At 35.4% G+C, this 72,089-nt stretch overlaps 1 protein-coding gene and 1 non-coding gene across 4 annotated transcripts; both read right to left on the reverse strand.

Annotated features, from left to right (window-relative positions):
* Positions 1 to 447: 447 nt before the first annotated feature.
* Positions 448 to 60,275, reverse strand: LOC120071257 (ARM repeat superfamily protein). 3 transcript variants are annotated; one of them, XM_039023416.2, is made up of 44 exons: positions 59,914 to 60,275; positions 59,239 to 59,424; positions 54,754 to 54,843; positions 54,171 to 54,244; positions 53,410 to 53,565; positions 52,818 to 52,938; positions 51,483 to 51,538; positions 45,424 to 45,478; positions 45,252 to 45,308; positions 45,042 to 45,143; positions 36,827 to 36,907; positions 36,662 to 36,714; positions 28,639 to 28,708; positions 27,192 to 27,255; positions 24,212 to 24,360; positions 23,976 to 24,103; positions 23,841 to 23,898; positions 17,746 to 17,843; positions 14,335 to 14,419; positions 14,117 to 14,182; positions 13,993 to 14,052; positions 12,276 to 12,362; positions 11,909 to 12,095; positions 10,456 to 10,499; positions 10,250 to 10,378; positions 10,025 to 10,156; positions 9,878 to 9,930; positions 9,740 to 9,788; positions 8,617 to 8,675; positions 7,946 to 8,097; positions 7,690 to 7,859; positions 7,435 to 7,563; positions 7,269 to 7,354; positions 7,031 to 7,146; positions 6,777 to 6,889; positions 6,518 to 6,641; positions 5,967 to 6,088; positions 4,896 to 5,079; positions 4,592 to 4,817; positions 2,846 to 3,167; positions 2,109 to 2,248; positions 1,902 to 2,026; positions 1,584 to 1,785; positions 448 to 859 (listed from the first exon to the last, which is right to left on the reverse strand). In XM_039023416.2, exons 1-44 carry the CDS (start codon positions 60,016 to 60,018, stop codon positions 772 to 774), a joined length of 4,953 nt encoding a protein of 1,650 aa, XP_038879344.1. In that variant the 5' UTR covers positions 60,019 to 60,275; the 3' UTR covers positions 448 to 771. The 3 variants fall into 3 exon arrangements, 2 of the variants coding, with proteins under 2 accessions (XP_038879344.1, XP_090167023.1); XR_016527770.1 differs by lacking the exon at positions 2,109 to 2,248 and having other exon boundaries at positions 59,914 to 60,273; XM_090310897.1 differs by lacking the exon at positions 54,171 to 54,244 and having other exon boundaries at positions 59,914 to 59,984.
* Positions 46,231 to 46,328, reverse strand: LOC120072419 (U6 spliceosomal RNA). The gene has a single exon (XR_005480478.1). It is a non-coding gene; the product is annotated as a U6 spliceosomal RNA (small nuclear RNA).
* Positions 60,276 to 72,089: the final 11,814 nt, after the last annotated feature.

A 72,089-nucleotide genomic window follows, 5' to 3' on the forward strand; every position in this document is an offset into this window, starting at 1 on the left:
GAAATTATTTCGTCTTTTTATTATGAGTTAAAAATCTCTAAGTCATTTAGTTCAACACATACCCTACAAGGATGGACTAGCTTTATAGAATTAAGCTAGCTTTATAGAACTGTGAATGCATTGTGCCCACTCACATTATGTTATTTATTTCCTTTGTTAATTTAAACCGATCACCTAAGTTAGTATGCTAATTATCTAAGTTATAATTAGTCATATATACATCCATATAAATATGTTTGATTACTTAGATTTCTAAATGTATTTGAAATCAAGACTAAATAAAAGTTTAACCTGATTCATAATATAAAAAGGGCACCGCACAATCGTAATGTCGGAATTACTTATCCTAAGGGCTGAAACTTGGGTGATTCATCGCTGTGTTCCTTTATTATTTAGCCTTTTAATTGCAAAACCACTCCAATACAAACTCATTTAAAGCACTGCAAATTTAATAACAATACAAATATTTATCAACAGAAACAAAAACATATGTTCATATGTAGTGAAGGACCAAATCAACTTTGGAGGTATGAGAAAAGTAAAATAAATATTACACTTTTAAGCCTAAAAACTAAAAATTACAAGAATAACATCAATAAAACCTAGAGTTATGGAAAAGAGAAATAAATGCCACTTTTCACAAAAGCAGTCAGCTTGAACAAGGTGTTTCAAATATAACTGGAATCACAACTACTTTTTACATACACACTCATAGCAAGCTACTCTATAAGAATAGTACGAAGAACATGAACAAAATTATTCTTTGACGACTCAATTGGCTAAGCTAACCTTATCCAGAGTCAATTCCGTGGTGATGAGTTTAAGCAGTACCTGGACTAACTCCCTCACCCTTGCTTCTCTGTCCACCCAAAAGAGAGAAAAATAAATAAATAAATGGATAAAAAAAGGGATAGTAAGATAGAAGTTATTATCATCAGGTAGTGTATCCATGCATACGTTGTTCTTCACTTTAACATTTCCCATTTCAAGGAGAGAAAGAAACAAATAGAACATAGTAACTTAACATTGAATGCAATAGTAACTTTACATTGAATAATTTGCTGCAGATCAAAGCTCAGTTTACAAAGCTTAAGGCGCAATTAAGCGTGATAGTCTTCTGAGGCTTAAGCCTATGTGCACGTTCGAAAAGGCTTTTTAAAACACTGTTTGTGAGAATCAACTCAAACAAATTTCTTTTGTTTATTCAGGCTTCTGCATCCTATGTTCCTCTTTCATTTACTACATCATTATCCACCACTACTTTCTATATTATATGTATATCTTAACTAGAATGTGCAATGTCAAAGCGTTTCTTGCTTTTTTCTTATGCCACTGCATATGATTATTGAAGACTCCGTTCTTTCCATTTCTAATATTGACCGTCTACTGGACAGGCATTTTAATATAATTAACTATCACATTTTCAAGTCCAAAACAAAGATATCAAGTTTAAAGTTTAAAGTTATTGACATTGCCAAACGACTTTTCTCCAGTACTATACTACTATGGACTCTTAATCTTAAACAATATCTAAACTGGATTGTGATTATTGTTTCTTTCAAGATACGGCTATTTTTGTTTACCTTGAGATGACAAGCTCGCAGAAGGAAGGAAATAAAATGAGTAGGTGAGGACGTCGATCATGATTCTCCTTGTTCGAGTCAATATTTAAATGTGAAGGCAAAGGAAGAACTGAGGCAGTGTCGTAATGGATTTTGAGACGGGCTAGTTCTTGAAGGATATAAATAATTTCATCAAGCCTTGCTGTAGGCAATGGACGTTCACCTGCTTGTAATAGTAAAATTCAAAGGGAATAGTGAAGAATAACTCAACATTCACCAAGAACATAAAAAGATAATCATTTTTAGTTACTCCTGAGAAAAGCAAATAAAATTGCGCACCTAAGTAATTCTCATCAATCGGGAACCGGTTCAAGATGGATTGGCATCTCGTCATGAGTAACAAGATTGAAATTTTGCTGACTTCACATCTTGTAGAGCTCCATTTATCATCTCCATTGTCATAGCTGATAACAGGAAAATATTAGTTCTGTAACTTAGGAAACAGGAGAATGCTTTATTCTCCTCCTGAAACATATGACAGAATACCTGCTCAAAGAAAACAACTTATGCAAACAGGTCAAGGAAAATCTGCTACAATGGATGGGCATTAGCTCTACAGTCTCAACAGGCAATGAGCAAGTTCGTGATGCACATCGGTCCAATGTGGAAACTAATCTTTGGATAACCTATGAATTATGATGTTGGAAGTTGATAGAAAATTAGTAAATTATAAAGAAATGAGCAACTGTCAAGGATGCTTTATAAGATGATATTGTAAATAAATTCAGTGTCTAACAAATGACATGAAGGTTCTCGTATCTAGTGAGAAGCTCTTTATTAACTATGAACAATAGAGCACCCAATTCCACATAGTCAAACACTAACCACAAAAATTAAATGAATAATTATATAATATTAAAAAATCTGGTAGAAGAAAACGATGGGCTATTAATTAGTGAATCAAAATGAAATATTAAGAAAAGTGTGCTGGAACCAATATGCTGATGGAAAAGGTCTCAAATTAGAAAGGATAGATGTGGGCAACGAGGTCGATTGGGTATATATTACCAAGGAAATCATCACAGGCATGCATGTAATCCACAATAATGTGTGTATGTGCAGGCATTAGCAGTAAAATTCATGTTAAAGGAAATAACTACAAATTATTTGAATATCCTGTTCTGTTGGAGTCGATATCAATCGTCTATAGCAAGAATCTTGTCAATGCACTTGAAAAGAAAACCAATGAGATTGCACTACTCAAGGCAGCTTGAGAAAATTACATCATAAGGTGCATCAAGTGGAGATTTAAGAATCTTGTCACCCAGAATGTTCAATAGAGTCATCTCGAGACTCTCATTAGCTTTCACTGACACAGATGGGAGTGAACTGGATAGAGCTCGTCCACAATATCCCACAAGGAAAATTTCATAAACATCCGCAACTTCCTTCCATATTCGAGTTCTTGCTGGTTTGCTAGTACATGTCTCTGGTAGAGCATTCATAGTTAAGTTTTGCACGTCATCAGAAAGTATCTGGTTAAAACCTTCAACAGCCAATCTCCAAAGGGCACCATCGGGGTGCTCTCTTCTTGTTGTCATACACCTAAAAGACAAAGTACTCTGTTGTTTATCATTGTAAAGAAATGTATCACAAACTAAAATAAAAAGAACGAAAAAATACCTTTTCACTCGCTAGACTTTTGTTCAAATATCATTGTAAAGAAATGTAGTAATTTAAATTAATTTAAAATAAATTATGAAGTAAAATTGTAAAATTAATTTTAACAATGATGAAAGAATAGTAAATTTTAATTAATTATAATTCACCCTCCATTTGAATTCCATTTTGAAGTTATTAATAAATGACTTTTATGCATGTATAAGACTTTTTAAATGCAACAATTAACATAACATTAGAGAAAATGGTTAGAATCAAATGGATGGTAGGGGGTTTTTCATTATTGTGAATAATTTTTTATCTTCTTGTCTTCCTCTTTGCTCTACTCATTTAGGAAGAATTATGTGATAATATTTTTTTGTCACTTAGGTGAAATTTTTTAAGAACAATACTTATATCAGGAGGCTTTTGAGATGCTTTTAAAATGAAATCAACTGAAAAAGATTATAAATCCCTATCGGAGGGTCTAAGTTGATTCACTTATAAATGTTTAGGTTTAAATTACTACAATTATTAGTTCGAAGTTTTAATTGATACAACCTCCGAAGTTTTGGGGTATAAATTGATTTTTTCCCCTAAATTAAGAAGTAAAACGTCAAACTTGGTTTGAAGCATTTAAGCACTATTTACTTTAAATTTCTGTCCATGAAAAGTAAAATCATTTCCAATAAAGTTGAGTTCGCTCAGACATTTTTCAAATATTTTGACAAAGCATTAGATGATTAATACAAGTCTGGTGACAAGCCATATTCCAGTCCCATGTCCATGTTTCTTCGTTCCTAACATGCGTTACTTCTCATATTCACAGTAAGGGTGGCCATTCAAATGCCAAAACCGAACCGAAAACTCAGTGAAACCCAAAAATGTGGTTCGATCCGGTTTGAAGAAATTTTGAAACTGAATTAATTCGGTTCGGTTCAGTTTCACTTTCGAAAACCGAATTTGAAACCGAACCAAACCGTTTTTAACTAATATATATATATATATATTTATTTATATATTTAAAAAAAGAATAAAACCGAATTTAAAACCGAACCACTTTTAATAACCGAATTTAAAACCAAACCGAACCGAACCATTTTTAATTAAAAAAATATATAACATGGATTTTTTTAAAATGCCAAAACCGAATTTGAAACCAAACCGAACTGCATATTGGTTCGGTTCGGTTCGGTTCGGTTCGATTTCATATTTTAAAAAATTCGGTTCGGCTCAGTTTGACCACCGAACCAAACCATTTCCACCCCTAATTCACAAAATGGACTCACGCCTATCTTCCAGCAAACTTACCTACATGCTACCACACCACATTTTCAGAAAATTGAGTAAAAAAGTGTAAAAATCTGTACCTTCCAAGACTCTGGATAATTTCAGGGCATATAATACATTTTTCAACCATTGGCGCATGAAGGAAAAGCTCAACCAAAGCAGGAACCAGCTTTTCGGCAAACAGAACATTCTGAATGCCAACTGGTGCGGCTGCTGATCCTGGAGAGACAGACTGAGAAGCTTCATGGTTTGAGGTCGCAGAAGCAGTTCTAGAATGCCTTTCATCCCTTAACCTCCCTTGATTGGCTGAAATAAATGCAAATACACAACTTATAAGAGGTCATGGATAAACCTAGGAATTGCACCAAACAAATGTCAATATACCTTGAACAAGATAACTAGTGCTTGTTTGATCAGCATCATTTTCTTGGATTGAGGGAGAACCTGATCTTGGAAGATATTGCAAGAATTCACGCAGCAGAATCAGCCACATGGAAGAGATAGCATCAGTTGGACGTAAAAGTGGTAATATCTCCAGGATTGTTCGTAGCTCAGGGGGTACATGTCCCTGGAGAAAGAGAGTATGTCTCAGCGAATTTTTAAGGAAATCAACAGACTGCTATCATGTTCTTACGTCCTGTAGGAACTTTTCACAAGTATTACAGAAAATTAACCCAGATGGCTACAACTACAAGAGTCACTTCCATGTGAATGGAGGGAGTACAAATTTTGCATCAAAATCAACAACATAATTCTAATCTGGAACACTTTAATTTAGACTCCCACTCATCTGCATATTCTAGCCCCTTCAAGATTTGGAAATTTATTATTTGGATGCTTGAACCGTGAATATGTCATAGTTTCATTCATGATGCTCAATCAAACTCCACTCCATATAATTGGTTTCAATCTCAATCCCATATGTAGAAGTGTTTGTTAGTGTCCAAGTCAGCTTGCATATACCTTGACTGATCACGGGACAACCTGCTTAACTCTACAACATTTGGTAGGTGACCAACACGCATTTCTTTGACACCAAGATATTGTATGACCAGGCGGATTGTCCCGTAAGATTAGTCGAAGACCTGCTTTGGTTGAACAATGATAATGTTATGAGTGTCTGTTGAAAGAAATTTTATTTTGAAGCTAAAGTTCGGAGTCAGACACTTTGATTGGACAAGGATAATGTAATTTCCTTCCTTTTATTTCTAGAATGATTAACTTTAATATTTCAATTCATCCAGGCTAACCTCTAGCTCCAAAACATAGAATCTCATCTTACACAATCTTAATCCTCCTGTCTTAAACTGAATCATCATGTTTCCAAGCAATATCATTAAATTCTTCACTTTAACAATCACGTTGGGGATATATACACTACCCTAAAATTGAAAATGATGGAACATATGAATGAAGAGTAAAAACAAAAATAACTTAACACTACCCTAAACTTACAAATTCAGTTTCAAAGTTCTCGTTAGTTATTATTGCTTGCTTAATGGCCAAATCAACAACTGAGAGCAGTTGTGTGTACATCTGGTTGTCAAACATCATTTGTGCTTGCACGTATAGTTCTCCTGCAAGCAATTTGACAGATATAGACATGTTAACATTAAGCACGGAAAACTATATAGTAGTGCATAGTAGGAGGGGTAAAAAAAGTAATCGTGGAAGGTAGTTAGTGCATAGGAGTGAGGAATATGAAAGGAGAGTTGTAATTGGTCAGTGGAGATCATGAGGTGGCAAGGGAATGCTGTAGGGGAAGTCGAGTATATCAGCAGGCAGGGAGTCTGTTATTTTTTCAACTTTTTGCTTAGTAGAATCTTCTCATAGAGAGAAGGGGAGTCAGGAGTGTATTGCCGTAAGGTAAGTTTTCTATTCAATAATACCTATATTGTAAGGAAGTTCCTTACACAATGGTTTAGGAATTATTTCAAACATTTTTGTCAATAGGAGATATATATGTGAAATATGGTTTTAGATATTCATCAAAAGTAAATCATTACCAAGACCATGCAAAATTTCCTGCTTCACTTTGCTAGCAGCAGTACCACTGTAGTGTGGTGACTTTTGAAGAACAAGCTCATACACATTAAGTACTGAAACAAGGTAAGTCATTGGCAAGTTTCCCTGTTCCACAAGTTAAAGAGAAAAGATGCAGGTCATATATTATCATTTATCTGGAGAGTCGATATGAATTTTGTTCAGTATAAGCTAACAGAAACCTGCATATGAAAGAAACTTTCTCTGATCAATGTTGATTACCTTAGGAGAATGGGAAACAACTGTTGTTTGTAGACAATTTATTGCTGCAAGCGCCACCTCTTTACTACCATTTAGAATGCTATTCTTCACAAAAAGAAGCAAAGATTCCCATCCTGCAGAATGAGAAGCAGGAAACGTTCAATAAACCACCATCAAAAAGCAACTAAAGATGTGTTAAAACGATATGACAGATATACAAACAAGTAAATAAGAAAATTTATGAAATCAAGCAAAAACATTCACCATTGACCTACCAGACCAAAAGTTTGTTAAGCTTCTGAGGAATGGAAAAAAAGACCGTAAAATACGTGCTATTCCAGAAAGCACCAGGACCAGCGTTTCGTCCCACTGTTTTTGAGCAGTATTACGACTGCAAATGCATGTAGTATGAGAAGATAATATACAATAGTTTCATCGTTTTTAAAAGTCAGGGAAGTAACATAATAGAACATAAGTGATTATATTTTGGCAAAGATCAAGATTAATACAGACGAGTGATGTATAAGCATATGAACCGCCTTTCCACCGTGAGTTCCCAGTTCTTTCCCTTGCCATTCATCTTTGGATGAGGTTGCAGCCTTAACAAGAAGTTCAAAGGCCATCAGCAGAAAGATCAGAGAAAGGTAAAAGATTAATCATGTTATCACATAAAAGTTACCATGTGGGAAGCATGGTCTAAGATGGGAAAAACGTAATCCCAAATACATGTCCCCCAAATTCTTCCTGAAAGCTTTTGACCGTGACTTCCAAGACTCTGGAAGAGTGTCCTAATAGCCGAATTTCGAACCTGGAGGCAAACAAATGTGCCGACATTGAACATATAATTCCTAGGAATCATAGATAATTCTACATATAACCCATCAAGATTGACAAAATGAAGGGCACGGGGGCATATAGTTCCATATTATTCTACCTCTGGCCTATCATCAGCTCCAAGCTTATGAAGCAGTGAGAAAACGGAAAACAGTAACTTGTTACTATCAATCATGTTTGTGAATGGAGAGGTATCAGTGTGACTGGACACCTCAACTATCTGTTCTTCACACCTTTCATCATTAAATTGTTTTGGGGCAAAAGCCACGTCTGTTTTTCAGGTCATTTTAGTAACAGAAAAGGGTTAGCACTTCAAACAGCTAATGATAGAAGCTAGAAACCATTTATGTATTTACCAGGGAGGCTACTTGCTTCCTTCTCGCCCACATGATCATGTAAAAGCCTCTTCACAATAAAATCGGTTATAGTCCACAAAAGCCCTATTGCTGTTAAGCTTATATTTAACTCTGTTTTTTGAGCACTGTATGCTCCCGTCACATCAACACATCTGCAATATCCAAATTGATATCAAAGTAAGATTGTCTCTGACTATACAAAGAAATGTATAATCATGACATTAGCAGCTCAAGTTTTGGCTTTTGTTTTTATGCATGTGCAGATCAGCTAGAGGAGATAGCTCCTGCGTCAAATTGGGTCCTTGTGGGCAAACACCAGCAAGTGATTCCAGTTAAGACAAACGGATTTCAGATTTGTTTTACTTCTGAAGGAACAAGGATGCTAAATATTCTACATTCCGGAAAAATAGGAGGCAAAGGCTAATAAAGCATCTTGATGCAAGAAAATAATTACTGTACCAGGGCAGAAGATCATCATGAATAAGAGCATAAATACATATCAAAATTAAGAACTAAGCACAATTCTTCGAAGAAAAGTCTTAATTGTGAAAATTATAGCTGGGTGAACACATGTGAAGAGTGTAGACATAACATGGTCCATAGAGAAGAGAACAGAGTGAAATAAGGAAACTATTTAAATGAATAAGAATTCCGAGTAGAAATCCTCTTACACGTGGAGGCACTCCTGTGGTATGCTGGAAAGTCCATCATTCAAAATCACACGTAGACTCTAAAAGGAAACACAAATTATAATATTCAGCTGTCATGAAATACACAGGATTACTACTATTCAGCTGTCATAAAAAAACTTCAAACATGCAACTTTCCAGAAATAAAATTAAGCAATTGGAAGATAACTACAGTCTGTAAAAGCAGATGGGCATGGATTACACCTTTCAATGCACCAGATGGACATAAACATGGATTTGGTATAGAAACATTAATAGCAGATGGATGCAAATGATAGTAATGCATCAAACGCAAATACAGTTGCCTAAAGTAAAATTAATGAATGCAGAAAACAAAATCATCATCAAATTCTTAACAATGAGGAATCTTCTGAGTGAGCACTTTTTGAGTCTTCAAGGATTTCCTTGGCAGTCATCTGTTAGTTTAAGCGTATTTCCTTCCCTTTCCAAGTTTTTTTTTTTTAAATAATTAAAAAAAAATACAAAATTTCCATGGATAGAATGAAAAGATAATAGTGCTCAAAGGAGAAACTCGAACAAAGAATTATAATTTATTTCTTAGGTAGTTTAGGTGTTGGCCCAAATTTAAGCAGCGTTGTTATCCATAACTTCCATGAAAATTGAGATTTAATATTCGTAATAGAAAATATTGCTCGCTGGGGTGGTAGAACCAAGCACTAGAATCTTCTCCAACCCTGTAGTGCTTATTACGGAAAACAATGAACCTTAACATTTTTGTGGATCATTGCGCATTGTACTCAGAACCATTCCTAATAAATATCCAATGCCCGCGTGAAGAAAGTGTGGATGAGTTGCATGAAGCAACAACCTTCTCCAAGATCAACTTGAACTCAAGGTATGATCAATTACTCATATTGTACACACGAAAGATATCCACAACTGAACAGAAAGGCCATTTTTTATGTATTTGTATACTTCATTGATGTAAATGAAATAACAAAAGAAAAGCCAAAGGAATTACATTAAAACTATACAAAAGATTTCTATAATGAACTGAATAGTAGAATTAGGAAGCGGCAGATTGATCTGTAAAATATTGAAGATGTGTTCTTAATAGTTATCAAATGTTAAATCATTTCCTAACCTGAAAACCAAGAGCAACAAGGTCTTTCTCAGAAGCATCTGCAACAGACCTTTAAAATACCAGAAGTTAGAGAGGATCAGCCAAACATGATAGCACGATGCTTAGGTAGTTGAAATTAAAATAATCAGTGATACTAACCTTAACAGCTCAAGAATATTTGGCCAGCTGTAGTGTAATTTTTCTCCATGTCTCTGAGTTTTTCAAATAAAATATTATGAACTTAGGCGGACATCAATACATGAAAGAGAGAGAAGTCATAAAACTACAGTTAGTAGCATAAGTTACCTCTAAAACATGCAGAAGAATCTTTAAAGATCCTGAGCAGACATCAATGCTTTGAGAAGAAGAATATAAAGATTGCAGAGGAGATATAACAGAACACTCCAGTGACCTCAGCTTTTCAACCTTGTCTTCGATCTAAAACAGACACTCAAATGGACCCAAATCAAAGTTAGCTTTCTCTCACTTTCAATACGATACAGAAAAGACCAGGGCGAGAATTCTGACCACCTTCAAAGAGGTATGATGATTAGGTGAGGTGAAATCTAGAAACGGCTCTGAACCTAACACTGAGCAGATCGACTGGTCCAAAGCATCAAGTGCTATATTGCGTACATGCTGATTGGAGTTATTGGCAAGCTGCAAATACATTCTAGGGAAGTGTTAAAATGGAACTAATGCAAAAATGGGAATCAAAGCAAGCATGATGTTGTTACCTCAACAAAATGGCCAACGATTTGATCCCATAGTGGTTCAACCCCTATTATAAAACATACAATAGATTCACATTCACTATGTGAAAATCAGAACATTATAAGAGTTCGCAATGAATTTCGGGAGAAATATTTTATATATATATAGAGGGAGAGAGAGAGATTAGAAAAAGGCACTATTTAGTTGCTCCCTCTAAAATGCACTTTAATGTATGTTTGTGTCCGTGATCACTTTTGACTAAGTAGCCAAACACCATAAAAAAAATTAGGAAAGTATGCACTTTTTAGCCTTCTTCTAAGGCTAAAGGCTTAGTTTGGGATTAAAAGGCTAAAGATTTTAGTTTGGGATGCTTGTGTTAATTAAAATAATTGCTAACAATTGTTCTTTTAGCAAAAGTAGTTGTAATATGAAGTAAATTAATGTTTGATACCTTCCAATTTTAAACATGGAAAAAACAGATGCTGTTTGGCAAATCACTAAATTTATGTGATTTAGTTATAATTACCAAATTAATGATATTATTTCAGATATTTTTATATTTGATAATTGTTTAAAATGTTATGTGATTTAAATTACAAATTATTTTGTTGGCCAAAATTAGCATAGCTCAATTGGCATAGTACTTATATTATCAACCACAAAGTTAGAGAATCAATTCCCCTACCCCACATATTATAAAATGAAAAATGTACACTGTAAATAAATTAATGGAAAAAGCAGAGAAAACCAATTGTTACAAAAACAAAATTGAATCAATCAAATTTTTGTTCTAGTTTTTTTTGAGACGGAGACAAAATTTTGAAATTTTGTTCTAGTTTAAATACAAAAAAATACATATATATAAAGATGAAATAGGAGGGAAAGAGATGCAAAAAGCACAATATATAAAAGATACAAATGGAACTTTTTAAATTTGGTTACAGGAGGTGGTAGATTCTAAGGAAAGTTGATTTCAAAGGCAGCTAGGAATTTTGCACCTAGAGAAAATTGAAAAGTAATTTCATATAAATTAATAAATAGTCAGTTCTACCAAACACTCTAAACCGTTAAAATGGGTTATGAATAGAGAATATAGAAATGCATGTGAAAACTGTCACATAACATGTGAATACATAACCAATTAACCACACACAAAAGAAATAATTTCTTACAACTTCAATGATCACGTAAACATAAAGTACAATGCGTTCATGTAAATTGGAGGAAACTATTGTAATCATTGTACAACTCAAATTTAAAGAAAGAACGGAATCAATATTTTTAAGGATGTGATATGAGATTCACAATATAACATGGCATTATAAAGACGCAGCTCCTATTTTAAACATGTTTCAATATGAGTTTAGCACACAAACTAACATAACTGAGGCAGTCAACAAACTTGCACTAAATAAACATAAAATTGAAAGTGGACAAATATGTTTAAAAATAATAATAAATAAATAGAAAACCTACTGTGAAGATTATTGACAAGGATACATATCATCCTTTCCACCGAAAAATTGATGCTACCAATTTTCTGGCTTGAAGCTAATCCAAAACCACTTGAACCACTGGTTAGATACTGATGAGAAAGCTGACATAATGCTGAAAGAAGGGAATTCACTGCAGATATGTGCATCAGAGCTGAGCTCTCAAATAGCTTCAAAAAGAAGGACAAATGTTAATTAGGAGCACACAATAAAATGGGTATTCAGTGGGCTGCTTTGGAAACAATTCCCTCAGATGCATTCTTTTTCAAGAAATGCTTTGGTTCATTGTTTCTTCCTGTTTCACGAAACTTAAGAACAGCGGCACAACTTTATGTTTACTAAGAACTTACCTGAGAATTTAAAGAAGAAAGAATGTGAAAGTCACTGTATTGTCCAGATGATTCCCTTGTAAGCTTTGGGACAGTAGTTGATACCTCCTATACGCATAAAAGGCAACAAATGGGCTAAAAGCAACAAATGAATCAATACAAACTACTGAACTGGTATGTCACTGGATGAATGAACAGGTGATCAAGAAAAACAGAGAGCCGGCATATGGAGACAGAGCCGCCTAGTTTAATTCAAAAGACTAAATGGTTCTAAAGAGCAATGACATTCCAATAAAATTTGTATGGGTCTTCCACTTGAATTATTGGTGTATATGTGGTTTTGCATATATTTTGGTACAAATGATTAGTTGATCAAATTAGTCATCATAACTGCCTAAGGAACACGATGACAATGGTGTATTATTAGAATTGTCTAATGACCAGACCCATAAGCCGCAAAAGGACTCTTGATTGCGTACATGAGGAACACAATGAACAAGCATCCTGCCTCTCTAAAATTAGTTGGTATTTAACAACAATAATAATAAATAAATAAATCATTGAAATAATATAAAGACACTCATGCTAAGAAATATAATGAAAACACAAAGCATAAAATTTAAGAATACAATAAAAATTATGTAGGCAACATAAAGTGATCTATACCAAATAAGAATTTTATTAATGATCAAAAGTTGTCAATATAAGAAGACAATCACTATATTCATAAAGAATTGGAATGCAAACTAATCCTATTCCTAATTAATCAAAGAAACTAATCCTAATCCTACTAAACCAAGGAAACTAATCCTAATTCTAATCCATCATGGAAACTGATCCAAATCCTAATCAATTAAGGATTTGATCATAATACCCTAATCCTACTACATCATAAAGGCAATTTACATAAGACATAGATCCCAAATAAAACAAATTGCAAAATGCTTGGAATGGGAATACCAAGATGAAACTTAGGCGAGTTAAACCAAAACGATCAACCCAAGGAAGAGACTTATCATAAAAGATCCTTTCATTCCTTCCAAACCAAAAAAAATGGATAGGAGAGATTTTAACCAAATTAGCTTGCATTTTTAATCAAATTTATTTCCTCAGACAAGTATAATACCTAAATTAGTTGGCATTGAAGCACCACAATCTGTCTCCATAGAATAAAGGGCTTGAGAATGTTGAAAGAATTCTTGTGCATTGAGGGGGATACAAAGCAAAAAGGGGGCCTTCTAGCACAAAGCAATTATTTCATAACCATACATAGCAAGGGAGGAACCTTAAACAAAGTCATCCTTTCTAAGCTAAGGATCGAAAGGAATCGGCACATTTTTCAGAATTCTACTCTTTCACCTTATGCTAGATGTTGATTTGGCTCAATTAAACTTCTTCATCGTACTCCCTACCCAAGAAGTTCGCAAGAATTTCAATTCAAGATATTTATTGAAGAAAGATTGCTTTTATTGAGCCTTGATAATCTTAGAAGTTAATGTTTCTCTACTACAGTTATGTTTTTACTGTTTTCTTTTTGGCATTTTCCTTCATACTCCTTTTAGAGTCTAGTATGTTTGAGCACTAATCTCTTTCCATTCTCTCAATGAAAAGTGTTGTTTCCTAGTAAAAAAAGGATATTGTTATGCAGCCTATAAACCAATCCTGTTCAAATACATCAACCCTCATTTCATTTCATAGGGGAAAAAGAGGATACTCAATCATACATCAAAAAGAATACCTGTGTCATGGCATGTGGCGAGTGAATTGCTCGATCTAGAGCCGCAAGAGTATCCAAGACCTAAAATTAACACTTATTATCATAATCTTTATCTAATTACAAGAAGTGAAAAAAGTGAACGTACCAACACCCAAGATGGACCCAACACATTGTGCAATCGGTGAGCAATATTGAAGAGAGTCCTCAAGGCCTGAATTGCAAAACTATGAGAACCAACTAAATTATAACTATCAGATAACACTTAGAGACTCAGTATGGGAGGCATAATTTAATTACAACTGAAAATAAATATGAAAAAAGGTAATCTATGAGAGCAAATGAATGTGGAAAGTCGACATAAACCTGCACATTCTTGGGTGTAAGGACGACAGTATCCCTTTGATCAGTGAAGGGCTCCAATCGTTTTGAATTAGGAGACTGTAGGATGCTGCAAAAATATTGGTTTTAGCAGGATAACACTTTCAAATGACAACAGTTTTGTCGTTAAAATCAAAGATCATGGATTCTCAAGGGTGTGCATCAGTCCATCTGTACGTACCCGTATGCAGGAACATACATATAATAAAGAGCCACCTTAGTTTCAAAGTACAAAATGATTGTAAAAATAATGCTCGACAATTCAGACTGAGAAACCTCAAATGTCAAATTATGTAAAAATACCTATATTTAATAGCCATTGGCTATTAAGGGCCCGTTTGATAACATTCCTGTTTCTCGTTTCATGTTTATTATTTCTTAAGAACTAGAAACGGAAATATGTTTGACAACTATTTCTATTTCTTGTTTCTTGAAAAAAAGAAACAGAAACAACCAAGTCTCGTTTCTCGTTTCTTGAATTTTTTTCCAATACCTGTCCTCTTATTTTATAGTTTAAATATAATTTAATTATGTAAAATCAAAAATATAAAACATGTATTAAAATAAAAAAAATAATTATTAAATATTTACATTATTAAATACAAATAGGTTCCAATACAAAATTAACAAGAATAATACAACTATTGTTTTTATCTTTCAAATGTTACTCAAATTTGATATGCAATATTATTTTTCACTTAATTAATTCGTCTTAAATTATTTCAACTCAAACTTAATTATTCTTATGTAAATATCGTGGTTATAAAATATTTAAGTGAAGCTAAATGAATGTCTTAATGAACAAAACTTATATATCATAAATTCAAATCAGTTTCGAATGTATTAAAAATAAAAAAATTTAAAATTTAAAATAATAAACATGTGTATTGCAAATTTCAAAATTAAAAAATATTTAAATATAAAAATCTAAATATTGAAAATTTTAAAATCTAAAATTAAATTAACATATAAATATAGAAAATTAATAAGGAAAATAAAGAAATATAAAAGAAATCTAGGAAATTAATATAGAAAAGAAAGAAATAAAAATAAACTGCATTAATTGGAATTTAAATGCACAACCATGGAGCCAAAGGACAACTGGGTGCACCTAGCGACCAACAGGCAGATATGCCATCTCAACCGCTGAGGATGAGGAGTTGGTGACCCCTTTACCTTGGAAGAAATTAGGCAGGTGGTCTTTGGGTGTGACAGAAGTAAGTCCTCGGGTCTAGATGGTTTTTCTATGACCTTTTTCCAAGATAAATGGGATTTGCTTAAGGCGGAGTTGGAAGGTGTGTTCAAAAGTTTTACCAAAGAGTCATCCTGAATAAGACTATGGTGGAAACCTTTGTGTGTCTGATCCCTAAAAAGGAGAATGCTAATAGGGTTAAGGAGTTTAGGCCCATTAGTCTTATCGCTCGTGTCTACAAGATCCTGGCTTAGGTTCTTGCAAATCATTTGAGAAAAGTGCTCCCCTCGACTATTGCAGGAACTCCAGGTGCTTTTGTGGCTGATAAACAGATTCTTAATCGAGTCCTCATTGCCAATGAAGTTATTGAATCCGGATTCGGCACCTGATGGCCCCGGCATTCCCCTGCGACCTGGCTATGTCGTCCTTACGTGCCTTGAATGCTTCTAGAAGTAAAAGTTGTCTCCACAAACCAACACTGGTCCTTCCAGCATGTTTTGTCCGCACTCGCATGCATCCTAGGAAATATCCTAGGAGGTCACCAAACATAGGATTGCTCCAAGTAAGCACGCTTAACTTTGGAGTTTCTATGATTGAGCCACCGAAAAGGAAGATGCACCTTGTTGGTATAGGAAGTAAGTTTTAATTCTTTTAAACCTTTCTTAACCATACTGTCATGCCCTCAGGATCTCTCTCATTCGGATGTGATATCGGTTCTTTCATGTACTCCTCCTGAACTCAGATCATTACAGCTAAGAAGGATCCACGCTAACGGATCCTTTCTGTTGTATTCTCTGTCAGAAGGTAGAGGAAAACCTAGATCAACTTTTCTGGGACGGTCAATTTACGAGGTTTGTATGGACTTGCTATTTGTAGGAGTTTGATGTCCAGTTAGCAAGCCAAAGAGATATTGGATCGACGGTCGAGGAGTTCATCCTCCATCCGCCTTTCAGAGAGAAAGATCGTTTGTTGTGGTTTGGGGGGTGTGTGCTATGTTGTGGAATGTTTGGGGAGAAATGAACAAAGGGGTGTTTAGAGGTCTTGAGAAGGACCCAAGTGAGATTTGGTCCTTACTAAGGTTTCATGTGTCGCTTTAGGCTTCAGCTTTGAAGCTTTTTTGTAATTATTCTTCAGGTAACATTATGCTTAGTTGGAAACTCTTTCTTTGGGGGTGGCTTCTAGGAGCTTATGTTTTTGTATGTCCTTGTATTCTTTCAATTTTTTTCTCAATGAAAGTTGATCTTCTTATCAAAAAAGAAAAAAAAAATTGAGTAGATTTGATTTTTGTTTCATATTTGGAACGGAATTATATAAATAGAAACGGAACAAGGAGAAGCTACTTTTTATAGTTTCTCAAATTTAGACCCATTTTTGGAAATGTTTCTCAAAGTTTAGAAATAAGAAATGGAAACAGTTATCAAATAAGTCAGTTTCCTAAAAAAATGAGAAACAGAAACAGGAAACAGGAAACGGGAACATTATCAAACGTCCTAAGTGTTTACATAATCTTTTGGGAAGACCAAGATGATACATTATACACATGCTCGTCATATTGGTAAGGTTTAATTGAAGCAATTTAATAAATTTAAGGGTATGCTCAAGTTGAAAAATCGAGAGGCATAGTCTAATACCTAACTCCTATAGTTCAATAGTAATTTTTTCATTCTCCCTTCTTCAGTTATTAATTACTATTATTATTATTATTATTATTATTATTATGCATTTCACATTCCCGTCACTGCCCTAACCATTATCTTAATTTCTTAAGATTATAATCATGCATCCCTCCCTATTATAATCCCAACCTCAAATTCGACCTTGATCTAAACCCTAAACTTGATTTCATTCTTTCTTTCTTTTTTTTTTTTTAAAAAAATATAAGAACTGAGGAGCATATTAGAAAAGGCCAAGACAAGGTTACAAAAGAACAACCAAGGGGCCGTGGTAGGAGAAAACCCGACCCAGCAGCCTAACAAAAGGGACATATCAAATATAAGCTAATGATAAAGAAAACTATTAGAACAAATTAAAAGGGAAACATCTTACTTTAAACTTCAATCTTGATCTCAACCATGTCTATTGTTATTAGGAACAGAGATGTTTTCAATTTCAAAATATGAAATATATGCTAATTATGATGGGAGTAGGGGAGAACTGAGAAAGAAAATTAAAATCGATACATAGGTTTATATAGAACTAAATACCTCTTTTTTTCCACTTCACTCGGAAAATTAATAGTAAACTTGCAAAGGGAGGCCAGAAATGAATTTAATGGTTCAACAGCATGAAGAACTCCGCAGGCCTGTGATTCACATGATATAAGTAGGGTGCATAAAACATATTCATCTTTAAACAGAAAGTTCTACTTTTCAGGAAGATGCAATATATATCCACTTCAATTTGGAGAGTAACTTCTTCCATAATTGCACTTTTGAACTTCCTACCAATTTGTTCTCTGCTTTCCTCCTGTGAATAATTGATAGATTAAGAGGGAAAATCCTATTTAAAGCTAAATCCCATAAATTTTCATCACAGAATTTTTCATGATCCAGGTATAGTGTTTAAAAAGCACATCATATTTATACTCTAAAGGGCTGTTTGGGGAGATGACTTGAGATATGATGTATGGAATTTATATTTCTGTGGAATTCATATGTTTGTATTTGGGATGCAGATTTATTTAGTCTGAGTTCATATGTCTGCGTTTGGGGTGTAAAGTTAAGTTCATGTGTCTGGGGTATCTGGTACAGGTTTTTTAACTCTAAATAATATGTTTTTGTGATTACTATTTTTGTTTTGAAACTTTTTTATTCAAAAATTCTACCCATCTTTGTTTGAATAAAATATGGATTACAATTTTTTTCTTTTTATTTTTTCAAAGTTTTTCTTTCTTTCTTTCTTTCTTTCTTTCATGTTATTGCTCGATATTCTCTGTCATGATTTTTTTTTTTTTTTTTTATTGAATCCTCCCCTTCATCTTAGGGGCCAATGAAATGCCACCATATTTCTTCAACGATCCCACTTTCAATTCCTCCAAATTTGGAGGACCATCAGAGAACAAATCTCTATTTTTCACTAATTCTTGCCAGAAAATGTTCCGGTAAAAAAATCTCCATTTTATGGGTTCTTTTTTTGTTATTTGTTACGTACTTTTCAATTGCATACATACTTTTCCAAATATTCTTGACATTCATTTGACATATGAACTCAACCAAATAAAAATATATTTTACAAATGTCTACATATAAATATTACACTTAATGTACATAAAATACTATTATTTATATAATCAACCCTACAACATACTTTAATAGTAATCGGTTCTAGAATAGTCAGGGGTGGTTGTCGAAGTTGATTATCAAAGATGATTTTCGCTGAAGTTTGTATTTGGAGCCCGAAGTTGGTCATATAAAGGTGGTATTGGAGTTGGTTGTCGGAGTTTGTTGCTGGAGGTGGTTTTCGAAGCCCAAAGTTGGTCAATGAAGTTGGCGGCACGAAGATGGTTGTCGAAGTTGATCATCAAAGATGGTTTTCGTTGGATTTGTAGTCGAAGGTGGTTGTTGGAGGCCAAAATTGGTCGTATGGAGGTAGTATTGGAGTTGGTCAACGGAGTTTGTCGTCAGAAGTGGATGTCAGAGCCCAGAGTTGGTTGTCAGAGTTGCTCGTGCGAAAGTGATCGTTGAAGTTTATCATCGAAGGTAATTTTTGCTTAAGTTTGTAGTCGGAGGTGGTTATGGGAGCCTAGAGTTGGTTGCACAATGGTGGTTGTTGGCATTGGTCATCGGAGTTTGCTGTCGGAGGTGGTTTTTGGAGCTCGGAATTGGTTGTCGAAGTTGGTCATGCGAAGGTGGTATCAGAGTTGGTCGCCAAAGTTGTCATCGAAGGTAGTTGCCGAAGTTGATTCCCAGAGTGCGGCAGCAGTAGTCACTGGGTGGAGCCATTAAAAACATTAGAAGAGCAGAGAGTTGAGGTGAGTTGGGGTAAGTTGGTAAAATATACCAACTCATCTCCGCCAACATTTAAAGTTGGTGGGCCAAACATTAAGTTGGTATATTTTACCAACTCAACTCAACTCATGTTCGTTAGCCAAACCCCTTCTAAGAAGTACGAACACGGACACGCGACATGACATGGACAACAACACTCCAATTTCTAGGAATGTGGGACACAACACGTTGGGGCCACATCATATTTGTTATTTTTTAAATAATATTAAAAGATAAAACCCAAAATACTTCAATTTTATTTTTTACAAACTATTAAAAATAATTATAAGAAATTGTGAATGAAAACTAACTACAAATATGTCGTTTATTAAGTTGCTTAAAAAAAGTTCAATTTAGTTTGAAATGTTAATGGTGCATGAAACCAATAAATTATTGCCCACTAAAACTAAATAAGACAAAAGCCCAACAACCTATAAAAACTCACATTAAAAGTCCCAACAAACACTAAAATAGAAAAACCCTAGTATCAGAAAAACCCTAATATCTTATTTTCCCTTGTGCAGCCACATTAAAACAAAAAAGAACCCTAACATCTCATTCTCCATTCAGCCATCGTTCTTATCTTCCCCCTCCCCCTCCCTCGATTTTGTTCTCCCCTCTCCCCCTATTCTACTCTCTCCCCAATTTCGTTCAATCTCCATCCCTTCACCGTTGATCTGCCGCTGCAAGCCGTCATCGTCCTAATAATTGCAGACGTCAATCGGAGCTCTCCAACATCCGATGGCCCAAAAGTGGACTTGGGCTTACTTCAACCAACTAAAAAATCAAAAATCAAAACGTGTCCTTCAGCATTCCTTGGCATGTCCAATTGATTAAAAAAAAAAAAAAGGAAACGAAATTGCTTGTCAGAAACGCGTCATTGTCGGACATTTGTCCGTGCTTCCTAGTTTATACTAATGCTGATTGGGAAAGAAGTACAATGGATAGAATATCTATGTTTAGCTATTGTTCCTTTGTTCCTTTGTAGGTGGTAATTTAGTAAGTAGGTGAAGCAAAACACAAAATGTTGTGGTTAGAAGCAATGGAGAAGTAGAATTTCAGGCTTTAGCCCATGGTATCTGTGAAGGAATATGTATAAAAAGGCTACATGAAAAGTTGAAAGTTTTTCAAAAAACACCTATACAAGTTGACTGCAACAAGGACATCATCTTTTTATCCCAATCTAGTTCAATGTGATAGGACAAAACATATCAAGATCGACAAGAACTTCATAAAGGAAATTGATACTTTTGTGATAAATATTCCCCACTTCCCAATAACATAAAAAATTGTTGATATGTTGACTAAACTACAAAAATACAATTTGATAGAATGATTAACAATAGGGATGTTCATCATTCGATGTCAATTTTAGGCTAAAACTATCGCCGACCACTGACACATCGGTTTCGATTAATAGTAGGGTTGTTCATCATTCGATGTCAATTTTAGGCTAAAACTATCACCGACCACCGACACGTCGGTTTCTGACGATTTTCAAGAGGTTGGTAACACCAACCGACCATCCACCCAGTTAGCCTATCGGTTATGGTTGATTTTAAGAAGAAGAAGAAGAAAAGAACAACGGCAGACGGTGCAATAGCACGACAATGGTGGTGACGGTAGTCGGTGGAAGGAGACAAGAAAAGAGAGAGAGATGATAAGAGAAGCGGGGACAAGAAAAGAGAAACGGTGAGAGAAGATGGAAAATAAAGGAAATGAGGGAAAAGAAGAGAGAGACAGTGAGAGAAGATGGAAAAGAAGAGAGAAAGGAGGGAAAAGAAGAGAGAGAATGAATATGGATAGTTCTCGTGTGAGAGGAATGAGGTTGACAAAAATATTGCTATTTTGCGCAAATATCAATTTAAACCCCCTAGGGTTGTATCAATTTAAATCCTAAACTAATAATTGTATCAATTTAAATCCTGAACTTTAAGGGTTGTATTAATTTAAACTCCAAACTAATAACTGTATCAATGCAAACTCTGAACTTTCTAAGTGTATTAATTTAAATCCATTATGTTTTATTTGGATACACTTATGAAAGTTCAGGGTTTAAATTGATATACTTAGAAAGTTCAAGGTTTAAATTGATACAATTATTAGTTTGAGCTTTAAATTCATATAATGCCTAAAGTTCAAGGTTTAAACTGAGCAATTATTAGTTTAGGACTTAAATTGATACAACCCTCAAAGTTCAGGGGTATAAATTGATATTTTCTAAAAGTAAAAGTGGTTTTGCGGAAACCATTCGTGGCTCCAAGAAACATCTTTGGTTTTGAGAAAACCATGGGCGAAAACAGTTTTCTCCAAAACCATTTGAAATTATTGATTATATGCACAGATTTCAAATTAAAAATATATATATTTAAAAAAATATATATCTCTCTTTCATTCAGTAGGTTGGTCAGTTTCCTCCAACTTTTTATTCCGACCAACTCCTCCTTTAAACCAATTAACCAATGCTACACAATCTAGTTTTTTTTTAAATAAAAACGATGCTACACAATCTAGTTCAATGTATCGAAGTCGAACAAGCACTTCATAGAGGAAATTGATATTGGTGTGATAAGTATATGATAAGTATTCCCTACTTCCCAACTACATAGCAAACTGTTGTAGTTTCGACTAAAGGACTACCAAAAATATAATTTGATAGAATGATTGACAAGCTAACAATGAAATATATATTTAAACCAACTTGAAGGGGATTGTTGTTTGTAAATATATTAATTAAATATATTTATACATTAATGATTTTACTCGTATTATTCTTTCAAGCTAAAAAGAAAGATATCTAAACCAACTTGAAAAGGAGTGTTGCTATTTTAATTTTTAAAAAAATAAAAGTACTCGTGAAAGGAGAAATAGCAAAAGAAAAGGAAAAAATAGACATACGATACTGAATTACAATGAAAAGAAATGAAGGGGAGTGTTGGTTGTAAATATATTAATTAGGGGACAATCATTAATGATTATTATCCTTTCATTTTTTGTATCGAGCCTTTCTCCTATATAAGAAGGCTTTGTGTCTTACTATTTTATTCATTAGAATATAATTTTTTTAGTTCCATCAAAATTGATATAAAAAGAACAGACAAATTAAAATTCAATTGAGGGGACCTTAATAATTGAAGAGGGCTTATGTCTTCTTTGCTGCTCGATAGGAATTCTCTATACGCTTCTAAAAGTATCCACAACCTCTTTTAAGGGACTTGATGACCTTTCATTTACTTCATTATTCCCAACGACTTATTCACAAACTGAACATTCAAGGTTCCTCATTTTTTAACCTGTCCTTTAATGAATCCTTTTCTTCCCCCATTTAATATCTCATCAAGAGAAAAACAATCCTTGTCAGAAATCCCTTAAAGTCCCTCTTTCAAGGACTTGATGGCCTTTGCTTTTAAAGTTTTTTCATTGGTTAAGGAGCTTGATTTTTTTATAAAATAACTTACATTTAGAAAAATGAAAGAATACAAAGCCATCCAAAAAAACAAGTCCTCAAAAGGAAGCCCTACTACAAGAAAGGGATCCAATGTGCAAAATAGAACTTATAGAATAATTAGAAAAGCTCTTCAAAATCGAAGCCCAAAGAGAAACATAAAATCTAACGAGGGACTAAACATGCGAAGGATCCCTCACCAAACCTCTAAGCATTCTACTATTTCATTCATTAGGGAGTTGAATTAGTCTCTGTAGGTAATGCTTTACTTCCTGATTATGCATTCTTTGTCTAACTTCAACGACTCTTGGGCATCAAGGATTTACTTCTAGGTTTATTGTGTCTGTTTCTCCTTGAGGTGTTTGGTTCTTCATTGTTTTATTTCATTTAATGTATCTTTGGGAATTCCTTTCTTTTTGGTTTGGTTGCTAGTTCTTTTCACTCCTTATGGGAGTTTCTTCCTTTAACTTTTTCTTTCTTTTCATATTTGATGAAAACTTTGCACTTGTTAAAGAAATAACATCACTAAGAGTTGTCGTATAAAACCATAAAAATAAACAGGCATCATTTTCTAGCCATTCTAATGAGTTTGGTTGCATTGAATTTTATGTACGTTCCACTCACAGTGCATCACAGTGTTAGGAAGAAAAGTTATTACTAAATGGAGGTATGTTAGCTAAGTAATGTTTGATTACGTGAATCCACTCAATTTAACTCAAATCATTTGATCATTTAAGTTCCTTCATAAAAAGAAATGTCAACAATAGTTCTTGACACTTTAAAAGAAAGCTAAGCAACGGTTTTCTCACAACAAAATCCTCAGGGAAAACACCGTCGCGATAAGATAACAGTAAGCATATTCAGTCACCTGCGTGAAAGCTTGATATCCTTTCAAGATCTCCAAGACAATAGCCTCTCCCTGTGATCTTTCATCAGAAGCATAATTCAAGTCCTGCACCAATTACGAACATGCTATACAGAGGGAGAGAAAGAATTAACGTACCTAGTAAGAATAAGGGACAATGCATCAAGTATTGTCAGCCACAAAGAATCAACCATCGAAATGCAGACACTTGCTATTCTTCCATTACACTTTCCTGATGGATCATAATCGGACCTGGGGGATTCAAGCTATAACATCAAAAGAACACAAGATATGATTAGCCTATCTCATATTGCATCTCAATAAAATGAATGATCGTAAAGTATATCAGAACGGTAAAATGAAAACCAAGATACCTCCCCAAGGTCAACTGCTTCATCGGTTAAAGTAGCCACAGTAAATACAACACCCAATAGGCCCTCAACGGCCAGGGTTATTGCATGCGCCTCACTGGCAACTAAAACAGTGGCATTTGAAGCATCACCATCGAGACTCCACTCAATCCCTGTAGGAAATGTGTCTTCATTTCTTGAGTTTTTTTTTTTTTTTCGAGGGGGGAGATAAAGAAACATTTCATTGATAACTGAAATAAGTAGAAACCCCAAAACACCTATAGGTGATTACAAAAGAGATTGCCAATTGGTAATTAAGAAGGATAAACTATAATTATTAAAAGAGTGCTTAATTTTGCACCAAGAGAAAGCAGTAAAAAGAACTGATTCCAAAAATCTATCAAAAGAGGAAGAAGTCAAAAAAAAAAGTGACCATTTCTCTCGTCCCATAAAAGCCAGAAGAAGGCACGCAACAGAGCCAGCCAAATCATCTCTTTAGTACCACCAAAAAGATGACCCATCACCAAAGTAGCAAGAAGATCAAAAATAGAATTAGGACATGACATAGAATATCCAAAAGCCTCCATAATAATAGTCCAAAATCTAGATGCAAAAAGACAATGTATAAATAGGATGGTTGGATATTCAGAATGATTATGGACATATGAGACACATGGAAGGCGAAAGAGACATATAAGGCATTCGACATTGAAGAAGATCAGCAGTGTTAATGGCAACCAAATTAACCTCCCAAAGAAAAATTTTGATCTTCTTCGGACAAGAGTCCTTCTAAATAACAAAGTAAAGATCAGATAAAAGCGGATCAACTGCACCTACCAAATCTTACATAAGAGATTTAACAGTAAACAATGAAGAAGAATCAAGGGGCCATAACCAAGAATCAAGAACAGGCAGCAGACAAGTGATGGGAAATGGAAGCTCATTCAATAATCACCAAATCATTGAGGTATTGAAAGAAACAAGCTAATTGATTAAGAGGGAGAAAACAGAATTAAAAAGGCCAGAAATCAACCTTAAGAAAGAAAAAAAATACAGGATTGGAGGAATCACAAAAAAAGAGCCAAATTAAACAGACAAGCAAAGAAGATCCCACAGCTGACTAGAACACCAAAGCCCAAAAGAGCAAACTGGAGAAGAGCAAGCAACACAAAACCAGCCACAACCAAAAAGCCCTAAAGCTCAAAGAGAGTATCCCTCAACTGAAATTTTTTAATAGGTCAATTTTTTCTATTTATTCGGTTTGTCATTGCTTGTATTCTTCTAATCCAAGTTCTCATTGGGTTTCTCATTGCTTGTATTCTTCTAGTCCAAGTTTTCATTATCATTCTTTTATGTTTCATTGTATGTTGAACACTAGACTCTTTTCATGTTATCAATAAAAAGTTTGTTTCCTATCAAAAAAAATAAAAAATCAAAAACCAAGGAAATTAATTCTTTTACATGCGAAGAATCAGCTTTAAGATTTTCCAACCAAATTAGAATCTGCAATAATATCTTCATCAACGAGAAGGCAACATTAAAAGCACTACCATGTAAGGAAGGATCGTTTACTAGTTACTTCTTCAACCAACTTTACCAACTTTGTAAAACTAACAAACTAATCTTTAACTTTCCCCATTACCTTCCCACAATTCTATTCATGAGTGATGAGTCATTTAGAGTGCTTAGGGCCCGTTGCCGGCCATGCTGTGCGAAATCCATATAAATCAAAAGTCTATCCTACAAGTTCTTAGAAGTGCTGATATTAAAGTATTTTCTGTAAAAGTGAATACTTTCTTCCTCCAAGACGGATCAATCACACGGTTCTGCAGCACCCACCAATTTGTTGTCCGCTCCCCTTCACTTTCTTTGCTGGACGGTATTCAAACACATGGTTGTGAACCCCAGTGTTAGGGATTTGAATCCCTCCTTGTCCACAACCTTGCGACGAGATGCGGACATTCCTCATGTTACAATTCTCTCCAATTCATTCCGAGGCAGGTTAGGAGAACTTCCAAGGTTTTCCTCGACTTTATACATGTCAAAAAACAATTTGATATGTCTAGACTTTTTTAGCCTATGCCTAAAGTGGGGGACTGGTCCCCCAGGGTGGTGTCAACAGAGACCCTCGTGGTATAATAGAATAATGGTAGTACTCTAATTGCCTAGCAAAGGCCCACCGTATTAATTATAGTCAAGAGGTCTCCTTACTATTTAAGGGGTTGAGGCAAGAAATGGCTTGATGAACAGTTTCATTCCAACTCTCACTTCAACTGAATAGTCAAGCCCAGTTCAAGATTGAATCATTTCCTGTGATTCAAAAGAAAAGAAGGAAGCAGACCAAGGGACATTAGAAATCATGCAGAAATGGTAGATTTGAAGGTCCTGAAAATGCTATGAGGGGTTTGAAAATGGCTAGCACCCAAGCTCAGATTGAAGCCACTGTAGTTCAGATGCAACCTGACGACTAAGTGAATATTAAATCCTTAACAAAATATTGGCTAGAGTAAGAAAGTGTAATCTCCATATCATATTGGAGAATGAATTTTAGCTAGTAGCTTTAATTTTGATTGAGAGAACATATAAGTTAGTCCAGATGTTTAGCATTAATAATTACGTGCAGTTAAAATTTTATTAGGATTAGCATGTCTAAAATATTCTTCGTCCAGAAGTTTATAATCCTCATTACATGCAGTTAAAAGATTTTGATTGAGAAAACATATAAATTAGTTTATATTTTTAGCATTATCAATTACATGCAGTTAAAATTCATTAGGATTATTAGCATATTTGAAATATTCTTCGCCCAAAAGTTTATACTTCTCATTACGTGGAGGAAAAACAATTTCCCAGACAAAAGTTAACCAAAAAGATCAGACCAAAAAAGATTTATTGTAGCAACGGATGTACGGTGGGAAAAGAAAGCAAACTACAATTTACATAGTTCCCGTAGATAGAGGATAATTTGATTTAATAAGGCAAGTTAAATAAAGAAAATAGTTACCTTTGGCCTTGCTACTAAACATTCCAGCCACGGCTGCCAGGCTTTCTTCACTCGTCTCATGGACCTACAATATTTACATCTTTTCATCAGTATTTAGTTCGACACTTTTGTCTTTTTATCGGTGTCAAATATTGTTTGCAGTTGGAAGAGATTATTTTTTTTAAAAGGAAACAATTCATTGATATAAGAGAATAGTGAGCAAAAGTCCAAAATACAAGAGGATTATACAATGAGTTAAATAACAACTGAATACCAAACGGATCAACTAGCACACCCGGGCATCTCAACTAGGTTGACACTTGGAAGAGATATTATTAACATCAAGTTTGCAGATAAAGTAATCATTCAGAGCCATGAGAGTTAGTAGAACTTAGTTCACTTGACCAATTTCTTTAAGATCTTGGTGTTTCCTTTTTCATAGTGCGAAATATTTCTTGGACATGAATGGCGACACAATGTTTAGGGTTGTGACTTTATTTTTCTTGTTATGTTAGTTTATCAGTGAATTAAAATACTCTATCGATAAAAGGTTAACCTATTGTATTTGAGCTTTTAAATAAGAATCCCGACTTGGTTTGAGTATTGTTGGAGCTCCATCTCTAAGATATTAGATATAGGCCATAGTGAAATTAAAAAAAGAAAAAACGATCTTCAATTAGTTTGCATAAAGGATTAGACATGATTACAGAAAGCATTTAGATTAATTATACCAACAAGAGGCATGAAAAACAATTGCAACCAGAAGTTGATCAAAATTTCTCTCTTTGCCACTGAAAATTCATTCATTTCTTTTTAGCCAAGCTTCCCACAGAATCATGAAACACCCATTAACAAAAAATAAAAATCCGTTATTTTCTCTCCTTCCAAGTTCCAATTGTGGCCGCACAAAATCTTTTATGTTCCAGAGAAGCATTCAAATATATGTAATACATATTAGCGACAGCCAGACAAAAGAGAAAGAAATGATCAGGTTCTTCCTTATTAGCTTTATATGTATATTCTAAACAAGAAAAAAAAAATCTTTTTTTTTTTTTTTTTTTTTTTGGTTTTCATTAATTGATGAAAAGGAAGAAAAACATTCAAGAATCCAGTCTCCCCAAAGGGATTGAAAGAAAGCAAAAAGCGAACCAATAGGACTAAAAGCTAACCCTTAGGAACAGGAAACACAAACAAAAAGAACAGATGCAAGAAAGACAATTTCATTAATTCAATGATGATGCTTGTTTCCTTTTCAAAAAGAAAGATGCAAGAAAGACAATACTTAATACAAAAAATACAAGGACGCCAAATGGTGGAGCCAGTGTCCTTGTGTTCATTCCTTTTCTCCTCTCAACCAATCTCAATTTCCCATTTAATCCATCTACCTTTTCCTTCGCCCCTTTATTAATTTATCACAGCCAAAAAGCTACCTCAAAAGGTGATAATGGTCGAGCAATTTATTAAATACCTGTACGTTGGACACAACTCGAGCAAGGGATTTAACAATGCCTTCAACAACATTTGTGTTTTTTGGATGCCTGCAAGACCAACGAAAATCAGTAATTAATATACTTTAAAATACACAGATGCCCCCCCCCCCCCCCCCCCCCAAAAAAAAAAAAAGAAAAAAAAGAAAACCTAAAAGAATCTTCCATGCTAAACCTTTATCCTCAAGTAATAATTGACATCTTTGTAAAAACAATTGAGAAAAATCCAATTTACTAATCAGGATGGAAAAATTCAATGATGGCTGAGAATTCCATTTTTTTGTAAAAGGATACGGGTCTCTTTATTATTGCAATATAGGAAGAGACTAATGCTCCAAAGTACAAGAGATTCAAAGAGCATAAAGAGCAAACAAGAAGGAAAAACCCATGTCTACTTGAAAAGAAAAACGAGTACATCTTTAGAAATGAAATGACACCCGAGACAAAAAACTGGTAAAAGTTAAAATGCTGGAAAAATAAAAGCCTGCCAATTAAGAAAAATGTCTTGAATTGAGAAGCCATCAAACTCTTTGTTCAAAGAGCACCAAGCCGACGCATTCCTTTTAGCTGAATCGAAGCGAAACTCCCAATTTTTCCTAGCATCATGGAAAATTCTCTGATTTCTTTCAAACCAAATATCAGAAAGCTTAGCTCTTTTGGGAAGATAGATTGAATTGCCTCTGAGACTATCACCAAAAACTCCTACAAAATTAAACATCTGAAAGAAAGACCACCAACACTTTTCTGCAAATGTGCATGAGAAAAAGAGGTCTTGTAAGTCTTCACCAGCCGAATAACATAGAGGACAAACAGAGGGAAGTAGGGTGGCTGAATGAAGCTTTCTTTGCAGAACCGTAGAGCAATTCAATAGGCCAAACAGCATAATCCATATCTGAATGTTCACTCTCCTTGGACATTTAGATTTCCAAAGAGCTTTGAAGAGGTAGATCTCCATAGGTGGCTTGGAAGAGAGGTGGGTTGAGAGGGACTTGACTGTGAAAAAACTTGAGGCTTCCAAGGACCAATGGCGACTGTCCGGGTTAGAAGAAACTGCCTTTTCTGATAAAGCAAGCAGCAGTGCTTGAAAGTGAGCCATCTCCTCTTCCTTTAGCAGCCTTCAAAAGGTGATGGACCAAGAGTTTAAAGAATGATCCCAATGTTCAGCTATAGAACCCCTTGGTAAAAAGGAGATCCTAAACAGAGATGGAAACAAAGAAGACAAAGGAGAATGGGAAGGCCAAGGATCTGACCAAAAGCTGACTCTATTCCCCTCTCCAACAGTAAAGGGAGCTAAGTTTTCAATCTTGGACCAGCTTTTTGAAATGTTTATCCATGGACTTCTCAAACTATTCCCATACTTCCCAGAAGTGTGCCAATCAAAAGGTCCTTCGCCGTGGATGTTGGAGATGATCCTTCTCCAGTATGCATTCTCCTCCATCATGTACCGCCAGCCCCATTTGGCAAGCAAAGCCGTGTTCTTAGCTTTGAGTCCTCCCAAACCAAGTCCTCCATTTAAAGTAGAACGAGAGACTAAACTCCATTTAGCCAAGTGATTAATTTTGCTTCCTTTATGGCCTTCCCAAAAGAAGTTTTGGATTAATCTTTCTAGGGAGCAAACCACTGAGTCTAGCATTGAGAAGATAGACATATAGTATATTGGGAGGTTTGATAAGATGGATGAACAAAGAGTTGCCCTGCCCCCTCTTGAGAGATTAAAACGTTTCTATTTATCCAGCTTCCGATGGACCTTTTCAACCACAGGCTGCCAAAAAGAGCATTGCTTAGGATAACCTCCAAGGGGTAAACCAAGATAAGAAATGGGGAGGGCTTCGGCCTTGCAATTAAGAATACCAGCCATCGTTGATAAGTCACTTTCTGCTACATTAATTCCATTGAGGGCTGACTTTTCCCAGTTAACCTTTTGACCAGAATACCATTCAAAGAGATTGATTGCTTTCTTTAGCTTTAGAAGCATTTCGTTCTCATATTTGCAAAAAATGAGAGTATCATCCGCAAACTAAAGCAATGGAACATGTATCCTCTCCTTACCAACCACAAAACCCTCATATACACCATTAACATACAGCTTTTCAATGATAGAGCTGAGCACTTCACTTAATAAGATGAAGAGGAAAGGTGACAAGGGATCTCCTTGTCTAATACCTCTTGAGGCAAGGAGACGACCTCGGGGTCTACCATTGATGATGATTGAGAATTTAGGGTCTTTAATGCAGCCCAAAATCCATAAGATCCATCGAGAGTCGAAATTTTTTGCAATTAAAATCTTCTCTAGAAATAACCAATCCACCCGGTCGAAGGCCTTCTCCATATCGAGCTTTAATATCCATCCCTTTTTCTTTTTTGCTCTGTAATCTTCCACTACTTCATTAGCAATCAAAACGGCATCAAGAATTTGTCTTCCTTCGATGAAAGCATTCTGAGATGGGCCGGTAATAGAATTCATTACTTTTTTCAATCTTCCTGCGATAACCATAGCCACTACTTTGTAAGTTAGGGTAGTAAGGCTGATTGGTCTGAAGTCCTTGATGGAGACTGCATCTTCTTTTTTTTGGATAAGGCAAATGAAATTTTCTCTTACACACGCGTTCAATTTGCCACTAGAGTGAAAGTCCTCGAAGAGCTTAGTAAAATTATCCTTGACTAAAGGCCAGAATCTTAAAAGAAACTCTGAGGTAAAGCCATCTAGACCAGGGGTTTTGTTTTTTCCCAAAGATTTGATGGCCAGAACAATTTCTGTTTCCATGAAGCATGTAGTGAGCATAGCATTCTGGACTTGTGAGACTTAGGGCCAATCTAAAGGGGCTGGTAAGTACCTAACACCTGGGAATTTGAAGTAGAGAGAATCATAAAAGTTTAGGATAATTTCTTCAACTTCCTTGGATGAGTTTGTAGGCATCCCTTGGTCATTGAGTAGCTCAATAATCTGGTTCTTCCTTTTCCTTGCTGCCAAAAACCGATGAAAAAACTAGAGTTTTCATCTCCCAATTTCAACCAATTCAACTTACATTTCTGTATTAGATCCCTTTCTTTCAGCATATATATTCTTAGCAATTCTGTTTTTAGCTTGGATATGTTTGCTGCTAACACTGAGTCCCCTCCCAAAGAGTCAATCTGAGCTTCCTTTTCAGCTAATTCCTTTGACAGGGCCATTTCATCTTTGTTTTGTACTTTTTGGAATTCAGCTAACCAAGTTTTTAGAGCTTTTTTGACCAGCCTTAAGTTTGCATTGATGACATAGCCTGGCCAACCCTTTATATTGCTGTTTTTCCATGATTTTTCAATGGAAGAGACACACTCTTTGTTAAGTAACTAGCTGTTACAAAATCTGAATGGAGATGGCCCCAATTAATAGTTCCTACACTTAGGGAGTAAAGTGAAATGATCAGAAAGAAGTCGTACCTGACGATTCACCTTTGAATTAGTAAACAATTCATCACATTCCTTGTTAATAAAAAATCTATCCAGCAGAGATTTTGAGTTAGAATTTTCTCCCCTGAACCAAGTAAATTTCCCATCTGATAAAGGAATCTCTAGCAGGTTGGCTGAATCGATGAAATCATTAAAAAGCTTCATGCCTTTGGTATATCTTCCAGCTGGTGATCGTTCATGACTCCAACGGGTTAGGTTAAAATCCCCTCCTAAGCACCAATCATCAGGGCAGTACCCTGCAATGGCTGAGAGCTCTGGCCATACATATTTTCTCTCCTTATAATCAACCGGTCCATAAACATTAGTAACCCAGCAGACTTTCTTACATAAGGTACGACATTTGATTGTCAGGGAGTATCCCCCTTCAAGGGATTCTACAACTTCAATTTTGCTGCTATCCCACATTGTTAATAAACCACCAGATTTTCCAAAAGAATCCACTGATTCCCAACCAATTTCCTTAGAAGGCAGCATCTAAACTCTCCTTCGACTCCTGAATAAGGACTACATCTAGATGTAAGCTTTTGAGCAGCCTTCTAATTGCAATTCTCTTATTTAGGTTTGAGCAGCCTTCTAATTGCAATTCTCTTATTTAGGTCTTTAAGACCCTTGTATTCCATGAAAGAATCTTCATTAGCTGGAAAGTGGGAGGAGGCTGTCAGGGAAGGGAGTTTTCAGACCAAAATGAATCCGCAATCCTTAACTATTGAGGATAGGTGCTCTGGAATTTCTGGAGGCTGAACTGAGGAGGAGTGAGGAGAACAATGCTTCAAAGATGTATCCTTTTCTTCAATAGATAATAAAGTCTGGAGGTCTAATCCAAGGGCAGAATCTTGGAGCCTTTCATCTTGATTCGAAACAGGGCAAAATTCCAATTCAACACTGCTTACACTGAACGGTGAGTCGAATTCCCGAATCTCTAAACTTCTTGGCTTTAGAGGGGTGCAGGGTAATCCCCTAATGAAAGTGTTGCTTGACTCTGGAATTTTGAAACTGGAGTGATTGAAATGCAGAGTTTGAGGGCTGGGGAAGGTTTTATTTAAAGTTGGAGAGGGGAGTTGGATTTTGGTGCAACATACCTCTAGCAAGTCATGGTTACTTTCACTCTGCACTAAAATGGAAGGATCAGAAGCCTCATTTTCTGTCGATAAGGACCTATCTTGAAGACCTGTCCATTTATTTTTGAAGGATGTTTTCTCCAAGTGAAGACATTGGAGAAGTGGGCCCGAATGATTGATTGGTTTTGTACTGGAGAATGGCAGCTTGGGGGACTTCCAACGTGGCTGGTAATAATATCGGAGGCTGAAATAACAACATTGTTGACCTGTCCTTCTTTATAAGACTTTTCAAATACCCCTGATTTATTGGGGGATACAAAGACCGATTCGTTTAAAGATTTTCCTTGGCCTTCATGCTGCTTTTCTGACGTGTTGAAAACAATTTGGGAGGGAGATGGATCGGCTGAAGGGCTGATAAGGGGTTGTGACTTTTCCTCTTCTTCCTCTTTATTAAATGAATTGCTGGAGACAACTTTATTTAATACTTGAACGGCTGAAATCTTCTCTCTCATCATTAAAGACGAATCTTCATTTTTATTTGTGACGTTTCTTCTTCCTTTCTAACTATCAACTGGTTGACCTTTCCCTTCGTCTGCTGTGTTTGGCCGGAAAAAACTCACCGAATTGGCATTCGACTGTTGAACATTTTCCATTGGAGTATTGGGGTTCCTCGAGTAGCTTGGAATCGACTGGTAGGAAGCTAAAAAGGACCAATCTGAATGTAGGGCCAGTGAATCAACCCCTTCATCCTTCAAAGCTTGATTTAAACGTAAAATATATAAAGGATTTGAGAACTCATCAATAGAAACTTCACCGGAGTTAATAACAGGGGGATCCGAGCACTTTATATCCCCAAAATTTAAGTAAATACTACCATGTATGTTTAACTTCTATAGTCGCCGGGATGAATCCACATAAATTCCTTTTAACTCTGATTTTGGATTCTTGAATATTAATGAGGTTGAGGGTCTCAGCAGCTATACATTCCAGACCACCAAAGTAGGCACCAATAACTTCAAAAGTACTTCTGTACCAAAAATCCAGGGGAAGATTTTTTATGCTCAACCAGCCCCCAAAGCCTTTTATAACGTTGGCCTTCCATGCTTTTTTGGATTCCATTTTTCAAAACGAAGGTGAAAGGGGCCAAATTGTTGCCACTGTCCAACAGACTCGATCAATTCACCAAGGTCACCTTGTTCAATTCTGATTAGAGCCATATCTGCATGCAGGGGATTTAAAATGACTTTGGAGTTGAAGGAGCCTCTCAACACACTTGCTATTTCCTTCCATATTATGAACAAAAAGCCTTGCTACTAACCATAGATTATGGAAGTCTTCTTGAAGGACATCAGATTCCTTTTTAACCCAGAAGCAGGGCTTGCTCTGTTTCTTCTTGCTTGGGGCAGCGGACTGAAGGATGTTTGAGTAGACTGGTCTGGTAATGAATCGATGGAGGGTTTTTACCTTTCACTACTCTGAGAAGCTTTTTGTTGAAGATGCTTGAAGATTATCTGGTATGCTTCCAGAAGATGGAGGGTCTGAAATAGAGTGGCTCACCATTTCCTTAAACTCAAGCCACCCTGTCACACCATTGTCGTAAGGGATATGAGCATTTGTTCTGCCTCCTGAGGAAGGCCAGAATGCGCATTCAATGAATCATTGCTTCTTGCTTTGAAACTTAGTTAGGATGAAGCCCTGATCCACTCTTTCCTTAAGGAGGAAAAATTTGAAAGTTGGCCCATTCAAAAGTCTCCCTAAGCTAACATCCATCCATCGTGCAGCTTCTGAAGAGAGGAAAGATTTTTTACCACGCTTCAAATCTTCCAAACGGAAACCATTCTTTTCCTTCCACATACAAAAATAATGATCTGAAATGCGACAACTTTTTAGTTCCATGGAGTTGCGAAAACAGGGGTGATTGGGTCAAATGCAGAGGCGAGGTTTAGCTAAAACAGGGGTGAAGGGTTCTAGAGGCAGAGAAGGGGATGAGAGGGGAAGAGAAAGGGAAGAAAGGAGTAGGAACAGGCCGGAGTGGAGGGGACTGGGATTAGGAAGGGGTAATCGGGAAGAGAAGGTGATCACCAGAGGGCTTGAGGAGGGAAAGGGGAGGAGAGAGGAGAGAGCATTTTTCTTTCGCACCTCAAAACCATTTGTTGTCCAAGTGTGACTTTGTTGAAATCGTGTGCGACCATCCTAAACATCTTTAGAATTCAATGGTATTTCCCAGCCTGAGAATTCTATTTCTAAAGAAAAAAAGTGTCGACTATGTAACAACCAAATCATCACAATTCTTTTTACATTTAAAAGATTAGAAAAAGTTGGCTAAAGGGCCTTGGAAATATATTGACAAAGTAAAAGTACATGTTTATAGAAATATCACTCACAATGCCGGTAGGGAAAACAAAACTCAGTTTATGATGGATTCATGGATGGATAATCTGATTCTTAATGATGAATCTCCATCCTTATTTGCTTTGTCGCTTAAAAAGGAAGCCTCCATTGCGAAACCATGTTCGACACAGACACTCTATCAGGGAATCTATGGCTGGAACGTGACCTCCCCCCCACCCCCCTCAATTCAAGGATAAAGAAAATTCTTGGAAATGGAAGCTGGAAAAAGAAGGCTCTCTCACCACAAAATCATTTACAAAATCTTTGATATCAGTTGGAAACAGTGGTTTTGAGGAACTCTACAAAACTAAATGGAAAGACAAATAAAAAGTCAGGCGCTATTGGTTAAATGGGGGTGGAAGTTAATGTCAGATTCTAATTCCCTTTGGTCTAAGTTGGTTCGTGGCATTCATGGAAACACTCCACATAACTGGCCCACTTCTGGAAAGTTTGGAAAAAGTTTGCAAAGCCCCTTGATTAGCATTTCTAAAATTTGGCTTCCATTTGAATCTTTTGCAACATTCAAAGATTCCAAAGATCCTCGCCGACGCCAACCAAAAAAGAAGTATTACTATTTATCAATTTATTTTATTATAGTGTTGGGATACCACCTGACGATAAAACTCAAAGAACACGAAAATAGAAATAGATTGCAATATCAAGAAAAGTTACAATATACTAATAGCTTTCCAAGAGGACCATCTCTCTCCCAAAGTACCACAACGGAAACTCTTACCAAAATCATCCACACCCTCCAAGGTCCATAGTTCCCTTTATTTATAGCCAACTGCCAAGACACCACTAGTTAATTACCTATTATGCCCCTTACTAGTATCATACAAATCTTACCCATATATCTCGATATCCATGACTAGTACTCTCGCAGATATTTTACAATATTTTCCATGAGAACCAAATAAATTTGTTTAATTATTTTAATGTAGCATATACAGAGACTTTTTTTCCCCCTCAAACAAAACTTTTCATTGAAATAATGAAAAGAGGTTAATGTTCAAATACAAAGACTTTAAATTTTATGAGCATGCATTTTCTATTTCGTATTTAATGTACAATATAAAAAATAAACTGGAGTTAGTAAGCTTACATATCAAAGTTCTGGAAAAGAACCTGCAAAGTTCTAGCCTCCATGCAAAAACCCTATTAATATTGACAAAATCCAATTATTAAACTTCTAAGTTCTACCCAATATATATATCAAAGACAGAATTCAAACCACAAATTCATATGTAATCTACTTAGTTATAGTTACCCTCAAATTTTCAAGAACAAGAATCCTATGCCACAATGGTAGATCAAGAAAAGTAACCTTCAATAGCATACTGAGGAAAACCTGCATTTGGTAAAAGGGAAAACCATAGTTATACAGTAGATTTAGATTCTGTTTATGTCTAAGCTTTAATGTAGAATAATGGGGAAACATTAAAACATTGTTCAAAGCATTTCCATAAAAAGCTCAATATCGTATTGCTTGTCTACAACAAAAGTGACAAGAATATAGGTACCACAAAAAAACAAACAAATAAAATAAAAAAGATGGATATGAAACTAAAAACTCAGTTCACTTTTCATTGAATTTCTTGATATATATATTGATGAAAAATAGAGTAGGGAAAAGAAAGTAGCACACCAAGAATTTACGTGGAGAACCCTAATTGGGGAGAAAAACCACGGGATAAGGGAATTATTATTAGAAACTGATACAATGGAATACAGTAGACCAACAGCTTAAATAGAGAACAGGGAAACCCTAGGGTACAATGAAAAAGACAAAATTGCCTAGAGCGCAAAACCCTAATTTCAACACTCCCCCTCAAGTTGGGGCATAGATGTCAATAAGTCCCAACTTGCTCACACAAGCGTCAAACAACTATCTAGAAAGCCCCTTTGTTAGGACATCTGCAATTTGTTGATTGGAGGGAATATAAGGAACACAAATGTTGCCACTATCGAGTCTTTCATTGATAAAGTGCCGGTCAATCTCCACATGCTTTGTTCTGTCATGTTGAACAGGATTGTTTGCTATGCTTATGGCTACTTTATTATCACAATAGAGTTTCATTGGGCTGGTATGCTCTTGATCAAGGTCTTTCAAGACTTTTCAAGTCAGATCTCTTCACAGATTTCCTGACTCATGGCCCTATATTCTGCCTCAGTACTGCTTCTGGCAACAACACCTTGTTTTTTGCTTCTCCAAGTAACAAGAATGCCCCACAATGGTACAATATCCTGTTGTTGATTTTCTGTCTACTACAGATCCTGCCCAATCAGCATCGGTGTAAGCTTCGATACATCGTTTTTCAGTTTTCCTGAACATCAAGCCTTTCCCTGAAGAAGTTTTCAGAAATCTCAAAATGCGCTCCACTGCCCTCATGTGTTCTTTGTATGGTGACTGCATGAACTGACTTACCATACTTATTGCATAAGAGATGTCGGGTCTAGTATGAGAAAGATATATTAATTTCTCAACAAGTCGCTGATATCTTTCTTTGCTCACTGGAACACTTTTACTCATATTACTTAACTTTGCACTGGCTTCTATAGGGGTATCAACTGGTTTGCACCCTGTCATACTTGTTTCCTTGAGCAGGTCCAGAGTATACTTCCTTTGGAAAACTGAAATTCCTTCTCTTGATCGAGCTACTTCCATTCCGAGGAAGTATCTTAGTTTTCCAAGGTCCTTGATCTCGAATTCCTCAGCCATCTTTGCCTTCAATCGGTCAATCTCTGAGGTATCATCACCTGAAATAACAATGTCATCAACATAAACAATCAAAACTGCGATTTTCCCGGATACAGACCTTTTAGTAAACAGAGTATGATCAGAATGACCCTGTTTATATCCTTGAGATTTTACAAACATAGTAAATCTGCCAAACCAAGCCCTTGGTGACTGTTTTAGCCCATATAAGGACTTTCTCAATCTGCAAACTTGGTGATCAAACTGTTTCTCAAATCCTGGAGGAGGACTCATGTAGACTTCTTCCTCCAGTTCTCCATTGAGAAAAGCATTCTTCACATCAAGCTGGTGAAGCTCATATAGAAAGGAGGACCCAAACTGTATTTAGCTTTGCAACTGGCGAAAAGGTCTCTGAATAATCAACCCCAAACGTCTGAGTAAAACCCCTAGCCACTAATCTTGCTTTGTATCTGTCAACAGTTCCATCGGGCTTATACTTTATTGTGAATACCATTTACATCCGACTGTTTTATGACCACTTGGAAGATTGACTTGATCCCACGTATGATTTTTCTCGAGGGCTTTCATTTCTTCCATGACTGCTGCTTTCCATTCAGGACTTTCCAATGCGGTGTGTATACTTTTTGGTATCACCACTGTGTCTAGGCTTGTAGTGAGGGCCTTGAACTCAGGAGATAAATTACTATAGGACAAGTAACTTTGCAACGGATATTTAGTACATGATCTCGTACCTTTCCTCAGGACAATCGGAAGATCAAGGGATTCATCTTTATTTTCTTCTGACATACTGCATTCTCCCTCCAGTTCTGTTATTTTCCCACTCTCAACATTTTTTCCAGCGGGAATAAGAGAGGCTTCTTTTCCAAGTTCTACCGTGTCCTCAAGAGACACACTCATTTGTCTCTGCACCATCATCAACCTCAATCACATCCTTGCTGGCATTATCTTTCCTGCTTTTGCTCTCAACATTTTCAACACAAGCATCAGTGTTATCACATTTATTATCATGATCAGGGATAGGACTACTAGTACCTGAAACTGATCTCTGTTCAGACTCATGAACTGGAGCCGGAGAGATGACAGGTGGCATTATTTTCTTCCTGAGATTCTTTCTATAGTATGTGATCCAAGGGACTTGTTCAGTTGGGAAGATGGGTGCGTTGGTGTTGACACTGACATCAAGGATGGGTTCAGGTTCAGGTAAGGTAGAAAGACTGAGACCCCAATTGGTTTCTTCACTGGAATGCTCCCCCTGAAGAGAACCATTGGGAAAGAATGGATGATCTTCAAAGGTCACATCCATAGAGACAAAGTATTTCTTGGAAGGAGGGTGATAACACTTGTACCCACGCTGATGTAGAGGGTATCCTACAAAAACGCATTTTTGTGCTCGAGGGGTAAACTTGGTACGGTTAGGCCCGTGTGCATGGATGAACACCACACAATCAAAGACACGAAGGGGTATATCAGAAAGAAGTCTGGAGTTTGGGTAAGACTCTTTGAAATAGTCTAATGGGGTTTGGAATTTTAGGACCCGGGATGGCATGCGATTTATTAGATGGGCTGCTGTCAGGATGGCATCACCCCACAAATAAGAGGAAAGAGAGGTAGACAACATAAGAGAGCGGGCAACTTCGACTAGGTGACGGTTTTTCCGTTCGGCCACTCCATTTTGTTGAAGAGTGTACGCACAGGAACTCTGATGGACAACACCTTTGGAGGTAAGGAATTCTCGTAAGGTGTTACTAAGGTATTCTCGACTATTATCACTTCTGAGAATAGCGATTTTAGCGTTGAACTGGGTTTCTATGGAATTGTAAAATTGTTGGAAAATTGAAGTGACTTCTGATTTATCTGTCAGCAGGAAAACCCAGGTTAGACGAGTATGATCGTCAATAAAGGTTACAAACCAACGCTTCTCAGTTATGGTAGTGACTGGTGAAGGACCCCAGACATCACTATGGAATAGAGTAAATGGTTTAGACGGCTTATAGGGCTGAGAAGATAAAGAAACACGAGGCTGTTTTGTCTGGACACACACATCACATTTCAATTTAGAGATATTAATATTGCGAAAAAGATGAGGGAACAAATAGTTCATATACTGGAAATTAGGATGGCCAAGACGATAATGCCACAACATATAATCAGTTTCAAAAATGGAAAAATGAGAAGAAAACAAACTAGTCCTATCACATAGCCTAAAAGAAGCTTCTTCAGTAAGGAAATAGAGTCCCCTGTCATGCCTGGCAGTACCAATCGTCCTCCCCGAGGTCAGATCCTAAAACACAACATCATCAGGTGAGAAACTAACACAACACTTCCAATCTCTTGTTAGCTTACTAATAGATAATAGATTGTAAGACACTTTTGGCACATGCAACACATCTTGGAGTACTAAGTCGGCAAAAGGTGACACTCGTCCTTTTCCAGCAACAAGAGCAAAGGACCCATCTGCAATTCTGATTCTTTCATTTCCAGTACCATGTTGATAAGATAAAAATTTATCAGAAGAGCCAGTGAGGTGATTTGTGGCTCCTGAGTCTAATATCCACGGTTTATTACCAGTTATACTCACAAGACCAAAAGATTGAAAAGTACCTGTATGGGCGATTGCACTTACACCCACTGTAGTAGTGTTCTGAGTAGTTTAGTCTGAGTATCTTCAGTAACAGATTCATCTACGAGAGCCCGACTTAGCTGTCATTTCTTACAATTACGCGATCGGCCGTGGAGTTTCCAGCACGGATCTTTAGTGTGCCAGGATTTCTTGCAATGTTCACACACTGGGGGCGGCTTACTGTTCTATTTATCTTGTATCGGGCCTGATGTTTTGAAAGCAGTGGAATCTATTGGTGTTATAGGTGTACTGTTCATGGCTCTCGACCTATCTTCTTCCAGGTGAACTTCTGAACAGACCTCCATTAGGGATGGTATAGGTCTGGTCCCCAGTATACGACTGCACACTGTATCAAATTTAGAGTTGAGACCTGCAAGAAAGTCATACACGCGATCCGTTTCTTCAGACTAATAATATAACACTCCACAAGGACAGTTCCAGATCATCTCACGGCAAAAATCCATCTCTTGCCTTACAGAGATAGCTTGTTAAAGTAAGCGGTAACGTCTATTGTTCCTTGTTTGCATTCATGGACCTGCTTACGTAGAGTATACAAACGTGAGGCATTCTGTCTCCTGGAGTAGAGTTTCTGGACTGTCTCCCAAATATCACAGGCTGTAGCTGCATACAATAAAAATTTTCCAACCTGAGGTTCCATACTGCCAATCAAAATTGATCTCAACAAAAAATCCTCTCCTTTCCACATTCGCTCTTGGGGGTCACCGATCATTGGTTTTGGTATTTCACCTGTCAGATATCCAAATTTATGATGGTCCTCAAGAGTCATTTTAATAGATTGGGACCAAGAGAAGTAATTATCACCATTCAACTTTCCCCTATAATAATTCCAGAAGAATTGCCTATAGTTCCAGAACATAAATTTGAGGAGTAAGTAGGGAACGAAGTTACCAAGTTTTCAGGATATGGATTTAGATCTGATTGGATCTTGGATTTCGATCCCATGGCTTCCCCAATAGCAGCAAGCTACTGTTGAAACACCTTGTTCTGTTGTTTAATCTGCAACTGCAACTGGGTAACTCGATCTTTGATTATATTTCCTTGGTCCTGGTGGTATAATGAAGACTCGCCCCCTCCAAACTCATCCATACTCGGCGAAAACTGCCCCAGTCGATTGCTCATACCTGGTTGGAAAATACCCATACCTCTTTCATCTGTCCTTTGGTGCAGCAAAGACTGGGATGAGGCTCCGATCTAAGAGGAGAAGGCCGACGGCACTCTCGAAGGACGGAAACTTGACTGATCGGCATCGAGCATCACAGTCCAGCACCGGAAATAGCAGATCAGAGCTCTGGCATCGCAGATCTGGTCCAGTCGACGCTGGGTATAACAGATCGATGCTCCACAGCTTCGGTCGGCATCGTCTGGGACCGGACGGACCGGTTTCACGTGGCTGGTCACTGGTCGACCTCCTCTGCGCGCGTCTGAACCGGAAAAATCCCATCGTTCGCGTGCAGCTGATTCAAACAGGTAACGTGCGGTTGGGTGTTGCGGCTTGTGGTTGGGTCTTCGAGGGAGCCGGCAGTTGGGACTTCGAGGGAGGCAGCTGGCTCGACAGAAACAGTCGACGATGGGTAGGGCGGCAGCAGCTGGTCTTCACGGAAGTGGGGAAGAAGGGTTTGAAAGTATCTATCAATGGTTTTTTGGATAACAGTGGTTATATCTGGGTTATTGGTTTGGGATTCTCCTATTGGATTTTCTTCAATGGTGGCCAGGGTTTCATCTCCATGCTCTGATACCAGGATGAAAAATAGAGTAGGGAAAAGAAAATAGCACACCAAGAATTTACGTGGAAAAACCCTAATTAGGGAGAAAAACCACGGGATAAGGGAATTATTATTAGAAACTGATACAATGGAATACAGTAGACCAACAGCTTAAATAGAGAACAGGGAAACCCTAGGGTACAAAACCCTAATTTCAACATATATATATCTGTGCACAAGTATATAACTAGAAACTCAATAATGAGTTCAAAATAGTGATTTTATTATCATATTATATTAAAAATGGAAAACCTCTATAAGGAAAAACAAAAATCTCGATATATGAATATAGACATTTGGCTTTAGTGGGTGGAGCCTTGGAAATCCATCCCTTCTGCAAAATCTCATAGGAGCTGCAAGCAAATTCAAAATTGGCACTTTGCAGTAGGTTGTAATCATGAATCTTAAGAGAAATTCTGGATTACTGATCAGCCACTAAAAGTAATGCTCTCAGGCTACAACTCCAAAAGTATGTTGTAAGATGACAACTAGAGGGAACCTTCAGCTCATGGGAGCTTCCAACGGAAGGGAAGCCATTACATTGGATAACTCTTCTTTCCTTGTACAAGCATTGTTGGTCTTGCAGCCAAAGAGAACCCAGAGTTTAGGTGCTGACCATCTAGTACCTTACCAATCGATCGGTCATCTTACATTTAAGAGGAGAGTGAAAATCATTCAAGTCTAAGCACATGTCTAAGACCCTATGGAAGCAAAGAATTCCTATGATCAACTTTTAGGACTATAGTCCTAAGAGGTGTAAAAAATACGAATAAGAAAAGACATCCCTACAACTCTCTTTATCCCTTGTGGTGTATCGTTTGTGAGAAGATGAGAAAACTCTATTCCATTCACTATAGAGATATATAACAAGAAGAATACAAGGATAACCTAAGTAAGAGAAGGTAAGAAGACAATATTGTTTTTTAAAGGAAACAAATATTTTCATTGAAATATTGAAAAAAGATTAATGCTCAGAAGTACAAAGAACAATCATCTGTACATGCTCCATTTGATGCTTCCATAAAGATGTTTCTTAATGGTTCTCCAGTCTTCACGTTTCCCATAGATACTCAACATTGTTGTACTTTGATGGAACTCGAGTCTGGAATTAAAATTTTATTCAAAATGTCTCCAACTTACAACCAGCCGGCAACACAATTAACTATCCTCCTAAAATAAAGGTCTTGAGACCAAATTACAAAAAATGGTTCTTCAAAAACTAGAACTAAAATACAGAAACCAAGGAACCAAGTACGTAAGCCTTAGAAAACAAATAACTACCCCAAGAATAACCAAGAAACACACAAGACTTGCATCATATTTTCTTACATATAAAATGACAGACGACCTCAATGTATTTAGTCCACTTATGAAATACAGGATCAGATGCAATAATGAGGAGATGTTCGATTATTATACCACAATTTGGTTGGTGTTTTGGAGCTCCCATTGGTTATCTTGTGGTTGTTGCTCTCGGTTTCTTTGCTGTTGAAAAAGCTTAGGTCTCCTCACATTGTCTTTTAGCCTTTCATCTCATAGAATTGTGTGATTGCTCTAAGTTTTCTGGAATTAGAAGATTTGTTGCTCTAGGCCCGTAAATAAGCATCCAGCACTTTTCCATAAGCTCCGGTTGAAATTTACTTTTTGGTAGTGTTTCAGTCACTGTGTGTTTCTTTTTGGTTGTTGCAGCTCCTTTTGGAGTGGTTAGTGGAGAATCAAGATAACCATTCACTCCAGTATAAATAGTCATTTTTTATTCTTGTACTGTGAGAGAGATTGATTGGGATTGTTTGAGCAACTCATGACCTCTTGTCCTCTCCAACAAACCAAGGGATTGCGCAGCGTGAAAACCATCGACGATAATACGCCTTGTCTTCCATCTTCACCTCAGCCTTGATTTGCAAGCTCTAAAGATTTTTGGTTCAAAGAAGGTGGGATTATTTGAAAAATCCATTGTTCTTTAGCAGATTTATTGTTCTCTCAGCTGACCTCTATTTGCTTGATTTATCTCTAAAGTTCTTGATTTTGCTTCTTTCTCTGAGTTCTTGATTTTTCCTTTTTGCTTCCTTTATTCTCTCTCACCCCCTTTGTAAGTTGTACCCCTTTTAACATTTTTCTTTTCATTATATCAATGAGTTATTGCTTGTTTAAAAAAACATATAAATAAGAACTGAAACAGTTGACAGAAAGTCAGACACATATGAAGCAGTCAAGTCTTGGTATTGAAATCTGTGAACTAATTAAGGTTGGATATGCGTATACCAGGAGTTAAGGATGTTAAACAATAACAAAACAACAATTAATGAAGTTCATATCCAAATTTTCATGTCACAATTAAAAAGTTTATTCTCATAAAACAGACCTCACATTCAGTGATGAGGGATGTACTATATAGTCTGATTATATGGGCAACTGACCGCAAGACCAGTCGTCGAAAATAAGGCTCCCCAGCTTCCCCTTCAAGCTAACATGACATGGGAAGGGGCAAAAGGAAGCCAATCATTACCAAGATCTCAACAAGAATGGCTATCAAATTTAAAGATTTATTAAACAAATTATCCAAATTAATTACCTCCACATTTGTACGAAGTGATGTCATGAGAAGGGAACATATCTGATGGCGCAAAACCTGTTTGATTTTTAAGCAATCCTTTCAGCTTTAAACCTTACATTAAAAAAAAACAAAAAAAAAAACACAGATAAATGCAAAAAGATAGATTTCTAAGGTAAGCAATAGTAATCACCTGTTCATATGGAACTAATATCCTGAAAACAGCAACATAATTTGACAAAATGAACCTACAAGCAACAAATAAAAATTAAGAAAAAGAACATGAAGAAAGGAAACTCATTAAATTAGTGAAGAATTATGATGAGACTCCATGTACGAGTATAGAAGTATCTCTTGTATGATCAACGATTCCAATTCCAAAAAGATCACAGCCATTTCAGAAAAACACACATCCAAACTCCTAACACGGGGACTTGTAAAAATGGAAAGAGATGAAAGAATTAGACTTTGATTTCCATAATGCAGAGAACAAATCTTTTCATAAAGAGGAGGAAACAGCCCTTGCTACATAACGAATTCACTGTGAATGTGCCTGAAGCCTTCAAAATCCATTTCCTTGAATCATCATTAAACCCCACTTGAGTAATTGATGATGCAGCTAGTAGATTTTTTTTTTTTTTTTTTTGAAAAGGATCCCAAACTTTTCATTAAGAAAATGAAATGAGACTAATGCTCCAAAATACAAAGAAACCGCTTACAAAAAGTACAAAGGAAACTATAACGATACCAAGAAAAGTAACTAGAAAGCAACATTAAATCTCCCCGAACTCCATAAAACCCTTGAAACTTTCTGAAAGAGAGCACCATGATGAGGTTATTAAATGAGCTAAATCAAACCACTCAAAATGTAAACAAGAAGATCCCTGAAATATACGCTGATTTTGTTCCATCCGTAACTTGACAGGAGACCTTTGACTGCATTACTTCACAATAAATATACATTGGAGCATGATCCATGATTTTCATAATCAAACTAGGCAAAAAATCATTTCTTGATTTGTGTGTGCATCCTTGAGCAGGGGCCATGCAAATCTTTTCTGTATCATTCCAATTTTATCAGATGTCCCTGAAGAGGATAACCGAATCGATACAACATTAGTAAGCGGGAAAACAAAATTTCAAAAAGTGTTTATTGATCATCCCTCGATGGTCTTTGAAAAATTCAAAAAGGCAGAATTTACAGCAGCACCTATCGCTTGGAATTCTCCCATTACTCAAGCCGAAATTGTATTAAATAACAATATGGAAGCTGAAGTTGGTCATTCTCCCTTCAAAAGAAATCAGTAGATCAGAATTCTCTAATACCAGAAGCCTCCCCGACTACTCAGAAGACTATTGTAAGCAGAGAGATCGAAGTCCCCTCGATTACTAAAAGGTGTACTCATCTTTTCAAGCCATTTCTAAACATTTTGCACGAAAACGAAGATCCTTTATCAAATCAAGGTCCTTTATTGCAAATTCGGATCTTCTCGAGGAATGTTGTGTTAGGCTTCAACTTCCCAACAGCAATACGGAAAGGTCAGTTAATTTAAATTCTAAGCGAAATTCTTTTGTTCATTCAGTCAACAAAGTATCGGACCCAAATATCTCTTTTGTGCAAGGTACTTCAAGCAATGATTCATACAATTCAAGAAGTCTCTCACAAGAAAACGATGAAGAGTCAATTGCAAGTGTGAGCAGTGAGGAATTTGAAAACGAAGATTCGGAAGAAGAAGACGAGGCCAATGAAGATTTAGTTGGAATTGACAGGGCATTGGTTTATCTATTCCAAGAAGAAGAAAAACAGGGGACAGAAAAGGAAGAAGGATTCATTTTTGGCCCTCTCAACAAATCCGACATACCTCGGGAGTTGCATTCTATATAGGAAGATTGTGATATTACCCTTGGATGAGCAGGGGTTTTACATTGATTCTAGACCCATCAGCTTAACCACTCTTGTCTATAAGATAATAGCCAAAGTTATCGTGGAGAGACTTAAAAAGATCATGCCAAGTATAATAACCCCTACACAAAGTGCATTCATTGAGAGACAAATTCTAGATCCGAATCGTATTGCAAACGAGGCAGTGGAGGATTATATATCCAAATCCGACAAGAAAAAAGGTTGGATATTAAAACTTGATCTAGAAAAAGCCTTCAACAAAGAACATTGGGAGTTTCTTGAAAAAGTTCTTCATGGAAAAAACTTTCATTCCCGATGGATTACATGGATTATGGGTTGTATTTCTAACCAAAGATTCTCCATATTCATTAATGAAAGACCAAGAGTAAGAATAATTGCTAGGCAAGGGGACCCCTCTCTCCTTGCCTATTTCTCTTAGTTAGCGAAGTTATAAGTACTTTAATTGCTAAACGTCAAGAAAAAGGGAAATATGAAGAGTTTTTGGTGGGAAAGGATAAAGTTCACATTTCCATTCTTCAATTTGGAGATGATACTTTGTTGTTTTGCAAATATGAGGATGAAATGATTGATAATCTTAGAAAAACTCTTGCAATATTTGAGTGGTGCTCCAAACAGAAAATCAATTGGGAAAAATTTGCTCTATGTGGAATCAATGTTGAAGAAGATGAACTGCTAGTAGTAGCTTCAAGGTTAAACTGCATAATAGAACACCTCCCTATTTTATACCTTGGCCTTCCATTGGATGGCTACCCTAAAAAGGTGGAGCTTTGACAGCCGGTAGTAGATGGAGAAGATATAATCTGTCGAAAGGAGGAAGAGCAACGCTTTGTAAGTAAGTTCTTTCTAATCTACCAACTTATTATATGTCTCTTTTTTTTTTCCCAGAAAAGGTGATCTCACTTTTAGAAAGAATTATAAGGAATTTCTTTTGGGAGGGTCATAAAGGAGGTAAGATAAACCACTTGGTGAAATGGGAGATTGTTTCTAGAAAGCAAGAAGACGGAGGCCTTGCCTTAGGAGGTTTAAAAGCTAGGAATTTGGCATTATTAGCAAAGTGGGGTTGGTGTTTCATGAATGAGAACACTTCTCTTTGGAGTCAAGTTGTTAAGAGTACTCACGGGAGTAGCACTTTGATTAGCACACTTCGGGTAAGGTGAGTTGTAGTCTTCGTAGTCATTGGATAAGTATCTCAAGATCCTGGATGAAAGTGGAAGTGCTAGCAGTGTATAAATTAGGACATGGCAGCCGAATAGCCTTCTGGCATGACCCCTAGTTAGACAGAATCCCACTTAAAATCAATTTCCCGACCTTGTTTGGAATAGCCCTCAACCCAAATGGATTGGTTTTGAACTATTGGGACTCTTAAAAGAAGAAAAGATTATAAATTTTCAAAATCTATTGAGAACTGTTTCCAAGAAAGAGGTAAAGGATTGCCAAATACACGTTCTTGGTCTCTTGAAGCTAGTGGTTCTTTTTAATTAAAATCATTGGTCAGGCGTCTCTCTTTGGCTTCCCCCCTTGATAATTGTTTACATAAAGCTTTAGGGAAGTCCAAGTGTCCTCGAAGAGTGAGTATTACAGTTTGGATCATGCTGTTTGGAATGCTTAATTGTTCTGTTTTACAACAGAAGCTATTTTCTCACCGTTTATCTCCTAATTGGTGTGTTTTATGCAAAGCAGAAAGGGAAGATCTACCGCATTTATTCTTTGATTGTGCCTATGCCAATAATTGTTGGAGATCTCTTTTTGAATGCTTTAATATTTGTTGGGTTTTTTATAATGAATTCAAGAATAATGTGCAGCAGATTCTTATAGGGTCGACCTTCAAGAAAATTCCAAATCTGTTGTGGATTAATTGCACCAAGAATTCAGAGATAACCATCAAAGAGGATGAACTTTATGTGGACAGAACCGTGTTCCTCAAAATTTCACCCCTCCAAGAATTCAAGAACATCCAAGAATCCCTCCAAGATTCATGCAACTAAGAGGGATCGGCCAAAGGAGACCACAACCTAGGCCTCGTAAACAAGCCATACTAATGCCACAAACCCTTTTAGGGTTTGATTCTGATTCCTTGGAAGAAGACACAAAACTAGGAGAACATGCCAGCCGGCCAGTCTTATAGACAGAGGTTCAACTACAACAACCAAGACCTTCAAGATTTCCAAGAGGTTGATCAAGATTTGGAACAATATTGGCCCGAGTTTAGGGAATGCAAAGAGGACCTCCGTGGAGACAAGATTCTGAATACAAAATGAAAATCAACCTCCCTACTACACTGGATGAATGAATATTGAAGTTTTTCTTGATTGGGTGAAGGAGGTAGAAAGTTTTTTTTGACTACATATGCACACCCAAGGATCGAAAGGTAAAACTTGTGTCCTTTAAACTAAAAAGTGGAGCATTTGCATGGTGGGATCAACTCCAAGCGAATAGAAAAATTTATAGAAAACCTCCTATCCAAAGCTGGCCAAAAATGCTTAAACACATGAAGAAGAGATTTCTTCCACTTAACTATGAAAGATTGTAGTACAGCCAATTCCAACATTACAAACAGGGGTCAAGAAGCATTGAAGTGTATACAGAAGAGTTCCAAAGGCTGAGTGCAAGAAACAACCTTGCCGAGAGTGAAAACCAACAAATAGCTTGGTTTCTTGATGGACTTTGACAAAATATATTCAAGAAAAGGCACATCTCCACCCAATGACAAGTCTCTCAGAAATTGTTTCGGTGACCACAACCATTGAAGAAGATAAAAGCCAAAAGCAGAAAAGATGGACAGCAAGAAGGGCCAACTGGGAAAAAATAAATGGTGGTTCAAAAAAACCAACCTTGGATCCAAACACAAGTCCCGATACAGCAAACTCTTCTTCAAGCAAAGCAAAGGACAACCTGTTGAATCATAAAACCTGCTGAATCATACTTATCATAAAACCTGCTGAATCTGAAGAAGAACCATCTAAAGGCTAACTGATGAAGCCTAGAAAGGGGAGGGGAAGAGAGAAGGAAACAGAGGCACCTCCATTTACAATTGCGTCTTTTGCAAAATAGAGACTTCCATTTCCAATTGTTGGGATAATAACAGCCAAATCAGGAACTTGGGCCTTCGAAGAGGCCTTTTTGACAGATAGTTAAATAGTTGAGTGGCCCTCATGGAAAAATTAAACTCGACTTACTTAAGTGTGGATCGAATTTGTTTGTCCCTTGTAGGCTCTAGAATATGCAGTATACACTGTAAAATCAGCCTTTTAAAACTTCTCTAACAAACCCACACAGGTACAGGTCTTTCTCTAGTCTTTGGCCTTTAGAAGTCTCGACATGGATGACAAGGTTGTAGGAAAGTTTAGCTCCTGAACTGTCTCCCCATCTAGTTGCAGGTTATGTATGAGAGAGGAAGAAAAGTCTGATCATTTGTTTCTCCAATGGCCCTTTATAGGGCGCCTTTGTGGCACATTTGGAGAGAGAAATGCTTTCGAAAGTAAGTTATTTGTAATTACAGCTGCATAAACTGTTTGCATAGTGCTCTGATACCACTTGATAAAGAATGAGTCTTTGTCGAACGAAATTCTTGAAGAGGTTTTTATTCAATGTGTAGAAGTGGATACAGTATCCTCTTCAAATAGGAAAGAGGGAGCAACCGGTTACTTGCTTGGCAGGTTACAAATAATAAAACTAACACTAACCGGTTTTAAACAGAAACCAAATACAGAAGGCCTTTTACAAACAAAACAATTAAACTAAGGGATTAGGAAGACTAAATGATTTTTGTCAATGATATCTATTTAGTTCCCACATCCTTAGGATTAGGAAGACTAATCGATTTTTTCTAGAATGACTATATAAACAAAACTGGAGCTACAAAATGTTTCTGCATGTGTATTTGTTGTATTTAAAATGGTTTTTTTTTCCAACGTCTCTTGTATTTAAAATGTTGAAACCAAATTAATCATTAATTTTAAGTAAAATAAAAATTTGAGTCGATAATCAAAGTTATTACTCTTTGTACTGTCTAGAAGGAATAGATATAAGTGAAAAAGTGATTCTTTTTTGGGAGATTTTCAAAAATAGAAAAATAAGGGAAACTATTTGCATAAAATAGTAAAATTTAATCGTTTTAGACTTCAATTAGTTTCTATCACTGATAGACACTGATAGACTTCTAACAGCCTCTATCAATGATAGAATTCTATCAGCCTCTATCACTGATAGACGCTAGTAGAAGTCTATCGGTGTCTTTCATTGTATGATATGGTGGAAAAGTATCTTAATCAAAAATTATTTTGAAACAGTGATTAAAGTATACAAAACCTTCTAAGAAGAGAGCTTACTCTAGTATATCAAGGGCAAAGGTGCGCTGGAAAGAAATCGGGCGTAACCAAGTTGCCTGTTGAAGAAAATCATTGTCATTTACTGAGAAATTGGAAAAAATTAAATTTAAAAAACAAAAAAAAAAAAAAACAAAACAAGAGAGAGAGGGAAAACAAAAAACAAAAAAACAAACAAATAAACTATTTAACCACAATTTCCCTATCGCAGATAACAGAAAAGATATAAATACTAAAGGGATCAAAGAGTGTTTCATGATAGGTCCCTTTGTTGGTTGGATCGGTTCGAGATTGCCCAAATGAATGCATCTTCATGGTGCATATTGTCAAAACAATTTGAAGACTATTCTATTCAGGATTTTTGCTTAAATTGGAGATCATTCATCTTTCCAGACCATTAATGGAGTCATGGACAGATTTATTTTGTATTTTGTTTGCTGTATTTCTGGTTTTATGATTGTATTTACGGTTTAGTTTGTCTTTTCACATGGATGTAGTCTATTTTGATCTATTAATTCTTCATTGCAAGGGCTTTTCTTTCCTTTAAATATAGGTTGTAGGAAATGATGAAGGCGTTGGGGTGTCAACCTAGTTGAGATGTCCGAATGTGCCTCCTGATCCATAGGACTCATATGTTAAGCTCTTGGTATATGTATATCTCTCTTGTACTTTGAGTTTTGTCTCATTTTATTATATCAATAAAGAGACTCGTTTCCCTTCCAAAATATAAATACCAAAGGGAAGAATGTGAGGATGTAGACTAATTTCTGAACTAGTTTTAGCATAAGAAAAAAAATCCCAAAGGTGTGCAAGAATTATCTTAATTCACAATTTAATAGCTTAACTCTCTTCGGGGGTGTTCAGGCCCCAACTTGCCGTGCATGAAATGGGCCATTATAGCCCACTCAATGTTCGAGCCTCCCATTATAATAGTTGAAATTCTCAATTACTATAATCACTTAGCTACAATAAAACTAGCTGAAAACTCTCATTGTTTGTATTTACTAGTTTGTAACCATCCTCTCTCCTTATTTGTAGTTTGGACTAAAATAGTTTGCACCCTAAAAATAGACTATTATAACCAACATATTATTATAATTCTCACAGACTATAATAACCAACTCAATACCCTAAAGGCCTAAACAGTCTCTTATTATTTATTATTCCTTTTAGTCACTCCTTATGGAGTTTGTATCCATCGAGTATGAGTCTATTTTCATTACATAAGTTTCGTATCTTTTACTTTAGTTTTTTATTTTGATTTTTTATTTATATTATTTAAAGAAAATAAAAAGAAAAAAATAAAGAGGTTCTAATAGCTTAAAAGTAAATACATACAGATCCACCTGCGGCAAGAGCTGTCAGATCTTCAAGCAATTGTAGCCCAAGCTTCCCCGCTTTAGTCAAGTTCTCTCGCTTCAACAATGGCCCTCCAGAAAGAGACCCATTTTTCAGTGTCCTGTTCATGCCAGGATTAGTGAAATATAGTAGCTCAAGTCATAACACCATGCTTACGGTACATAATAACAGTTTTCTGCCCCTTTTTATGGAAAACAAATTTGGTAATTGACGGAGAATACAGAAGAGATAGCACATAGTACAGAACATAAAAAAAGATGGTTGTTTTCTCTGGTTGTGGTTTTTGTAGCCCCTTTTGTATTCATTTATTTTTCTTGAAAGCACGATATTTCATCCAAAACAAATAAATTGGACAACCAGATATCCTCCCAACGAAATAAAAGATAAGAGGAAGACAATAGTTTTCCTTCTATTTCAATGTTAAATAAACATGGGTTGCACAAAAAGTGAACTCCAATAGGCACACATTAAATAACATTCAAATAGCACAACAAAATATTAACCATCCACGGAAAGCTGTGAACTGAGAGTAAAGTAATCATTATTAATGTCAAACAAATGACAAGCATACTCTGAGCTATTGATGTTACGATCAACGTCAGAAATAACCATACTGGTTCGAGAGCTTTGACTTCCAGTACCAAACTTTCCAGCCGGAAGTGACTCGCCAAAAATTACATGATCAAAAATCAGAGCTACTGCTTGCCTAAAGGTAGCCGCTGCAGTACTGCATAGCACTCAAATGAAATAGGTTTTTTTAGATAAAGTGGAAGATTAGCAAGTCACTGATGAATAATAATAGAGAAAAAAATCAATTTATACCCCAAAACTAATAATTGTGTCGATCTAAAACTTTAAACTTTCATACTTTCCATTACTGATTTATAACATTTTTCAGAATCACCTAAATAACATTATTTTTCTCCCAAAATCCTGGTAAAGTGGCAAGAAAAGTATCATGTAATTCTTCCTAAATAAGTAGAGAAAAATATAGGGAGACAAGGAGAAGAAAAATCATCCATACTAACGAGAAATTGTCACTATCTATTTTATTCCATCATTTTTGTCTAATATTATGTCAGTCCATATATTTAAAGAAGTCTTATACACATGCGAAGTTCTTGCATTGATGGTCTTAAAACCAAATCTAAAAGAGGGCCTAAATTAGTTCACTTACAAAAGTTTAGGATTTTAATTGAAACAATTATTAGTTTAGGGTTTTAAGTGATACAACCCCAAAGTTTTAGAGGTGTAAATTGATTATTCTCCAAATTAATAAAATTAGAAAAGGATTTCACAAGTGTAAAATCAAGAGACTAAATACAGACATACTTTCGCACACTGTCAGAAGATCTGTTGTTTTCTAAAAGCCGAATACAGATACCAAGAGCTTGAGCCATATTTTCCTGCAATTATACAATTGAAAATTTTGGATACCACTATGAAGTGTTGGGTTTCGGTCTATCCTGCAAACAGATAAAACCCCAACGGATTCCAGAAAACAGGGGAAAATCGACTTCCCTGATAGTCTATAGATTGATGAACGATAAAGATAACAAAGTTTTCCACAATTCCAACACAGTCACAATATAAAGAAAGAACACAATAAATGATAATGCAAAAACATAAAAACCAGACACAATCGAGAGTCTGTGATCCTCCCCAAGTTCAGCTTTTTGCCATAAAATAATATCTCATCGACAAAAAAATAGACAAAATAAACAAGAGAAGTAAAATCTGTTCAGCTTGTCCCTTTTTATGTGTGAATGATGCACTATTTTTTGCACAATGGTCATCTTTTTCTTGAACACGAGACAACTTGCTCAATAAATACAAAATTCCACAGAGGAGAAAAAGTAAAAATGCAATACAATTCAAAAATTGAAGCATAATCATTTTTCTGAGTGCTCATTACCTCATTTTCAGGATGTAAACGAGATTGAAAAATTATTAGTATAGTTTGAAGTGTCTTTAACTGAACAGTCTCGTCTGATACTTCAGCGTGCTGCAGGATAAAAGAAATTTATATCAGAACAATGTGAAAATCCATTTTCATGTTCAACTTGACATGCCAAAGACAAGAATAAAGATCAAACTCACATTATTCAAAACTATTCTTTTTTCCAGAAGAAACATACTATAATTTCATTGATGAGATGAAATGGTGATTTTTTTTTCTATGTTAATCCATGCTTTTTTAAAAAAAAATGAAACAAGACTTTTCATTGAATAAATGAAAAGAGTCTAATGCTCAAAATACAAGGAAATGAAACAAAACAAGAACTTATCAAGTATGCTTCAAGTAATGAAAAAAAAAAATACACTCCTGGTTAAACATGAGACATGAAAATCCTGCAAATAGATTAGAGAGAACACCAAGAAGAAGAAGCTGTAACTCTGATAAACACCAAGAAGAAGAAGCTGTAACTCTGGCAACTTCAAATCAAACAAGCTAAAGTCGATGCTTGTCTCGAAAAAACAACGGAACCTTGGAAAAGCAGCACTCAAAGAAAACACCAATCAAACAGAACATAATGAAGGAGACAAACAGTGATATGGAAACTTCCACAAGCCTTAATAGAGATAAGGGCCAACCAAAAGCTTCAAGGAAGAAATAACGGAAAATAGACCCGTGCATCTAAAAAAGTCTTACAAGTGTGAAGATTATCCAATAACAATAACTGTTTAAAATGAAATCTTAAAAAAGGGTTTAAATTAACTAATTCAAATGGAAAAGTCTTGTTTCCGTTTTTAAAAAAGTTAATTAACTTGTGAAAGTTTAAAATTTATTCAATTATTAGTTTGGAGCTTTGAGTGATAGGACCCCAAAGTTTAGGGGTACAGACTGGTTTTTATCCAAAATAATAATTGGTGTTTTTTAAAGCAAAAGACACAATACAACGCAATAGTCTTCTGAAGCTTAAGCGAAAGGTGCAAAAAGAATGAGGTTTTTTTATGCACACTATATATAAAAGCACTACATAAAGAAGAGAAACCATAGTGAAGTGGGAAAAAACAAACGGAATGCAAGAAATTTTGCATTAAGGCTTAGTAGATTTGATTTTTTTAACTTAATGAAAAGTCTCATTTTCGTTTCAAAAAAATAGTTAATAAAGAAGGGAAAAACCTTTTCTTTTTTTAATGGAAACAAGCCTCTTTATTAATAAAATGAAATGAGACTACTCTTCAAAGTACAAGAGAATTATACAAAGAGCAAAAAGGCCTAAGGATCAAAATCAAGGCTAAAACTTAGCCCAAACAAAAGATTAACAAGAACAAATAGAACCAACATAAACCAGAACAAATAGAACCAACATAAACCAAGACAAGACAAAAGAGAACGAAGAATTACAGAAAATACTCGAACTTAATTAGCTAGAGGAGAACTGATCAGAGAAGCAATCTGCTAGCAATCTTGAAAAGTGAAAGCCCGCCAATTTAAGCATAGGTTCGGAATGGAGTAGTCTTCGAAATCCTTATTTAATGTGCACAAAGCAATGTGACAAATCCTTATTATTACTATTTTTAAAAAAATAATGAAAAAGCCCCAAGGCCCAAGGCTTTGAGCCTTGGGGCTTCATAAAAGACGCGACTTATTTTGTGTCTCACCTTTTCAAACACTTATAATAATATTAGGAAAGGACCATAATTGTAAAATCAATAGACTAAATACGGACATACTTTTGCACACTAGGTGAATGGAGACTTCATTAAGGAAAAAAATAAATACATGGACATACAGAAAAAGGGAGCCCATAGAAGAAAGCAAACTAAAGAAAGGGTCCCTGATCAAATAAAATTGTTAGGTAATTACAAAACGTCTTAGCCAGCGAAGGTTACAGAGAAACAATGAAATTAATGTGAGCCCAAATGTCACTCATAACAATGGAACAATAGTAGAAATCACCCTTCTTCATAACAATGGAGGTTTAAACAAAATCATTGTTCCAACCAACGATAAAGAGAGAAAAGGATGGAAAGGCTTTTTATAATCCCATCTCCACCTACCCTATTAACTCGCATTCAAGAGAAGTTGCCCACAAAATAACCTACTCGACCCCACCTACCCCCTTCTATTAATCCTCAATCTCACCCATTGAAGGAGGCAAACAGTGTGAACAAAGCATCATCCTCCATTTTCGTTGGAACAAAATATTCCAAGAGCGTGTAACTTCATCCCAATGGTCAAAGACCAAATCATTGGACAAAGAAGCAATTCAAAAGTGTGCCAATTATAAGGACCCTTCCCATGAGCTTTGAACTACTTGGTAGAATCAGTTTCAAGAAAATATATCCATCCCCATTTGGCCATCAAAGCCAAATTTCTAATTTTCAATCCTCCAAAATCGAGACCACCATCAGTGGTTTTGCTTTCCCACGTGGTCCAACAAAGCACAATATTGCCTAGAGAGTAATTACAAAAACTCTTCAAAATCGAACCCCAAAGAGAAACATAAAATCTCAACAAGGACCAAACCTCACTAGACTCCCACTGAACTCCTTTAACACTTTGTTATTCCTCTCCTCCTAAAGGTCCCACAACAAAACACACATCCCAGCAAACTTGAAATTGATTGAAAGACTATTATTACGCCCAAGAGAATCATTCATGTAGACGGAGTCTTCATTTCATGAAATTTTAATGCCCACAAAAGCTCCAACTAATGGTTGATAAGCCAACAAACGGCTCTAGAACTCCAAATTGATTTCTTAAGAATTACAACCAAGTTGCAATCAATATCAAATCCTTAATCATAAGCCTTCGGTTAGTCACACCCAAGCAACATACGTTCCACGACAAGATTTTCATAAAACACGAGAGGAACCCTTTTTGACACTTCCTTTCTTCCTCTTATCATGATTCACAATTGTTTGATGATTTTGGAGCTCTCTTTGTTAGGTGTAAAGTTCAATTCTCATTATGCAATCAGTCATTCGCCTTTGTATTACATCTCCATCCCTTTATTAGGAGTAAAGTTTTATTCGAGAATTCAAACAAACTATATGAATATATACATTGACAAGGAACTATCTTTCCATTGACTAATAAAAGAAATGAATTGGTTCAAGGATACAATCTTCCATTCAGGGAGAAAATAGGGGGGGAAACAAAAACAAAAAAACAAAAATAACTAGGAAATATGGAAGTAGAAGTGTTATCATGATGAGACAGGGATGGAGATGGTTTGTATAATGCGATCTTCACGTCTTATGAAAAGGGGAAAAAATTACCTGAAAGGCAACATTATTTTCTACATTGGCTACATGTGAATATTCTTATATAAACAATTGCTTTCAATGAGAAAAAAATGAAAGAATGTAAGGACATACAAAAAACTAAGCCCGCAAAAACCACTTTAGAGAAAAGATTTCTAACTGAGTAAGATGCTATCTAGAGAATAATTGCAAAAACTTTGAAATTGAAGCCCAAAGAGAAACATGGAACCTCACCAATGACCAAATATCGTAATGTTCCCTCTCCACGCCTCTATACACTTTGTGGTTTCTCTCCCCACAAATATCCCATGATAAAGCACATAAACCAACAGGCTATAAGAAGCGACCTTTCTCTCTGAAAGATGGATGGAGGAACTCCTTGATCGTCGTGTGAACATCATCTGGCAAGGTAACTCAAGATAAAATTCCTGAAAAAAAAAACAATTCCACACAGCTCTTGCAACCTAACATCTCCAGAGAAGGTGATCTAAGTCTTCCTCCACCTTCCAATAAATAATACAACAAAAAGGTCTCATTGACGTAGGCATCTTTCTTAAAAACCTAGCCAAAGTGTTCACACGGTCGAGTAAGACTTACCGGGTAAAGAACTTAACTTTCTTAGGGATCTTAATCCTCCAATGCACAAAAAAAACTAACTCACTAGCAGGAGAGAGATCCAACAATAGCCTAAAAAAGACTTACAAGAAAAACTCTCAATAGGATTAGGATTCCAAACACGAACGTCGACATCCCTACTCCCAAGCCTAAAATTGGCAAATGCCACGGCTACTTATGTTTCAGTTGGGTGAGAACTGGAACCCACTAGCACGAAGAGAGTTTCTCTCCAACCAACGACATCCCACTTCCGATAATTAAAACCCACTAGATCGAAACAGACAGCTCTTTGGGTGGCAAAAGGGTAATAACAAACTTACGTGTCAAATGGAATTAGTTATGTAGACTAAGATTTTATTATCAAACACCATAAGCTAACTGTAACTAGCTTAGCATAACAAAAGTAGTTGATCAACTCAAATAAATGTTCCGATAATGAAAATCACAATAAGCAGTATATAGTCCTTAATATAATAAAAGTAATTGATGAAAGTAAGTCATTTAAGTTTATAATTTCCCTTAACGCTGTAAAGCAGGCAGTAAAACACCATTATTTATAAGAACTTACATCTTTCAAAGTAAAGAGTATTTCTTTCAAGGCAGAAGGACTGACTGCATCATGTGATATGAGCTTTTGTAGAGACGAAAGCCCAATTACACTCAACTTTATAGTTTTGGCTTCACAGGCCAGTAGAAAAATTCGCAAGATGTCTTCATTTTCTGCAATGTCACTGGGACTTGACATTGATCGAAGCTGAAAACCGAAAAATTAAGATAAATATCAAAATGCAGGACATTCCCAATACTCTACACGATCAAATTTGTGACAACATAATATATCGAAGCATAGATCATGAATTATGTTGTAGCATTCATGCTTCATCGACTGATGCTAACAGGTTGCAACGCTAACAATCTAGCCAGAATTCTCATTCGAGCCCAAAGAAGCTGAAGTTTGGCTCATTGCAAGAGAAATTGAAGAAAAGGTCCATTTCTCTTGAAAATAGCCCCCGCACCCACGCCCACACTCCCGAAAACACACACACACATACACACAAAACAAAATATTATCGGAACAAGAAATTCTACACTCTTTACTTGTTTACGTTCCTTTACTACACAGATTCAAACCAGAAATTCAACTCCGGCGGCTTCGAATGAGCTATTAAAATTGAATCATCAAAATATACAATTAATAAACGCACAATCCACACGTGGTATAAGAGCAAGAATAGAGCTGGACCTTTAAAATAGCGTGCTCAGCTCCATCTTTGACGGCCGGGTGACGGCGGCGAGCTTCAACGGACAACGCGCGAAGATCAGATTCCAGTACAGCCATGAAAGCCATGTCAACAACTACGGAATTTGAGTCTGTCAATGACCAAATGCAGGCTGTAGCATTTCAAAGCAGGCTAGTAGAGATCAAACGTGGTGTGAGATCAGAGGGAATAATTCGCGCGCGAGAGAGAGAGAGAATGTTAGATCTCTAGCGAGAAATGGGAAGCGAGTGAAAACCGTGAAAGACGAAGAAACGCTGTTGGGGAGATACATCTTTGCACTTGGGCTTCGTGCGTGTCAATGCAAGGGCCTAAAGCCCATGCGCCTGCCTTTCTTTTATGGAAACTGTACCTAAAAATACCGCTAATGAGATGTAATAATTAGTTTGGAAAATAATACGAACTTGGAAATTGAATTCTAGTGTCGCTTGGAACACCCGACTTGGGCGTTAGATGGGTGAGTGTTAGACTTTGACAAAGATAGTGAAAAGAATAAATATTCAATATGTGTGAGTTGGAAATCTTAACTTTTATATAACTAAGTGTTGTCTTCATTTAAAGATACTTGTTCTACTAAATCCCACTTTGAGTTAGTGGATTTTTTAGTGTCAATTTCTCATCAAACTCAAAGTTGCATATTTGCATGTAATGATCTTTAAAATTGAGTGTTTATTGTTTTTGAAGAACTTTTGGCCATAGTGGGTTTTGATGAGATTATGTGAAGATCTCATCCTTGTTTCCTCTCAAAGCTTTAGCATTTTTCCTCTCCAAATTAATCACTCACCGGATGCCACCATCCCATTCTAAGGTCGGAGAATAGTCGAGAAGACTCTCGTGCTAGTCTACGAACCGTTCGTGAGAGATTGAAGCTGGTTTGGAGAAGATTCAAATACTACAAAGGTTGCATTCTTTTCCCCCTTTTCTTGTTTTATTGCATGCATGTTTATCTTTGTAATTAATCTAATTATAGTACTTTAGATCCAGTTTTCTTCCGTTGTGCATGTGTTCGTTCCACCACATACATTATAACCAGTAAAGTCCTCTCACTTGCTCAAGACTATTGAGAATGTTCTAAAACTCGCAGTTCGTAATCATGGAAACACATTCTATTTATCAATAAATGTATTATTGAATCATTTATTCAATAAAAGTATTATTGAAGCTACATTATGTAATAAAAATCTAATAAACGAATTCATGGCTATGATATGAATACAGTAACTTTATGTAGAGACATAAAAGAGGATCAAGTTATATTATATAGCACAAAATGCCTATAAGTATATGGATGAGATCGGGTACCTCGTCCTGGGACCACTATGGATGCGGCCTACTTTGTATACTGATATAGACAATGTGATCCGAAAATTATTCATGTGGAAACATGCGAGTAGGGGCATCCTATGCAAAAGAGTTTTGCATAAGACCGGACTATGAAATAGTCACTTTTTCTTTATAACGACCATTTACTATTAAAACTAACTATTTCAATTCGGTGATATAAGGTAACTCGATCTTAATTATGAGCTAAATATGAACTTCTATTTATTTGAAACTATTTTTTGATCTGCATAGGATAGAGTAGTTCAACAACACTGCTCAACAAACCTCCCATTTTGGGGATAAGACTAGATAGATAACTGGGGACATAGTCTTACAAGATGGAATTCTCTCCTACCCGTTCGAGCATTAGCAGATAAGTTATTCCATTAAGTATTGATTCCTGATATTGAACAAATGGACACCGCCTCTCGTGGCCAAGAGGGACATAGTTTATTAGTTAGACCATAAACCAATTATTCAATAGATAATCGGAGGGAGCTTAAAAAGCAAGATGTATTTACGGGGGTACAACAGTAATTTTGACCTAGCTGTAAATACAAACGACCTGTGAATGATCGACTTACTGATTATGATTAAATCAAATTGACATGAATATATTTACAGTGAGGAGAGTGCAACTGTCGAGCTATAATGTTGTGTCTCGGTAGTTAACGAATATTGATTAACTCGGGTTAAAGAGTTTAACCGATTAATCTCAAATCATTGTAGCTCATGATTCGTAGGTCTATAAGGTCCCTCTACTAGCTCATAAAACATTGAACCTTGGATTATAAAATTGAGTGAATTTGAAGTTTTCAAATTTGAAACTAGGGTTTGGATTTGAAATGTTCAAATTCAATTCAGGGTTTAGATAATTATATTCGATATAATTAAATTTTTAATGTTTTCGAAATTAAATGTAAATTGGAGAGTTTAAAATATTTAAATATTGACTTAAATATTGATTGCATGAATATGGATTCATGTTTAAATTAGGTGTTTTATTAATTTAATATACTATATTAAATTATTAATTAATTAATATTTTTTAATTAATTATTTAAATTAAATCAGTTTCAATTTAGGAAATTAATCCCATAAATTATTTTCAATTTAATTTAATTAAGTTAAAAAAATAAATTTAAATTTAAATTTAAATTAAGTTGAGTGGAAAAAATCCTACAATTGAGTTTGTTAGCGGATTTTTCCACATTTTGTCACCTTGCCACTCACTTAGTGTTAATTGAGGTATTAATTGGCTGAATGTTTGAATGTTTGCATGTTTAAACTTATTCAATACTTACCTTTTATAAATTTGAAGGCATGCAATCCAATTTTTTGAGATTTTTCAAGCAAAAATGTTTTGGCTTTCAAACTCTCTCGAACTCTCTAAATCCCTCTCAGTTGAGAGTTTCCACCACTTAATCAAAGGTTGATAATAGTAGAGAACTTCCTCTTGGTGGTCTACTAGAAATTTGCAGATCAATTTCGTGGAGTTCAGCTAGGATCAATAGTATTTCTACAAAGGTGTAATATGAAACCCTCATTTTTTTTTTATGGAAATTGTTTTAAGCATACTTATAACTAAAATTAAGTGTAATTAGAGTGCTTAATGATTTTGTTTGCTTCCGCTTTATGCATGTTTATTCTATCACAGACAATATGATGCATGTCCCATAGATCCAGACTCTACGAATGACTCTAAAAAACTTTAGCCATGAGAGCCTTTGTAAATGGATCATTAACATTGTGCTCCGAAGTGATCTTAGTGACGATCACGTCCCTTTGATGCACAATCTCCTGGATGAGATTATATTTGCACTCAATGTGCTTTCCTCTGTTGTGGCTTATGAGCTACCTAAAATTTACCACAGCACCACTATTATCACGATAAAGGCGATGGGTTCGTCAGAAATGCCTTCCAAATCGATCAAAAAATTTATGAGTCATACAATCTCCTTGGTAGCTTCACAAGCAGTTACATACTCCGCCTTCATGGTAGAGTCAGTAGTGCAACATTACTTTGTGCTTCGTCAGACTGTTTCCCCCTCAGTTAAGAGTGAACATTTTTATGATGTGCATTTTCTAAAATCCCTATTAGTCTGAAAACCAAAGTTTGTGTATCCTATAAGAATCAAATTCTTAGCCTCATACACAAACATGTAGTCTCTCATTATTTGAAGATACTTGAAGATGATGTTAACTACAGTCCAATGATCAAATCCTGGATTGGACTGGTATATATTGACAATCTCTAACATAGCAAATGTCAGGCCTAGTACACAACATTGCATACATAAGACCGCCAACAGCTAATACAACCTCTTTAGGAGTCTTAGCACATTATTCCTTGGATAAAATAATCTCATGTCTAAGAGGTAATAATCCCCTCTTGGAATTGTGCATCGAATATCTGACAAGCATCTTGTCAATAATATGATGTATGAGATAGGGCTAGTATTTTGTTCTTACGATCCCTGGTAATTTAGATCTCTATAACAAACTGCATCTCATCCAAATATTTCATTTGGAATTGGGTGGCTTGCTTTTATTCATCTTTCAACAAACCTACATCATTTCCAATGAGTAAGATATCATCTACACACGACATTAAGAAAGCTACTGAATCGTTGATGATCTTCTCGTAGACACAAGGTTTTTCAAAATCTTGGTCAAAGCCATAAGATTTGATCGCAATATCAAATCTTATATTCTAAGATCGATGTTGCATGTAGATGCTCTCCTAAAGACTATCATTCACAAGGTAGTCTTGACGTCCATTTTTCATATCTCATAGTCATAATATGTGATAGTAGATAAGAGAATCTAGATAGACTTAACCATGGCATCGACTGAGAAAGTTTCTTCAAGTCAACTCCTTCAACTTGGATATAACCCTTTGTCACTAGTCCAACCTTAAAGGTTTATACCTTACCACGTTGTATACCCATTTGAAACCTATAGGTTTTACCCCATCAGGTTGATCTATAATATCTCATGCTGAATTGAAGTACACACATTCCATTTCGAGATCCTATGGTCAAGATTAGTGAAATGTAAGTCTTTTACAATAATGATGTTACAAGGAGAGACTAATCATTTTGTGGTTTAGTCTTATACAAACTTGTTGTATAGGATATCCCCACTCACATATGTCTACATGAATGACTAGGATCAAATCGTTTGTAACACTTTATAACTATTGAAACAATTGCAAAGTGGGTCGTATTCGTAGTATCACTAAGATTAGGTAGTCAACCTTAGTCATATACTACAGACCGTTTTGTTTATTACTTAAACAAGATTCATTTGTATGTTAACCATAAACATGCTTAAGCTACATTAAATAACCTTGGATCTTAGATTATTGGATGGGTCCGTACACACTAAATGTCAAATAAAATAACATCTTATTTTATTAAATAAATAATTCATATATAAAGAATTTACAAACTATGAAAACCACGAGATTTAGGACATCAACCCTAACACTATCATTATCTACTAGTGTTCTGTTAGTGATAGACAGTGATAGTACACTGTCAGTTGACATATCTTCTATTAAATTATCCTTTAGGTCGATAAAGCCATGTAATTTGGTTGTTGGTTTATCTTCTATCACTACTATACAATGATAGTATTTTATCAGTGTTTATCGATGATAGACACTAATAGAACATTATCGTTATCTACCGCTAATAGACAGTGATAAACTACTATCACTGTCTATCAACTTATTTATCTTCCATTAAATTACCTTTTAGGTCGATGAGGTTGTGTGATTTGGTGATTGTTTCTTCTAGGATAGGTGGTCGGACGGGCATATCTTCCGAATGGGGTCGCATGAAGATTTCGAATGGAAGAGTTGAATCTTTTAATGGGATTTCCAAAGATCTGAAGGTGTTTTGGTCATTTTACGCAGGCTAAGGCAACAATTTTTCATGTTTGTAATTCTTGTTGGCCTTTGTTGTATTTCTAAAAAAATTTGTCCATTTTGCCATATATGAAATCACCCATACGTTTTATAGTTAGATAACTTAAATAAGTTGGATTTACAACAAACATTTGTAATTTTGGCATCTGGAGATTTTAGTTATCTATATTTTAAAAGAAGAATAAGAAGAAGTGCCCGCCCCAAGTATATTGTTTCCAAGCATAAATAGGTTTAAATTTGTATTTTAAATGTATATATACATTTTAGCCCTTATTTGAAGATGCTCCTCAATCTTTATGGTTAAATTCAACATTTCATCCATATCCTTATAGGGAAGGAGATCCAATTGGTTGGCTACAACTTGATTAGATCATCATAGAAAATCTTGCCATAGTAGTTTCTTCATCCCCACAACATTCAATTGAATCATCAACATGTATATCTCTATAATAATCTTCTATGCCTGTTATATCCTGGATGAGTTTGTTGAGCTTTGTTAACTAATTTGATGGTAATGTCAAGTAATTCACTTTTTTTTTTCTCGACAAGCTCCTTAAGTTCGATCCAATAGTGATAAGTCGTTCACTGTATTTCCTTCTATATATCACCACTTTGTCCTAATAAATTTGTGCATAATTTATAAATTGATTGATAGCAAAAATTATATATTTCACACCATTATAGTAGTGATAAAAGGTGTAAAGAAAAATAACAAGAGAAGAAAATGAAAGATGAAAAGAATTGCACAGAGGATCAAGCAATTCAACTAATTTCGGTATTCAATGAAGTGGAGACACTACAAATATTTCTAGGCAAATAAGAAACTATCCATTATGCACCATTTTAAAACTTTACCACTAATCTTGATATTATCCCTTAATCAATCTCACTAAGCCATTAGGCCATTGAATATTAAATAAAAGTTAACAACATAAATTAAAGAGAAATTTTCATATATAGGAAAATATCAAACTATTTACACAAATAGCAAAAAAAAATATTAATAAACATTGATAGACTTCTATCAACCTCTATCAATGATAGACCTGTATCAGTTTCTATCACCGATAGTATCAATGAAATACTGTAGTTTCTATCACTGATAGACGTTGATAGACTTCTATCGGTGTCTATCTGTAATAAACATTGATAACAATATCTATCACAATCATAACTAAATTTGGTTATTTGTGTAAATATTTTTCCTTAATTTGAATATCCTCTTAAATTAAAACTAAAGACTAATTTGATTACTTACGAATTAGGCCTGCATTAACTTTTAATAGAGGGAATTCTATTTCAATCTCATTTCTTTCAAAATTTGTTAGGTGTGAATTTTCCATGAAATAGTGGGATTTTAAAGCTTGATGGTCTCGAGGTAGTTCTCATCGAGTGGTCTTTTTTATTGATAAGATTCTCCCTATTGGGATCGATGTCCTAAATCTCATGGGTTTCATAGTTTGTAAATTAGTTGTACATGAATTATTTATTTAATAAAACAAAGTGTGATGTCATTTGACATTTGGTTTGCATTAACCCAAATCCAGTAAACTAAGATATTAGGTTATTTAACGTGGCTTCAACACGTATGTGGTGATATACAAGTGGATCATGTTTAAAAAACAACCTGAAGGGTCCGTAGTAGATGGATAAGGCTGGATACCTTATCCTAGTGACACTACAAATACAACCCACTTTGTTATTATTATAATTGATGTAAAGTGTTACAAATGATCTGATCCTAGTTGTTCATGTAAAGATATGTGAGTGGAGGTATCTTATACAAATAGTTTGTATAAGACCAGACCATAAAATGATTAACCTCTCTTTATAACACTGTTACTAAATCCCTTATATATAGTAGTTTGTGAACTTGTATAAACAAATTGTTACTAATAAAACAAATGTTATTTTATATGTGCATTAACTCAATCTAATAAACTAAAATCCTAGGTTATTTTATGTAACTTAAACATGTATGTGGTGACATACACGTGGATCATGTTTAAGTAATAACTTAAATGGTCTGTAGTAGATGGATATGGTTTGGTACCTTATCCTGGTGATACTACGGATACAACCCACTTTGTGTGAATTATTGCCTATGAGGGTGATCATTTGATCTGCATAAGTGAGAGTGGTCAGATTCACCGACTCAATTGCCTACCATTATGGAGATTCGTCAAAGTGAGGAGTTGTGAATACAGCTACACAGGATGGAATTCACTTCTTTCCATTGTTCGGGTAAGTAGATGAATTGATCTCTTAAGAGTTGATTACGAGTCTTGAACAATGAGATGCCTCACCCTCTTATTGACCAAAATTAGGATTGGCAAAAATCCCCGCGGGTCGGGTCCCCGTTCCGGTTGGGGCAGGGATGGGGGTCAAACGGGTGATCCTAATCGGGTTCTCGGTCGAGGATGGGGCGGCCCCCGTTCCTACACCAATTAAATTTTTTATTACATATATACATACGTACGTACACGTACGTACGTATATATACATATATTAATTACAAATATTTTTATATTTACATATATTAGAAGAAAAAAAAAGGTCGGGGATGGGTCCTCGCGGGGACCCGTTTCCTCGATGGGGAATCCCTATCCCGTCCCTGCCTTCAATTGGCGGGGATAGAGGTAAAGGTAGGGAGTCCCCCCTCCCTTCGGCCCCGTCCCCGTTGCCAACCCTAGCCAAAGAGAGGTATAGTTTATAGTTGGACTATAACTAATTGTTCATTAGAGATATCAATGGTATTTAAGGAGTTATATGTAAATACAGATGTAAAACAGTAATTTTGGCCTAGCCGTACTTACCATCAATTTGTGAAGGGTCAACGAGTTGTTGATTGGTTATATCCAATGGATGACTCAAAAATATATCTACGGTGCGAAAAGTACAGTTTTCGGTCTTTGGTGGAGTGACCAGCAATTAATGAATGTGAATTAATTTAATTAAATAGTTCAATTAATTAATCTCGTATCATTAGAGCTTTTCGTCTGTAGGTCCATAAAGTCCCCTTGTTAGCTCAATAAGGATTAATGAGAATCAATTAATTTTGGGTTAATTTGAATTGTTCAAATTAATTTAAGGGAATTAATTATATGAGATACAATTAATATAATGTATGTGGGTACATTATATTATAAAGTTTAATGAGAAAGATAAATATTTGAATATGATTCCAGTATTTATCACATGAATGAGATTCATATAAAAACTATATGTTAAAACTAATATGAATATGATTTAAATATTAATTATATGAATGGGATTCATATAAAAAACATAGGTTAAAATTAATGTGAATTTGATTCATATTAAAACTATAGGTTTTATGAGAAAGTATAGTTTGAATATGATTCAAACATATGGCCTTTATATTATATATGATATAATATAAATTTTTATATCAATATGAAGTTCTTTAATTTAATTACATTAAAATTAAGTTTTAATATAAATTAAATTAAAGAATAACTCCTGTGAGTTATTCCATCGTATAGGTGGAGTTATTGGATAACTCTTCTCTCCTCTCTCACATATAGATAACCAACATAAAGGTATTTTTAAATTATAGTACGTGAAATTTTTTGTTGAAGATAGGCTCAACATATTGATCTCTCCCTCTATAACATCTTTCAAGATCAATCTCTTCCTCCTTTACCAAAAATTATAGGCAAAACCACTCACTCTGCCTTTGGTTCTCTCTTTGAGGATAGCTGTTAGGATCGATACCCTAAATCTAGCGTATTTCGTGGTTTGTAGTTATGTTAACACAAATTATTTATCCAATAAAACCAGATGTATTTTATTTAACATTTAGACAACATTAATTCACTATGATAAACTAAAATCCAATGTTATATGATATCACTTGAACAGTATGTAATTGACATACATATGGTTCGTGTTCGAGTAATAACCTAGAAGGTCTGCAGTAAATAGATGAAAGTTGGGTGTCTTATCCCAATAACATTGCAGATGCGACCCACATTGTAATTTCTACTTGAGATGTAAGTGTTACAAATAATATGAACTATATTGTTAATGTAAAGACATATGAATGGGGGTATCCTATATAAAATAGTTTATACATAGACCAAACCACGAAATAATTAGTTTCTCTTTATAACATTGTTACTTGAAGAAACTACTATTTCACTAAGATGACCATAGGATACTTGACATTAATCCTGAGTGAGTTATGAACTCTTGTTTATAATGACAATCTTTTGATCTTATAGGTGAGAGTGGCCATGATAATCGACTCAATCAGCCTGCTATTTTGGAAATTTGTCTGATTAGGGAGCTAGGAACACAACTACATAAGAAAGAATTCATTCATTCTCATTACTTGGGAAAGTAGATAAATTGCTCCCTTAATACCCGGTTCTGGGTCTTGAACAATGAGGTCTCAATCTCTTGCTGGCCGGAGAGGTATTAGTTTATAGTTGGACTATAAAGTGTTTGTTCATTAGAGTAATTAGTGGTACTTAAGGAATTAGATGTAACTGTATGGGTAAGATGGTATTTTGACCCAACTGTAGTTATGAGCATTTGTGAATGGTCATTGCTCTGTTGATTGGTTATATCCATGGATATAGAAACATATTTACAGTGTGAAGAATACAACTATTGATCTTTAGTGGAGTGATTGGTAGTTAATGAATATTGATTAATTGGATTAGAGGAGTTTAATAAATTAATCTCATATCATTGGAGCTTCTAATCTGTAGATCCATGAGGTCCCTTGTTAGCTCACTAAATGATAGTTATGAAGAATAATTTAAATTGTTCAAATCAAATAAGGGAATTTTATATATTAATGAGATTAATATATAATGGTTAATCATAGATATGATCTATAATCCATATTATTCAAGAGATAATATTTGAATAAGATTCAAATATTAGATTTATATGAATTGAATTCATAAAGAGATATATACATATAAATATGTGATATGTGTATGTTAATTAACTCGATATTAAATATGATTTATTATAATATTTTAATTGATTAATTAATGGTTAATTAATTGATTAAGAAATAATGGAGATTGAAGGTTAATATAAATATATAATATTTATGACAATTAATTAAATGTATATTAAATGGGATTTAATATACGTGCCAATTAATAAAATAAGTGTTAACTAGAACTAAGGGTATAAAGGGAAATATTTAGAGAATGGGTTAACCCTTATCCATATAAATATTCTCTTATAGCACATTTAGGGTAAGGCTTTTTACTACACAAAAACCCAGCTTCCACCTTCTCTCCAACTTCTCTGTAAAATTATCTACCCTTTTCGTCCTCAAAACTTCTTGGAGACCACTCTTCTAAGTCCTTTTGAATCCTAGAGAATAGAAAGGCAACTTTATGATGGAATAAACATATACGCAACAGAAGAAAAATGAATCTTAAGCACTATAATTAGGTTAATTACAAAGATAAACATGCATTAATATAATAAATAAAAGATGAAAAAAATACAATCTCTGTAGACTTTAAATCTTCTCCAAATTAGCCTTAATCTCCTCATGAATGATTCGTAGACCACCACGAGAGTCTTTCTGACTATTCTCTGGCCTTAGAATGGGATAGTGGGATCTAGTAAGTGACTAATTTGGAGAGGAAAATGTTAAGACTTTGATAGAAATGCAATGAGATTATCATATAATCTCACATAATTGCAAAAGTGCCAAGAGTTTTTTAAATTCAATAAACACTCACTTTTAAAGACCATAACATGCAAAATATGCATCTTTAAGTTTGATGAGAATTTGACACTAAAAAATCCACTAACTCAAAGTGCGATTTAATGGGGCAAGTGTCTTCACATGAAGACATCACTTAACAATTCAATAGTTGAAATTTTTCACTCACAAATGTTGAATCTTTCCACTAATTTGGTCAAAGTCAACAATTTGACTTCCATTGTAATTTTGACCTAGTCAACAATTTGACTTTTAGTGCAATTTTGACCAATTCCATTTAATGTTAAAAATAATTCTAATAATTAATTTTAAAATTAAACTAATATTAAATAATTAATTAAATACTTTAATTAATTTAATTCAATATTAAATCCAACACTAATCCCAATTTTATGAATCCCTATTCATAATCTTGATATTTAAATCTTATTTAAATATCTCCTATTTTCTCTTTCTTTATGTTTAGTTCACAATTAAACATTAGGTTAAATATATCATGTATATTTAACAACCAAAAATTGAATTTAAACACTTCAAGTTCGTTCTTCACATGTTCTAAGGTTTAATTCGATATGAGCTAGTAGGGGGACCTCATGGACCTACAGATCATGGGCTCCAACGATCCATGATTAACTGGCTAAACTTTTTAACCTAATTAACCACCATTTGTTAAATAACGGGTCACTCCACTAAAGCCCAATAGTTGCACTCCTCTCATTATAGATATATTATGTCCATTTGATATAACCACGATTAGTAAGTTAACCTTTAACAGGTTGTTCGTAATAACGGCTGGGTCAAAAGTTGTTTTACTCCTGAGATTACATCTTATTCATTAAGTCCCACTGATCCTCTAACGAATAATTGGTTTGTGATCTAATCACTAAACCGAGTCCCTCTCGGGCCAATGAGAGGGTGGTACCCCTTGTTCAAGGCCCGAAGTTAGCACTTAAGGGAACAACCTCTCTACTATCCCTAAAAGCGGGTTAGGGGTGAATTCCATCTTGCACCCTATGTCCCCAACTATCTACCCGATCTTACCCCTGAAATGGTAGGCTTATTGAGCTGGCACGGTTGAGCCAACCCTCACCCATGCAAATCTAAGGATAATCCCGAATAAACAGGAGTTCGTAGTTAGCTCAGGATTAAGGTCAAGTTAC

This window comes from Benincasa hispida, chromosome 2 (assembly GCF_027475165.1).
Source record: "Benincasa hispida cultivar pf3 chromosome 2, pf3_genome.v1.1, whole genome shotgun sequence".
In the NCBI taxonomy this organism is placed as follows: Eukaryota; Viridiplantae; Streptophyta; class Magnoliopsida; order Cucurbitales; family Cucurbitaceae; genus Benincasa; species Benincasa hispida.

Coding starts and splice junctions, on each gene's coding strand:
- LOC120071257 (XM_039023416.2), bottom strand. CDS start 60,018: ATGGCTTTCATGGCTGTACTGGAATCTGATCTTCGCGCGTTGTCCGTT. Junction 24,361..27,191: donor GTTTAGTAGCAAGGCCAAAG/GTAACTATTTTC, acceptor CATTTCCTACAG/GGATTGAGTGGAGTCTCGAT. Junction 7,564..7,689: donor GAGCTGATGATAGGCCAGAG/GTAGAATAATAT, acceptor GTTTGCCTCCAG/GTTCGAAATTCGGCTATTAG.